This window comes from Hemiscyllium ocellatum, chromosome 26 (assembly GCF_020745735.1).
Source record: "Hemiscyllium ocellatum isolate sHemOce1 chromosome 26, sHemOce1.pat.X.cur, whole genome shotgun sequence".
NCBI lineage: Eukaryota > Metazoa > Chordata > Chondrichthyes > Orectolobiformes > Hemiscylliidae > Hemiscyllium > Hemiscyllium ocellatum.
This window is the reverse complement of record NC_083426.1, coordinates 16531081-16603169: the sequence shown is the minus strand read 5'-3', so window position 1 is coordinate 16603169 and position 72089 is coordinate 16531081.

Sequence of the window (72089 nt, the reverse complement as noted above, 5' to 3'; positions counted from 1 at the left end):
ATTTGAAGAAAGGAATTCCAAAGACTCTCAACACGCTGAGGGAAAAATTGGTTCCTCACCATGTCTTAAATGAAGAACACATAATGTTTAAAATATGACCTATCGTGCAAGATTCTCCCTCAAGAGGATTCATTCTTTCGAAATCTCCCTCGTCTAAATACACTCAAGATCTTACATCTTTCACTTAAATCAACTCTGAATCTTCTTAGCTCAACAGGATATGGGTCTAGCCTATCTCACCTTTCCTTATAAGGCAATACTCATCCGGGTATTAACCTAGTAAAACTTCTGAACTGCTTCCAATGCATTGACATCCTTCCATTATTAGTGTGACCAGTACTTTACACAATTCTCCAGATGTGGTCTCCTTCCCTTGCATTCAATTCCCTGCGCAATAAAACATGGCATTCTTTTAGCTATCCTGATTACTTGCTTTACCTGTGTTCTAACCTTCTTTGACTCATGCAATAGGACACCCTATCACGCTGCATCTCAGAGCTCTGCTTGTTTCTCTGGACCTCCACCTGACACCAAAGCCTCATGGCACATTCCATGGGCAATGATCACCCACTTCTCAGGCCTAAGGGTGCTGACATCTGACACATGCTAGTCTCTCTGCATCATTCTTGCGTATCTCCGGTCTGGTTACATTACACCGCTGCACTTCCAAGCTACATTTTAGAATGCACTAATACCTTTCATCGAAAGTAGCCACAAGGACACTTTACTAGCAAGGAAAAGCTTCCAGCTCATGTTGGGAACTGGTTGCGTCCCAGGGCAAGTTGCTTCCTCAATAAGCACTCACTCACTACCTGCTGCTCATAGTACCACTACCCATCCAGGCCCTTTCAGCCCTACCATGGGCTGTTATAATGAGAGAAAAGGAGGGATCGAGTGAAAATGGGTGTCACAGCTGTTACTGCTGGTAAAAGTGGTGAGGTGCCCTGAGTGAGTAGACAATGGAGGGGTGGAGGGTGAGGTGGCAAAGTGAGATTGTGTGAGGTGAAAGCAAGTGAGGGAAGATGTTGCAGACAATTATGAGAGTGGTAGAGCATGGGACCTGTATGGACATGGAGCAACAGAGATAGAATGAATATGAGATCAGCAAAATCAGATGGTGGCAATTAACTTGGCTGAACCGAGAAGGTTATTCATCTCTTTTTGGCACTACATGGCATTCCTCTGTACCACAGACCCCACACTGACTGGGTAGCAACCTCGGACGGGACTGGCAGAGTGTGGTGACACGAGTCCTTTTGCTGGTCGAGGGGGAAGAGAGCCTACCTCCTCTGCGTTTCTCCATCCACCGGGATGTCCAGGACCCTGCTCGCAAAGCAGAGTACTAATTTACCCTGGTCTCTCACATTCAGGGCAAGTAGCTGCCATTGTGCGAGGCAGCTCCAAGCTGCCAGTTCTTGACCAGGTGTGCAATGGCCTTTTGAATATGACAGCAGTGCCAAGGATCACAGGAAATCCTAGCACCAGTGAATATTTCCCAATACAACAAGTGGGACAATCTGCTTAGCATCGGATGAGAGGGCATCATAGGGGCATGGTATGATTAGATTCCCTACAGTATGGGAACAGGCCATTTGGCCCAACAAGTCCATACTGACTGTCCGAAGTGTAACCCACCCAAGATCCATTCCCTTACTCTACATTTGCCCCTGACTAATGCACTTAACACGAGGGGCAATTTAACATGGTCAATTCACCTAAGCTGCACATCTTTTTGGACTGTGGGAGGAAACTGGAGCACCCGGTGGAAACCCACGGAAACACGGGGAGAATGTACAAACTCTACACAGACAGTCGTCCAAGGCGGGAATCAAACTCGGGTCCCTGGTGCTGTGAGGCAGTAGTGCTAACCACTGAGCCACTGTGCCGCCCTATGGTAGCTCATCAATGAGGTGAGTTTGTGACGATTGTTTGAGAAAGCATCCGAGACCTTGCAAAGAGAAATCTTCCATGAAACCCCTTGAAAATGATATCTTATCAATTTCTGGTAAGAAATGGTTCATTGATTTTTATTGCCCTTGTTGCTGGAAGTGGTGCTGTAAAGGAGTATTCAAAATGTAATAAAGCACCTCAGCTGGCAAGTGAGAGATGGGCTTACATTCTAAAATTGCAGATCTGCATTATCCTAATGTTTTCACCACTCCAGAGATTTAAGTCACAATAGTGTGTTACTCAGATCAAGTACTGATTGTTTTGGAAAGTAGTGGTGGATTTGAACAAACTATATGGCATTACATTACATTGTTAGCAAAAAGATAAAGGCTTCTGTAAAGGGTTCTGCATCCAAATGGGTAACCATGGTGATGGGTTGTTATGAAGGGGAGGAAGGCAAAAACTACATGTTCCCTTTTATATTGAGCAGTTTGAGCGAGCCCAGGACTACTTAAAAAGGAATCAAGCTATTAACTTGTCACAAATGGTAATTCTACAGACATGACCGCCACTCCTGTACTTTGGAAGAGTCTGGTATCACTTGGCCCATTGATGAGTGACATTTTTTCATGTTCCTGGGAATTATATTGTCTGGACATTGACGACCACCTCAGCTAATGTACTGCAGCAAATGGAATAAAGGGCAGCAATATATAAGTACCTTGAAATAAGGCACGTTTTTGATTCTGACAAGCACTTGTTGGCATCAGTAAAATTGCTCCATTACACTAACACACAGTCCTAGTACTCAAGCTCAACAGGGTTATATGACTGTGAGAAGAACAGCACAATACTGCTACTCATTGCAGAAACGACGTGGGACAGGGGATCTTACTGGAAGCTATGGGGCAAGGATGTGATCCCTGTTGTTTGTTGATGCTCTGTGCACTGTTTAGCCTTTTCCACACTGAGACTGATAAAAGAAATGCCAATTGGCTGCGCATGTGGGGTCTTCCACTTCTAGCAGTCTTCCCCCTGTCCCTTTGGCCATGTTATCCTTTCTGATACCTCGATGGTCGCTCCTATTTTCCTTAGACTGATCTATATTGTTCTTCTGTTGTGGATCATCTGTGCAAAAGGACAGTTAAGAGATTTCTCAATGTGCCAACTTACTCCCTTTAATTAGTAAGTGTATTGACAATGTCACTGTGTCTAAGTCCATCACTTCTCGCCCCAACCACCAGTCATGGATGACTGCAAAGGTGTACGCACTGCACAGGACCCATGATTCCACCTTCAGAGCAGATGACAAGGTGGCCCTAACAACAGCGAGGGCCAACCTGACCTAGGCCATCAAAGAGGCAAAGTGCGCACATGCGCAGAGAATACACAGCCACTTTCAGGACAGTGGCGATACGTGGAGCATGTGGAAGGGCATCCAGGCCATTACCAACTTGTGCTGGTGATGCCTCCCTCTTCGATGTGTTGAACAATTTTTTTGCATGGTTTGAGGCACAAAACGGTGTGACAGCAAGGAGGTCCACCTCCCTCCCTGTGACCAGATGCTGTGCCTTTCCATGGCCAACATGAGGAAAACCCCACGCAGAGTCATCCCACGGAAGGCTGCTGGACCAGATAACACCCCTGGCGGAGTGCTTAGAGAATGCTTTGAAGTACTGGCCGATGTTGTCATTGACATCTTCAACATCTCCCTGAGCTGCGCCATTGTTCCAACGTGCCTCAAGGCCGCTACCATTGTCCCCATACTGAAGAAGTCTTCAATGTCCTCTCTCAATGATTACCGCCCCATTGCACTAACACCCATCATCATGAAGTACTTCAAGATGCTTGTGATAGGCATATGAAGACCTTACTGACCCCCCTCACTGGACATTCTGCATTTCGCATATCAACCCACCTTCTCAACAAATGATGCCATCTCCACCAACCTCTATCTAGCCCTTTCCCACCTATGTCAGACTACTGTTCATTGGCTTCACATTAGATTCCCTAAAGTGTAGAAGCAGGCCTTTCAGCCCAACAAGTCCACACCAACCCTCCGAAGGGTAACTCACCCAGTCCCATTTCCCTCCAACTAATGCAGCTAACACTATGGGCAATTTAGCCTGGCCAATTCACCTGACCTGCACATCTTTGGACTATGGGAGGAAACCGAAGCACCTGGAAGAAACCCACGCAGACACGGGGTGGGGGATATGCAAACTCCACACAGACAAGTCACCCGAGGCTGGAATCAAACCTGGGACCATGGTGCTGTGAGACAGCAGTGCTAACCACTGAGCCACTGTGCCACTTCAGTTCAGTGCTTGATTGGAAAGCTGAGTCTGCTGGGCCTATATAATTCCCTTTGTCGCTGGATCCCAGATATCCTAATTGGGAGACCTCAGTCAGTCCGGATTGGGAACAGCATCTCCAACACCATCACACTGAGCATGGGGGCCCCCCTGGGCTGTGTGCTCAGTCCATTGCTGTTCACCCTGCTAACACATGACTGTGCAACAATGCACAACTCAAATCACATCTTCAAGTTCACTGATAACACAAGCGCACTGGTCTCATCAGCAGGAACAACGTATCAGCATACAGAAAGGAGGTGCAGCAGTAATAGACTAGTACAGAGCCAACAACCTGTCTCTGAATGTGAACAAGATGAAAGAGATAGTTGTTGACTTCATGAAGGCACAGAGTAACTACTCTTCACTGGACATCGACGGCTCCCTTGTGGATATCGTGAAAAGCACCAAGTTTCTTGGCGTACACCTGGCAGAGAATTTCACTTGGACCTTGAACACCAGCTCCATAACCAAGAAAGCCCAGCAATGTCTCTACTTTCTGCACAGACTGAGGAAAGCCCAGCTCCCTCCCCCCATCCTCACCACATTCTGCAGAGGGTTCATTGAGAGTATCCTGAGCTGCTGCATCACTGCATGGTTTGGGAATTGCACTGTCTCAGATATTAGGACCCTACAACAGATAGTGAAAGCAGCTGAGAAGATCATCGGGGTCTCTCTTCCCTCCATTGCAGACATTTACTCGACACACTGCATTCGAAAGGCTAAGAGCCTTGCGGAAGACACCACACACCCCTCACTCAAACTTTCTACCTCCTGCCATCTGACAGAAGATACCGGAACATTTGGTATCTCACGGACAGACTGTGCAACAGTTTCTTCCCCCAAGCCTTAGCACAGTATGATCGGACTCTTTCGCATCTGAAATTCTTTCGTATTGCTGCCAGAAAAATGTCTATCATTCATCATTCTTCTTTTACACTGTAACTTGCGTGTTTTGCGCTTCTTATGCATTTTATGCCATGTACGATTGTGTAGTTTGTGCTGTCCATGTAGCACCCTCAGTCCTGGAGGAATGCTGTCTCATTTTTAGATTCAATTCCCTACAATGTGGAAACAGGCCCTTCGGCCCAACAAGTCCACACCGACCCTCCGAAGAATAACCCACCCAGACCCATTCCCCTACATTTACCCTTGACTAATGCACCTAACACTACAGGCAGTTTAGCATGGCCAATTCACCTAACTTGCACATGTTTTGAGTGTGGGAGGAAACCGGAGCACCCGGAGGAAACCCACGCAGACACAGGGAGAATGTGCAAACTCCACACAGACAGTCGGCCCCGAGGCGGTAATTGAACCCGGGTCCCTGGCGCTGAAAGACAACAGTGCTACCCACTGAGCCACCATGCTGCCCCCAGACTGTGTCTGTTGTAATGTTAGAAAGGACAAATAAATATCTACTCTACTCTACTCAATTCTGATAATAGAGCCAATATTTGAAGCGTTGTGAAATTCTGTTTCTTACAGGCACCAGTCCAAATTGCAGTAAATTAGTTCTGAGGGATGCCACTGCAATATTCACCGTATTGCTGTGTTCAACCAGACTAGTGTGATTACTGAGCAAGACGATGGGCTGTACAGAGAAACAATCTTAATATATATGTTCCGGCCTGGCCTTGGTTTACTTGTTGTGGTTTGTATCCATCAGCTGCTGGAATCTAGAAAAAGAAGACAACCAACTCCCAAAGTAGAGATGGATATGGGATATATAGCGAATAGCCAAGGTCTTTTCCCCGGGTTGGGGGGGGGGGTCTAAAAAAGGGGGCTCAGGTTTAAGGTGAGAAAGCAAACATTTAAAAGGGACAACTTTTTCACATAGACAGTAGTGCATGTATGGAATGAGCTGCCAGAGGAAGTGATCGAGGCAGTTACAATCACAATATTTAAAAGGCATCTGAATGGTACATGAATAGGAAAATTTGAGGGGGATATGGGCCAAATGTTGGCAAATGGCACTAGATTGATTTAGGATAGCTGGTCAGTCTGGATAAGTTGGTTTGAAGGGTTTGTTCCAATGCTGTACAACTCTGTGACTCTGACTATGAGTTGGATTCCTCAGAAAACTTTAAATCACATCAACAAAACATCCCCAAGGAGGTCACCCTGTGAGCGAGCGAAAAGAACTGTGGGATCTGATGAGTAGAAACTCAGTGGGTTGGCAGAACCTTACTGCCTTTAATGATTTCATGAGGTCAGGATTTGAATTGAATTTGAATTGACTTTATTGTCACGTGTACCAAGGCACAGTGAAAAGCTTTGTCTTGCAAGCAATACAGGTAGATCACAGAGTTAAGTAGCATAGATAAGTAAATAATAGGTAAACAGCAGCAAAAACAAAACACAGGTACAGGTGAATGTTAAGAGTTTGTGAGTCCATTCAGTATTCTAACAACAGTAGGGTAGAAACTGTTGTGAAACCGGCTGGTGCATGTGTTCAGGCTTCTGTACCTTCTCCCCGATGGTAGAGGTTGTAGTAAAGTATTGCCAGGGTGGGATGGCATCTTTGAGAATGCTGGCATCCTTTCCTTGACAGCGGGCCAGGTAGATGAATTCTATAGATGGGAGGTTGACCTTTGAGATTGTCCGGGCTGAATTCACCACTCTCTGCAACCTTCTCCATTCTCGAATGATACAGTTGCCATACCAGGTAGTGATACATCCGGACAGAATGCTACCAATTGTGCACCTATAAAAGTTTGCAAGGGTATTCACTGTCAAGCTTGTGTTCTGCAAGGTCTTATCAGAGGTGACGAATTATGAGGCCTCCCCCACACCCCACCGTGAAAGCTGATGATTGGCCCAGTGGGAAAAGCTACCAGACTGGGAACATGCTGCTGTGAGGCAGAAAGGAGCACAAGACGTCACTTCAGGAAGCTTCCTCAGAACATCTTCAAATCTTCAGGGAAGGATGTTCTGAGGTGCAGCAATTTCACTCAGTTCGCGACTGTGGCCTCTTCGTTTTGAACAATCGAATTGAACTGCATATTCCTGGGAGGAGATTCCACTCAGGCCTCCTTCAGAAATGCAGTGATGTACATCTATCTGATTGTTCTGCACCATGGAGAATGAAGAGCTGTTGAAGAGCTTATGCTCGAAACATCGATCCTCCTGCTCCTCGGATGCTGCCTGATTGGCTGTGCTTTTCCAGCACCGCACCTTTTGACCATGAGAGAACTGTCAGAGAAAGGAAAGCCATGGCACCCTTTCCACTGCAATCAGTGACCACATTCTGAAATTTAAAGGTCCTCGCAGCTACTTTGATGGCTGCTGGCAAAGGCTAAATAAATAAGTCAAGTGTGAGGGCTGAAACAAAAACAGAAATCGCTGGACAAATGCAGCATGTCTGTCAGCATCTGCCAGCTGAGTCATAGAGATGTACATCATGGAAGCAGACCCTTCGGTCCAACTTGTCCATGCCAACCAAATATCCTAAATTAATCTAGGCCCATTTGCCAGCATTTGGCCCATATACCTCTAAACTTTTCCTATTCATGAAGTTTATTTGAACTCTATTCATAAAGTTAAAGTTTAAAATCCAGTGTTGTTTCATCAGAACTGTTAGCAGCTCAGAAAAATGTTGTTTATGCTGTAGATGAAGTTCTGGGGTATAGTGGAGGAAAGGGGGAGGTGAGTGGATGGGTCTAGTTGGAACCCAGATAGAGAGAGAGAGAGAGAGAGAGAGAGAGAGAGAGAGAGAGATATGAAAGGGGCATCAAAAAAAGAGTTAGAACTGAGTGTCATAAAAATATAAGGTCTTCACTTTTTCAAATTTCTTTCCAATTCAGTTCAATCATAGCTCATCTGTTTCTCAGATAAAGACAAACATCCACTAATCTTTGTATAGAGAAAGCTGCTTTTTGATTTTACTGGATGACTTTGCTGAAATTTTATGACTGTGTCCAGTGATTAGGATTTCTTTACCGGAGAAAAAAAGTTTCCCCTTGAGTATCCTAAATCATTTCAAACATTTCAGTTCGATCGGCCCTCAGGCTTCTTAGTGTAAGACAATTTAACCACGTTTATGTAATTTGTTCTCATGCTTTTCACCTTTTAAGCCCTGTTATTGGTAAATATGAAACATATCTATTCGAAGACCAATATATCTTTCATAAAGTTTTGCAGCTAATACTGCTGCAAATGCATGCATTCCAGCCTAAGTTTTGGTTGAAGCATCACTTCTGCTTCCGAAGGGCTGAATCTTTCAATATTTTGGCGAAATGTCATTTTTGTCCATTACCCTGAAGGGTTGTTCTCTGCGAGGTCTCATGAGTTTTCAATCATACCAAACCCATCTCATTAACTGTCTACCACATCTCACGTTGTCTCTCTTGTCAATGGTTGTCTGATTCTACTTCACATCATCGTCGTCACTGCCTGGAGAGCCCAGGAAATATGGGCATCTCAGCAATATATCCAGTCAAGTATTAGCAGTCCAGAATTGCTATTTATCATCAATATAGTGGTACAATACTCATAAACCAACGCTTCTCATGGTACACTGGGGGCATGGTTCATACTCCCTTTGCATGTTCAACTAAGGACTCTTATTCCTACACTTATCACTGTTTAAGCACCAAGCCACATGTCTTTCCCCTCTTCTTAGCTGCAAATCCTCTCAAAGTCACTGATATTCTTTACCCAATGATTATCAGAGCCAGCATCTTATCATTGTCCATTATGGAACCTTCAGGAAAATCTTCAATTGTGTCAAAATATTCACTTGTATTTGGGAACTCCAAAAGTGAACAGATGTCAAACAGTCAGGAGCTGCATTTGTTTCACAGAAATCAAATGAGCTGCTAGCACCAATGATTTTCCAGTCAGTGTCATAGCATCAAAGAGATGTACAGCACAGAAACAGACCCTTCGGTCCAACTCGTCCATGCCGACCAGATATCCCAACCCAATTTAGTCCCACCTGCCAGCACCCGTCCCACATCCCTCCAAACCCTTCCTATTCATATAGCCATCCAGATACCTTTTAAATGTTGCAATCGTACCAGCCTCCACCACTTCCTCTGGCAGCTCATTCCGTACACGCATCACCCTCTGTGTGAAAAAGTTGCCCCTTAGGTCTCTTATGTCTTTTCCCTCTCACCCTAAACCTATGCCCTCTAGTTCTGGAATTGCCCACCCCAATGAAGAGACTTTGTCTAGTTACCTTTTCCATGCCCCTCATGATTTTATAAACCTCTATAAGGTCACCCCCCCAACCTCCGATGCTCTAGGGAAAACAGCCCCAGCATATTCAACCTCTCCCTATAGCTCAAATCCTCCAACCCTGGCAACATTATTGTAAATCTTTTCTGAACCACTTCAAGTTTCACAGCATCCTTCCAATAAGAAGGAAACCAAAATTGCATGCAATATTCCAAAAGTGGCCGAACCAGTGTCCTGTACAGCCGCAACATGACCTCCCAACTCCTGTACTCAATACTCTGACCAATAAAGGAGTATACCAAACACCTTCTTCACTATCCTGTCTACCTATGACTCCACTTTCAAGGAGCTATAAACCTGCACTCCAAGGTCTCTTTGTTCAGCAACACTCCCTCGGACCTTACCATTAAGTATATAAGTCCTGCTAAAATTTGGTTTCCCAAAATGCAGAACCTCGCAGTTATCTGAATTAAACTCTATCTGCCACTTCTCAGCCCATTGGCCCATCTGATCAAATCCTATTGTAGTCTGAGGTAACCTTTTTTACTGTCCACTACATCTCCAATTTTGTGTCATCTACAAACTTACTTAACTACACCTCTTTTGCTCACATCCAAAATGTGGAAAAGTAGTGGACCCAGCACCGATCCTTGTGGCACTCCACTGGTCACGGACATCCAGCCTGAAAAACAACCCTCCACCAGCACCCTGTCTTCTACATTTGAGCCATTTCTGTATCCAAATGACTAATTCTCCCTGTATTCCATGAGACCTAACCTTGCTAATTATTCTCCCATGGGGAACCTTGTCGAACACCTTACTAAAGTCCACATAGATCATGTCTACCACTCTGCCATCATCAATCTTCTTTGTTACTTCTTAAATAAATTCAATCAAGTTTGTTAGACATGATTTCCCACACACAAAGCCATGTTGACTATCCCTAATCAGTCCTTGCCTTTCCAAATACATGTTTATTCTGTCCCTCAGGATTCCCCCCAACAACTTGCCCACCACTGACATCAGGCTCACCGGTCTGTAGTTCCCTGTCTTGTCCTTACCACCCTTCTGAAACAGTGGCATCACACTAGCCAATCTCCAGTCTTCCAACTTCTCAACTGTGACTATCGATGATACAAATATCTCAGCAAGGGGCCCAGCAATCACGTCCCTACCTTCCCTTAGAGTTCTAGGGGTACACCTGATCAGGACCTGGGGATTTATCCACTTCTATGTATTTCAAGACATTCAAACTTCCTCCTCTGTAATATGGATATTTTTGAAGATGTCACCATCTATTTCCCTACATTCTATATCTTCCATGTCCTTTTCCACAGTAAACACTGATACAAAATTCTCCCCCATCTCCTGCGGCTCCACGCAAAGGCCACCTTGCTGATCTTTGAGGGGCTCTATTCTCTCCTGAGTTATCCTTTTGCCCTTAACATATTTGTAAAAACCCTTTGGATTCTCCTTAACTCTATTTGCCAAAGCTACCTCATGTCCCCTTTTTGCTCTCCTGATTTCCCTCTTAAGTCTCCTCCAATTGCTATACTCTTCTCAGGATTCATTCAATCTATCTTGTATTGATTGATCACTGCCACCCAGTTTCCATCCACTGGAACCAGATGTTAATTAAATCCCCTACATCTGATATCATCTGATGTTGCTGTGCTCTACCATGCTGAATGCACCAGTCAAGAGGTCTTGAAATAGCTCTGCACTTTGTGGCCCACAAGTGCCTCTGTTCAGGTAGTTTGTGATTATTTCTGCTTCATGGAGATGTCAATCTGCAATTTGGAAACATTAATGACCTGGTCAACATTGCTTCTAACCAGCATTCTAACCCACACAGTTGTTCACTCCATGTGTTTCACATACAGGTTGATAGGATTGCAAATGACTCAACCTGCATTCTGCAAGTGTGCAGTTGATGTAGTTGTTTCTTGAAGGGCCAACCATCATTCAAAAGTGGAGCCTGTGTTTTTGGACGGTAAACCAACACTGACTGCACTCACTCTGGGTGTGGTCTCAGCTATTTTCCATTTTTCAGTCACTTTTAACAATCGGCAGATCATGGAAGACAACACAGGTCATGCTGGAGACTGTGAGCCTGGTCACCAGGCTCTCACCACCACCCACCGTCAATCTCAATTCCCCTTTCTATCTTTCCTGCCTCAACTGAACCTTGATATGTTCACATCCATCACCTTGAACTACAATTCTAACTCCCATTCTCAGCCCCAGAGATCTGTCACTGTAGTTAAATCACACCCACCACCATGGTTCACAGATCCCCTGTTGAGGCCACGGTGCCATCAGTTGGCCCTCTTCTCCAGCATCCCATATCCTCCCATGCACACCACTCTCCCCCCAATCTACCTTCTACACTGAATATTATCCCCCGCCTTTCACTATCCCTGTCCCTGCTGCCTTCCAAGTTGTTGCCTCCATCCCCAATGTTGAGTTCCTCATATTCCTACTGCAACAACATCCCCGATACATTACCCCACCTTCACCATGGTTCATTCCTCTGATGTCTAGTTCTGGCCATGCTCCACCATCCTGACAGACTGATGGTAGGCCTGCCTGTTGTCTGCTTGGACCACTGACTAAACTCTGTGTTTACCATCCCCCACTGACAATCCACCAATCCTCTGCCTGGTTGCTCTGGACCATAACACTGACAATGGCCTACTCTTCAGACTGTAGTGGGAGGCTTCCCTTATACTGATCTCCCCAGACAGAGAGCTGACCATGTCCTGCAGTGATCTTGAACTCTACCCTTGACTGACTACATTGGGACCCACTGACTGATAGTAGTTCCTTTTTCTCCTGGTGGGGGACTATTTTCCTTTGACTTTAAGGTGTGACTATTTGCATAATTGCTGCATTGATTGCTGGCACATGCTTGAGATGTGAGTTTGACACAACTCCGTTCTGTTCAACAACACATCCACTCTCTAGCTTGCTGCCACTCTCTTGTGTCTGCACTAAATTTTACTGTATCTTTGTAAATGTTCTAAACAAATAAAATTTATCAAGGTGAAACAAAAAGACAGGCGTACTGTGAGCCTTTAAATTTTGACTCAGGCTGCCGCAGTCTTTGGACATGGGGTGCATGCTTTACTGTCTGTAGAACACACCAGAAGATTTTTTGATGTAGGAACAAATTAGTACAGGTAGTGGAATCTGTACTGAAAATAACACATGCTGGAGATCACAGCAGGTCAGGCAGCATCCATGGTGAGAGAGCAAGCTAATGTTTTGACTCTAGATGACTCTTCATCAGACCTGAAGTTAAGTGTGGAGGGGGCAGCATTTATGTATAGTTGGGGGTAGTGGGTGCAGGGTGCTGATGGAGAAAAGATGTTCGTAGCTTACATTAAGCAATGGAATGTGAGAATGACAGAACAATGGTGTGTCTCCTGCCAGACTTGAAAGGACAGTAAGTGGGAGCACATGATAACACCAGAAACCTGCTTTGTTGTCCACGTTGAGAATTCTCAGCATCTAGTTTCTCCTCTTTTAAAATAACACTCTAATTGGGTTCAACTGCCCCAGTGGGGCATTGTAGCAAAAAAAAATAACAGAAACTTGCAAAACTAGAACACAAACTTACAAAATCAAAGCAGCAATGTCTGTGGTGATGATTCAGCCCAGCCCCTGTGGCACTCACCGGTCTCTGAAGGCCTTTACTATGCCAATGGATGGCATATGCTTCCTCTTAATGGACACCTATCATGGATTTAAGCATCTAGTTTCTATCTGACCAGTGGTAGAACAGGAGAGTGTTTATTAATGAGGTGAGATTAAATAAATAAATGTAATAACCTCATTAATAGGCCTCTAGCCTAATTTCCTGATGAAGGTCTTATGCCCGAAACGTCGAATTTCCTGTTCCTTGGATGCTGCCTAACCTGCTGTGCTTTAACCAGCAACACATTTTCAGCTCTAGCCTAATTAATCCTCATTAATAGGCCTCTAGCCACTGGTGTGTGACAATCTCATCTCAAATTTGGGGATTTGGTGGAAAATGCAACTTGGTAGCCTCAGCATTGAGAAACTCTCTCAACATTTCACACGCATCTCTCATAATGTTATGGCCCATGTCATTCATGGCTTGGGAAGATTCTGTTCAAAGCCTTCATAATAAAAGGCAACATTCAATTAGCCTTAAAGTAAAATAAAGTACTGCAGATGCTGAAGATCTGAAACAAAACTAGAAATTGTTGGAGAAACTCAGCAGGTCTGGCAGCTTTTGTGGAGATAGAAACAGAGTTATCATTTCAAGTCGCACTAACATTCTTCAGAAATAGTTCTGAATTTCTGAGGAAAGGTCGAAATGGTAACTCTGATTTGTCTTTACAGATGCTCTGAGTTTCTCCAGGAATTTCTGTTTTTATTCCATTAGCTTTTTTGGTCATGTTTTATACATTTCAAAGTACCTTAGCAATTTGTAAACACAAATATTTAGTTCCCTGAACACTTCACTGGCTTAACTGAAGTTTCGAACACTGACGTTAACTGATTTTTTTGAAGTAAAGGTGTTGTGGTATATGGAGTGTACATGGAGTGTAGCACAGACTAGTTATGGTCTAGTGGATGGAATCAAGCCATTGAACGGGTGATTCATATTTCTATGCCAATATACGCAAAAGAGAAAAAAAAGTAAAGTGCTTGGAGATGTTTTGTTGGCATGTTAATACATTATTGATGTATTTCTCTTTCTATCCCTGTATCTGAGTCTATTATGTTTTTGAAATCTGTGTGAGGATGGAGTGGAAATGAACTGTTGGTGTTTGAACTGAAGAGTTCAGTGACCCCAAAAGCCAGTGAATGGAGAAAATTGCTCATCAAGTGAACTCTAAAAGCTAACTTTGATCCTTCTGCAGTGGGATGGTCCCCATGGGATCAATAACTACAAATAGTGCTGATCTAAGTGTCTTCTTTCTCCCCATTATACTGAGCAGTAAACAGTAGGCATGGGACCAAAGTTAACCTGGTAAGGTGCCAAATCCAAGCTAAATAATGGCTGTAGACAATTTTATAGTCTTAATGACCTTTCAAATAGAAGGATAAAACTATATTGTATTTGAGTTTCAGAACTATCACTGTAGAAATTCCACAATTAAGAAACAATAAATTGAAAAATCACATTTTACTGCACTGAATTTTCTACATTTGCTATCACAAAGGCGTCGGGGAAAACTGTAATTTTAAATAACTTGCAACTGACGGGAGATCATGACAGGCTAACGTTTGTCAGCTGAATAAATTTAACTTCATTTTATTCATCAAGCACCAGCAGAAATGGTAATTGTCATTGAATAATTTCCATCCTGATTTTATGCTACAATAAACTAGATGTTAAATAGGAGCTGTGTGTTAGCAAAGCATGCCAATTTATTCCCTGCTTCTTTCAATTATCTGGTTTGAGGACTTCAATCAACAGGTCAGCACTTGGTTTCAGAAAATTATGATGTCAATGGGAGCACCAAGTAACTTATAAAGCAACTTGGCAGGAAATAGGTCCACAAGCCAGTGGATATAAATTGGGTAGAGTTACACTTAATGAGAGAAATCACGCAACATCAGGAGATAACTCAGACCAGTAACATAAACAAACAAGAGAAAAGAACTGAAAAGAAAAATTCAAAGTATTAAGATTTCATCAGTTCACATGATGGTCGAAGTTATGAAGATGCAAATGTTAAGGATGTGTATATGGGTTTTTCCTTCCCCTTCCCCTTCCCCTTCCCCACTGGTGCTAGAGGACTATCAGCTCAGTGAGGAGGGATGTTTTTTGTCAATGTTCATCCCAAACAGCAACATGCTGCAGGAATATGTGCTCTATATCTAAGGACACAGATCAAGGCAAATATCAACTACAACTTGAGGGCCATTGACTCAGTGACATACGTTCTATTCTTTCTTTGCCCTAATTGTGTTGGTCTTCCAGTGTGAAGAAATGTCAATGCCCATGTATTGCAGACTTGCCTGTTGCAAGGTCCAGGATTACATGATGACGGATGCAGTAAGACAAAAGAAAATACTGCAGATGCTGAAAATCTGAAGGAGAAACAAAAAGTGCTACACAACTCAGGCAGCATCGTAAAGAGAAACAGAGCTATTGTTTCAAGTCAGTGATGACTGCTCAACGAAACAGAATGAAAGCTCAGAGCAGCTGTAACCAAGGGTCAACCGAGGAAGCCAACTATCTCAATGCTTCCCATCTTTTAATGAGAGGACTCAAAAACATGTGAAGTCCCTTGTGATGAATGCACTACAAAAATGTGGTAATGGCAATTTGAGAAATGTAACTGCAAACAGAATGAGGGCTCTCAGAGTGTCATATACCGTATAGAAAAAGAAAACCCACCTGTCTCATTGTTTCTAGAATATCAAATTTGAAATGTAATGTTCCTTTACACACATCAATGATAAAGTATAGTTTTGGAGGGAGGAAAAAACCATGTACTGTAGTCTGATTTGAGGTCATGGCCTAGTCAGTGCAGTGTCACATTCCGGTGAAATATTCAGCAACACAGGATGTAGTTCGGTGACCTTGCCTGCTTCACTATGGTGAGTATTGTCATCTGCGTTCTGCAAACTCACAGTCTCTTTATCTCTGCACCCACCTCCCTCCAAGCCTCATGCTTGACCACTTTCACTATTGCATAAAACATCTTTCCTCACTCAACTAAGGGTGACATGGTGTTTCAGTGCTGTTTCACAGTGCCAGGGACCCAGGACCAATCCCACCCTCAGGCGACTGTCTGTGTGGATTTTGCACTTTTGCCCCATGTCTGCATGGGTTTCCTCCTAGAGTCCAAAAATGTGCATGTTATGTGGCCATACTAAATTGTGTCATTGTGTCCAGGGATGTATAAGCCAGGTGGATTAGCAGGGCTTTTGGGTTGGATGTTCTCCAGTGGGTTGGTGTGGACGCAATGGGCCAAATGGCCTGTTTCCATGCTGGTGTGATTCTATGACTCTCAAGTTCCCCACATCACTAACCCTCCTACGTGGCCTCTGTGTTGCTTAGTCACTCTGTGAGGATATTGAAGCACTTTTTTCTCATCAGCTAACAGCCGTGCCATCCAATTTCACCTCACTCCATCCCTTCTTTTTTCTTGTTAGAGGAGAAAGCAGTCTGTAATAGGTGAAGAGCCAGGTTGGGTAGCGGGATGACAGATATTCATCTCCTCATTCCGTACAATGAGAGAATCTTGGGTCCTGATAGCCATTGGAACTGCAGATCCCTCCTTCTCCCAGCAACCAAGTGAGAATCATGGTTCATTGCTGTAATGCTCTCCCATTATCCCCCGCTGTGAACCTATTGTTTATGTACTGCAACTTCTACTCAGTGTTCATGACCCGCACTTTCTCTGTTGTGAAGAAATGTCCATTCCCATGTATTGCAGACTGGCCTACCACAAGGTCCAGGACTACGTGGTGACAGATGCTGTAAAACAAAAAGAAAATACTGCAGATGCTGGAAATCTGAAGGAGAAACAAAAAGTGAGAAGCAAAAGTGTTTTTATTTCTCTCAGTGGGATGTGCACAGTGGTCAATGGTAGCCACCAGAGGTGCTGGTTTTGGGCTGGAGTGGACAAAGTTTTAAAAATCAGGTTGTACACTTGGTTGTAGTCTGACAAAGAGCAACGCTCCAAATAAACCTGTTGGACTATAACCTGGTGTTGTGTGATTTTTAACATAGTGGTCAAGGCCAAGCGGGTTATTTAGCAAGATGTGCCCTCCTCCATCTCTGAGAAATTGAATACAGATGCCTCAATGGAAAGACCAGCAAGCAAGCCTTCTCCAATCCCAGCCACGTGGAGCTCTGACACTGATACCTTAGTGAGTATTTAATCTGAATGTGAGTCAGGGCCGAATGCTGGTGAACACATCAATACCACATCTCCGCTGCTTTCTTATGACTCTCAGAGACCAGGTACCCACTCCACGCCTGGTAGGACAGGACCTGGAGTTGTCAGCAATTTGGGACATCATATGTATCCATAAGGAGACACAGGAGCAGCAGACGTTTTCATCAGGAGACAATGAGAAACTGAATACAGAGGATACAGGGTTGCAGCACTGGATTTCTGACCCTGCTGTCTCAAACTTGCGACAATCTGGCAGCTTCTATGAAGAGTTAGGCAGTCTGCAGCTATTTTTCTCTACATTCTGCACTTGTTATTTGCAGCATGCTAGAAGGCAACTGTAGTCATTCCTCAAACATAGATTCATAAGCTCAGCCTTTCCATGTTCATGAAACACCAAAAGCTTCCTTCCACACAGCTCTCCCCTCCACCTACCGCTACCTCCTCCAATCAACCCCTTATGCTTTACCCATCCCCAAGTCCACTCCCAACCTGGATGGACAAAATGGGCAGCAGTTGCTGACATTACCAACCCCCAGCCCTAGGAATATCAAGTAAACATGATTTTGGAAAGCTGGACCCAGCGTTCTCAGTCTGCTGGATATGTGCACAGAACTGCATTCCATTACTCTAGCCATTGGTCCTCAACACTAACAGCAAGACAACAGAGCGTCAAGGGACATTGAGCTCACTCCAGGTACATCTTCCTCACAAAAAGACAGGAGTGGTGCTACATGGAACACACTAACACCTGAAAGTCTTTTTAGGACACAAAATAGGTTGTGAGATGCTCTACCTTCCAGCTGCCCTCAGAGCAGTGAGAGTTTAGATTAGATTACTTACAGTGTGGAAACAGGCCCTTAAGCCCAACAAGTCCACACCAACACTCCGAAGCGCAACCCACCCAGACCCATTCCCTTACATCTAACACTACGGGCAATTCAGCATGGCCAATTCACCTAACCTGCATATTTTTGGATTGTGGGAGGAAACCGGAACAAATCTACTCAGACACAGGAAGAATGTGCAAACTCCACACAGAGTCGCCTGAGGCGGGAATTGAACCCGGGTGTCTGGTGCTGTGAGGCAGCAGTGTTAACCACTGTGTCGCCCACTAAGGAGAGTTAAAACCAAGGAGGATCGAAATTCTGTGAAGTCGGACACACTCAGCACCTCTGGGCCCGATAGTCTTTTGGGGTTACCTGATGAAAACCTCAAGCCTTCTTCCTCTCCAGCTACATAACATAGGAGTTCATCGAGACAGAGTGACTGAGAGAAAGAATGATGAGAACCCACTCAGGACGCATGCATGATATGTGAATGTAAATAAATGTTCATATTTGTAAACGTATGCTCACATTTTCCATCATCTCTCTGTGTGAGTCTCTACCCTGAAGCCTCTACAACACTGAAGCTATAGAGCCCACCATTTCCAAACACTATACAATGTTTAATGGTGCAAGATATGCAGTGAGTAGCTCCTGCACTGTTTGCAGAAAGTGGGTGAATTGTAGGTGATTGATACTCAAGTAACCCTCAGCTCTGTCTTTCCAGATAGACAAACATAGATATGGCACCACAGGCAAGTGTAGGATTCAGTCTATATCTTATATGATGTGGTCGGGAATGCTTGGGACAAGGATTAAGATTGCAGACAGTAAGCTAATGTCTAAACTTCACAAAGGATGTGTCACACACAGTGCGTTTCAGCTTTACCTTATGGGCAGTTGTGTAATGATGTTGCTCTTTGAAGCCCCCCCTCCCCGCCGCCTTCACAGAATGAAAAATCCACCCCACCAGCTGGCAGCTATTTTTCCCAGCATTCCACACTTGTTATTTGCAGCATGACGGAAGGCAACTGCCACGGGTTTTATTGTGAGCCTTCAATGGGGGGGGGGGGGGGGGGTCATTGCTTTCAGATGTGTGTTTTCATCCCCCTCACCCCAGACCTTCCAGAATGTTCTGTGGATTGTGCTGGGCTCAAAGCATCCAATGGGGTCATGCCAGCATCCTTCACTATTGTTATGCCGGGGTGGTATAAAGTGCACATCCTCACACATTGGCTGGATGTCAAGGTTCTAGAAAGTCTGATTGACATTTCTCCAATGCACGAGTCCCAAGCTAGTTGTAAATGGTTCCCCATGTGTCTTTCTGATCTCTTTAACTTTGGTTCCCATTGTTCTCTGTGGCTAATAGCTGTCATTTAGTTTGGCCAACCTTCTGTCAGGGTCAATTTCTCCATCTGAGGGTTAATTTAGATTGTCCAACTCTGGTTCCGTGATTGCTTGACTACAATACCATTCACTATGACATCCAGCCCCTTGACCAATGATTACTGACAGCCACAACAAGTTCCTTGACTTTGTGTGTGCACTAAACCACAAGACAAGGCAGAATGACTATGAGACTTTAAGGTGACCTGAGGGATAAAAGCACTAAAATGCAAAACAAGGCAGGGATGCTGTGAGCTGCCAAGTGAATGCATGCCAAGAGCATGACTAAGCAGCGCTGACATACTCCCATGTCCATTTGTGAACCGGATGCCTGTTTCTGTATGGTGAAAGTGAGGTCAGCAGATGCTGGAGATCAGAGTCAAAACATGTGGCAGGTGGGAGAATCGGAGACCACATGTGCATGAGCTGAGATTAGAGATCATTGCCAAGATGATAATGATCAATGATCCTCATTGGTAGGCCTTTCGCTACTCACTGACAAGAATCTCATCTCAACGTTTGATGGAAGACTGGCTGTGCTTTTCCAGTCCTACACTTTTTGACTTTATACCTGTTTCTGTATGTAATCTTTCCTTGCTGCATTGCAACGAAAAGTCCCAGTGTACTCAAAAATGCACCGTTGAAGGCTGGAAGCAAATTATAAGGGAATTGCAGCTATGCTGATGCAGAGAGCTGGCATGTGGCCACTGTCAGTACCTGGGGATGTCCAGCTGCTGCCAAGGGAGCATGCCCTGAGACTTTGCCACTGTCAGTCCAAGATAGAGTTCCAGACGAGTAAGCAATGAATTGGAGTCACCCGTTCAGACTTTCATGCTGAGAATTCTTGACATCTAGTTTCTATCTGGCAGGTGGGAGAATGAGAGACCGCATGTGCATGAGCAGAGATTAGAGAGTAATGCCAAGATGATAATGAGCGATGATCCTCATTAGTAGGGACTTTCGCTGCTCACTGACAAGAATCTCATCTCAACGTTCAGGGTTTGATGGAAGATATGACTTGTCAAGTCTTGGCACCAAGAAAGGCCTTGTTCAACATCTCCTGCAATTCATCCAAATTTCACATAATTTCACTTGGAGCCTTGGCCAATTCCACTCCCTAAATGGGCCAAGTTAAGGGGGGAGGGGTGGGGGGGGGGGGGGGGGGGGCAGGGGGCAACCACTGTATAATCACTGGCTAGGCTGAATGGCCAATTGACAACAAAATTTGATCTAATTATCTGAACACAAAAAATGTTGGAAATCGCAGTGGGCCTGGCAGTATCCAAGGAGAGAGAGCAAGCCTACATTTCAAATCTAGATAGCTCTTTATTAGAGCTGACGTGAAGAGTGGATGGGGCAGCATTTTGCAATTTTGCAATGTTGGGGGAGGCAGTGAAGTGCTGAAGGAGAAAGGGTGTTGATAATTATCTGTTTTGCTGCAAGAACACTAAATTTAACTCTGTTTTCCATGACTATTATTGACTTCACTCTAGCTCTTAGTAATGCTTCCTTAGCACTGTGTACCTGAATTACTGTCTCTCGTTGTTTCTATGTAAATTAAAACAATTGCTAATTGCCAGGAAAACATTTGTCTGCCTGCAATAAAGTGCATTCTTCTGCTTACAACAGCATGGTGTGATCTACAAAGGCGGAGTGACCTTCCTCTCGGCTCTGAGTAAAAGATTGGAATAGTGAGAAAGTTACTCATAAAGGTAATCTGTCCAAATGCAGTGTAGGCGTATGTCAAGCGTTGAATACTAACTATGCATAAACTCAGGTGGCCATACAAGTAAATCCTAGGTAAAAACAATGACTGCAGATGCTGGAAACCAGATTCTGTATTTGTAGTGCTGGAGGAGCACAGCAGTTCAGGCAGCATCCGAGGAGCAGTAAAATTGACGTTTCAGGCAAAAGCCCTTCATCAGGAATAAAGGCAGCGAGCCTGCAGGGTGGAGAGATAAGCTAGGGGAGGGTGGGGTGGGGAGAAAGTAGCATAGAGTACAGTAGGTGATTGGGGGAGGGGATGAAGGTGATAGATCAGGGGTGGGGGGAGCATGGAGTGGATAGGTGGAAAAGAAGATAGGCCGGTAGGACAAGTCATGGGGACAGTGCTGAGCTGGAAGTTTGGAACTGGGGTGAGGTGGGGGAAGGGGAAATGAGGAAACTGTTGAAGTCCATATTGATGCCCTGGGGTTGAAGTGTTCTGAGGCGGAAGATGAGGCATTCTTCCTCCAGGCGTCTGGTGGTGAGGGAGCGGCAGTGAAGGAGGCCCAGGACCTCCATGTCCTCAGCAGAGTGGGAGGGGGACTTGAAATGTTGGGCTACAGGGCGGTGTGCTTGATTGGTGCGGGTGTCCCGGAGATGTTCCCTAAAGCGCTCTGCTAGGAAGCGTCCAGTCTCCCCAATGTAGAGGAGACCGCATCGGGAGCAACAGATATAATAAATGATATTGGTGGATGTGCAGGTAAAACTTTGATGGATGTGGAAGGCTCCTTTAGGGCCTTGGATGGAGGAGGTATGGGCACAGGTTTTGCAGTTCCTGTGGTGGCAGGGGAAGGTGCCAGGATGGGAGGGTGGGTTGTAGCGGGGCATGGACCTGACCAGGTAGTCACGGAGGGAACGGTCTTTATGGAAGGCGGAAAGGGATGGGGAGGGAAATATATCCGTGGTGGTGGGGTCTTTTTGGAGGTGGCGGAAATGTCGGTGAATAATTTGGTTTATGCGAAGGTTGGTAGGGTGAAAGGTAAGCACCACGGGCGTTCTGTTCTTGTTACGGTTGGAGGGGTGGGGTCTGAGGGCGGAAGTGCGGGATGTGGACAAGATGTGTTGGAGGGCATCTTTAACCACATGTGAAGGGAAATTGCGGTCTCTAAAGAAGGAGGCCATCTGGTGTGTTCTGTGGTGGAACTGGCCCACCTGGGAGCAGATATGGCGGGGGCAGAGGAATTGGGAATACGGGATGGCATTTTTGCAAGAGGTAGGGTGGGAAGAGGTATAATCCAGGTAGCTGTGGGAATCGGTGGGTTTATAAAAAATGTCAGCGTCAAGTCAGTCGTCATTAATGGAGATGGAAGGGGAGGGAGATGTCAGAGATGGTCCAGCTAAGTTTAAGGTCAGGGTGGAATGTATTGGTGAAGTTGATGAATTGCTCAACCCCCTCGCGGGAGCACGAGGTTGCGCCAATGCAGTCATCAATGTAGCGGAGGAAGAGGTGGGGAGTGGTGCCAGTGTAATTACGGAAGATCGACCGTTCTACATAGCCAACAAAGAGAGGGACATAGCTGGGGCCCATATGTGTGCGCATGGCTACCCCTTTGGTCTGGAGGAAGTGGGAGGATTCAAAGGAGAAATTGTTAAGGGTGAGGACCAGTTCGGCCAAATGAATGAGAGTGTCGGTGGAAGGGTACTGTTGGGGACGTCTGGAGAGGAAAAAACGGAGGGCTTGGAGGCCCTGGTCATGGCAGATGGGGTTGTAGAGGGATTGGATATCAATGGTGAAGATGAGGCATTGGGAGCCGGGGAAACGGAAGTCTTAGAGGAGGTGGAGGGCGGGGGTGGTGTCTCGAATGTATGTGGGGAGTTCCTGGACTAGGGGGGATAGGACAGTGTCAAGGTAGATAGAGATGAGTTTAGTGGGGCAGGAGCATGCTGAGACAATGGGTCGGCCAGGGTGGTCAGGCTTGTGGATCTTGGGAAGGAGGTAGAACCGGACAGTGCGGGGTTCCCGGACTATGAGGTTGGAAGCTGTGGATGGGAGATCTCCTGAGGTGATGAGGTTCGATATGGTCTGGGAGATGATGGTTTGGTGATGGGGGGTGGGGTCATGGTCGAGGGGGCGGTAGGAAGAGGTGTCCTCGAGTTGGCGTTTGGCTTCAGTGGTGTAGAGGTCAGTGTGCCAGATTACCACTGCGCCCCCTTTATCTGCTGGCTTGATGGTGAGGTTGGAATTGGAGCATAGGGATTGGAGGGCTGTGCGTTGTGAGGGTGAGAGATTGGAGTGGGGGAGGAAGGTAGACAGGTTGAGGCAGTTAATGTCCTGGCGGCAGTTGGAAATGAAGAGGTCGAGGGCAGGTAATAGGTCAGCGCGAGGTGTCCAGGTGGATACAGTGTGTTGGAGGTGAGCAAAGGGGTCCTCGGAAGGTGGGCAGGTGTCATGATTGTGAAAGTAAGCTTGGAGGCGGTGGCGGCGGAAGAAGTGTTCGACGTCAAGGCGTGTATTAAATTCATTAATGCGTGGATGGAGGGGGATGAAGGTGAGTCCTTTGCTGAGGATTGATCATTCATCATCAGTGAGGGGAAGGTCTGGAGGGATGGTGAAAACTCAACAGGGCTGGAAGCTGGGATCTGGTGTGGATGTGGAGCTGGGAGTGGGGCGGAGCCAGTAACTGGAGTGGGTGTGATGATGGGGGGGACTGGGGGTGGAGTCATGAGCAGGAGTGGTGTTCCCCTCAGGGTTCTGGGGGCCGGGAATGGTGACAGTGGGAAATGTGGGGGGCGTGTCAGCAGAATGCAGGTGACTGGCGTTGGTGGGAGCAGAAGTGGTGGCAGACACGGCAGTAGAGGTGGCGGACGTCACTGAGCGTGTGACATCAGCGATGATGTGATGGGCGGAAGTGATGTCACGTGTGATGCATGAGGAACTGTGAGGGGCGGAAGTGGTCGTGGGAGTGGTCATGATGGGGGCGAACGTGACATCATCAATCAGCGTGGGGGTGGCAGCTGCACCAGCCGCATGGCTAATGGTATTCGAGCAGTTCCAGAGGCTGGGGGAATCTTCTGGAATGTTTGAGGAGTGCTGGTTATGGAGGCAGGTAGATAAAAGTTTGTTGTACTTACAGTTTTTGATGTTTGAGATGGAGTTGAAATACTGTTTGTTGAGAGTATGAATTTTCCTGAGGTTGTAGTACAGAGTGAGTCCTTTGCAATTCTGAGAGAGTGTGGCCCTCAGCTGAGGCAGGGCTGACTGTAGAGAGGTTAGGAGCTGGCGCATTGCTGCAAGCGTGGAGTGGAGGATCTTGAAGGAGAACCATTGCTGGTGTTTTTGAATCTGTAGTCTGTACTGTTTGTCCTGTTCGGGTCCGAACTCTGCTGGTTTAAGGGTGGTCTGGAGTCCGTGTGGGATGAGTTGGTTATGGAGGCAGGCACTGAGGAAGCAAATGTGGCTGTGGTAGCGAGTTTGTTTCAAGACATGGTTGAAGAGCTTCAGGGCAGAGGAAATGCCTGGGAGTTGCAGTGGGAGAGGGACTCCCTGAGATTCTTGTAGTGAGAGGAGGAAAACTTCTTCAAGGCAGGCATCCTTGCAAGAGGATTCGCAGTAGGGTTAAAATTAACGAGGTAAAAACAATGACTGCAGATGCTGGAAACCAGATTCTGGATTAGTGGTGCTGGAAGAGCACAGCAGTTCAGGCAGCATCCGAGGAGCTGTAAAATCGACTCTAGCTTATCTCTCCACGCTTCAGGCTCTCTGCCTTTATTCCGGATGAAGGGCTGTTGCATGAAACGTCGATTTTACTGTTCCTTGGATGCTGCCTGAACTGCTGTGCTCTTCCAGCACCACTGATCCAGAATATAAGTAAATCTTACTGAGTGGTGTAAGAGATACTGTGATTTGGCCATGTTGTAATTCATCACAATATAATTGCTGAATTAAATGAGTAGAAATCTGATGGTCTGCAATAGAAATTCCTAAATTATATTATAGTTACATTGTTAATGCAGAAAAAGCACATCCCTGATTTTTATAGCTCCATGATTGATGGCTGTAGCCACTTAGGTCATATGTTTAGACACCTCTCTCTCTCTCTCTCTCTCTCTCTCTCTCTCTCTCTCTCTCTCTATCCCACACCTTCTTTAAATCAGATCTGTTTGACCAAATGTCTGGACATCTGTGATAATATCTTTTTGAGTCCTGGTGCTGGTATGACTATCTGAAAAGGAGTGAAGTGGCTCTGTAATTTTCAACCTTCTTGGTTGCTCACAACTTCTGCTTTACCTTGAAGGCAAATGTCATTAAAATGCAGTACATTAATTTTTATGCAGCAGGAGTCAATCATGAGGTTTCCTTGTGTGAAAAAAGAATAGGTTGTTCCCTGCTCACCCCCAGAAAAACGAATAGCGATGCAAATTCAAGCATAAACCTTGTACAGTCATTGGGCATACATAAAAGCACCCACTTGAAAGGAGGTAGCAGCCAGTACAAAAGGAAGATTTTTAAAAATACAGTTTAGAGGTTCTGTGATTTTCTTTGAGGCAGAGATTGAACCTGGGACTCCAATTGGTAAGTGTTAATTGGAGTACAAGTGGTAGCATATATTGCATTTATCTTTTAAGTTCTTGGTTTCATAATCTTTCTCGGCAGTGTTGCCTCCAGGTGCTTTTCTTCTTAAGAAAAGGATCAGAGGTATCCTTCATTTTTTATCATTCATTTATATGATGGCATCATCATCAATTGTCCCCCCCCTATTGGGCAGAGGATGGTTGAGTCAATCACATTGCTATGTGAAGTCTGAAGACCAGACCAGGTAAGGATGGTGGTTCTTTCCCTAAAGAACATGAGTGAACCAGACGCATGTTCACCCAACAATCAATTTTTGGTCATCATTAGACTCTTAATTCCAGATTTTTAGTGCATTTAAATTCCACTATCTGCCATTGTGGGATTCAAACCCAGGTCCCCAGGAACGTTATCTGGGTCTCCGGACTAACAGTCCAGCGTAATACCAATCGGACATCACCTCCCCTTCTCCAGTTCTGCAATCTAAACTCCATCTTTTCTCCACTGTCAAAGAACCCCCTTGAGCTGATTTGTGAATGAATGTTGAGTTTCTTATGGCCCAGTTGTAATCACTCCACGTGACATTTTATTTCCAACATGAATATTCTCAGAGTGATGCAAACCAAGTAGGGGATGGCAATCTTTTAATGCCTCTCATGGGGCCTTACCTTTGTGTAAAATGTTGATTTCTGCTCAGAATGTCTTTTGTTTAATCCATGTAAGTCTCATTCAATTTAGTTGGCTGTGTTCGGCAGGTAATATCTGTGGCCATTTTGTATCTTCAGTAATTTGCTCCTTTTTTAAAATCGTTACAGTCCAATCAGTGAGCAGACCAATAGTCTATATTTTGTATCATCGTAGCAGATCTGAGTTTTATTTCAGTGAAACACTTTATTTTGTTTAATCACATTAAAGGCCCTATATAAATGCAAGTTGTAGCATCTTACTGAACTTGGAAAAACTATCAGCAGCAGATACCTGCAGCTATGGAATATTCACACATTACGTAAAATTTCTGTCATCCATCTGACAAAAATTAAATAAAATCAGGCCCATCACTCCTATTTCTTCTTCCATTTTGACTTCTACATCAAGCGAAATCAGAGTAATTTCATTGTGTGTTAAACAATTATGTTTGGGAATAGATCATTTATGGCACATAGAGTGAGTCAACTGGTCAAGTTAATGGTTACTGTCTGTCTGCTTTGAAACACGTTAAGGCCCTAAGGAATCTAGTGGCTTGATTTGGAGAGGATGATTCCTCTTCTCAGAGAATCAAGAATTATGAGCCATTGTTTAAAAATCAGGATTGCCATTTAAAACAGTGATGAGGTGAATTGTTTTTCTTCCAAGAGGGTTGAGTCTTTGGAACACCCTTCCTGGAAAAATGTTGGAGGCAGAGTTCTTGAATACTTATAAGGCAGAGGTAGATAGATTCTTGTTAATCAAGGAGGTGGTAGGTTACTGGGGTAGGTGACAATGTGGACCTGAGGGTAGATTAGATTAGATTAGGTTCCCCTACAGTGTGGAAACAGGCCTTTCGGCCCAACCAGTCCACACTGACCCTCCGAAGAGTAACCCACCCAGAAAAGATTAGATTAGACAAAAATTCCAAATCAGAATTCAGATCAACCTTGAACAACCTCAACAGGCCAAATGACCTAATCCTGATCCACGTTTATACATTCATATGCAGGACACAGATAGAGGTTTCGAAGAGATCTAAATACTAAATCATTGCTGGAAGAACAGTCCATGATATCTACAGTGATCCATGTGTTACTGGTTGTCCATGGGCTGCTCCAAAATGCAAGATGTGATACATAACGCCACAGCCAAAACCATGTGAGAGAACCAGTCAGAACCCTTAGCCTCACCTCTCACATGATGTCATGTAACCAGACTGGTTGCTCTGTGCTGCAACCTGAGCAAAAGCCAGGTCATTCTTTCCTTTAAGGAAGCTTTCTTTTACTGACAATTAATATAGATGCAAAATAAATATTAACTTGTCGGAAGGAGATTACGGTGATGATTACATAACACATATTAGAATGTTTCAAATAAATATTTACTTAAAGTATGAATGTTTATAATATAAAAATGTTTGTACATTTGTTTCTGCATAGAATTAATAATTTATTTATGATGTTTAATTTTTTAAATTACAGCTCGCAAACATATTGCATTAAGCAGCAAAAACAAACTGTAAAGTATTTACAGCATCCCCTAACTATGAAAGTGTTTCTTTACAGTGGGAGTGAACAGAAAGTGAAGTGGGTATGGTTGACCTGGTAGGTGACTTAAAGGGAGTTTGGCACCACCTGAGTAGACTGTGACAAAACCAGTTTGAGGAACATTGAAAGTTTGCATTTATTACAGACAATGTTGGAAACTTGTTCCTCATCCTATTGCTGCACTTTTCAAGTTAAGTTCAAGTTTTGACTGAAGCTGCAATGACTAATTAGCATACACGAAGAGCAATATTCAGGGCTGTTTTCTCCTCAAGTTCATTGTATTTAGAAGCTGTCAGTGCCAAGGATCATAGAATTGTTACAGAAGTGTGAGGGGAAGCATTTTGACAGTTCAGATGCAAAGAGAAAAACTTACAGTAAATTTACAGGACTCTTGAGAGCATCAATGTACAGAGGGCTTTTACAGTCCAAATCCATAACTCCTTGAAAGTAGTCATGATTTGGAGATGCTGGTGTTGGACTGGGGTGTACAAAGTTAAAAATCACACAACACCAGGTTATAGTCCAACAGGTTTAATTGGAAGCACACCAGCTTTTGGAGCGACGCTGACAATCACCTGATGAAGGACCGTTGCTCCGAAAGCTAGTGTGCTTCCAATTAAACCTGTTGGACTATAACCTGGTGTTGTGTGATTTTTATCCTTGAAAGTAGCAACACTAAATTGGATTAGGTAGTGAAGAAAGCATATGGCAAGCTTGCCTTCATTGTCAGGGCATTGAGTATAAAAGTTGGCAAATCATGTTGCAGCTGTATAAGAATTTTGTTAGAATTTGGAATATTTTGTGTAGTTCTGGTCAGGCCTTTTCCATTGATCTTCCACACATTTGAGAGTTTAGACTTTTAATAACCTGACCAGTTTTAATCATCGTCTGGAAGTTCCCTTCCACTCGCCATCTTGACTTGGACATATATCACAATTCCTTCAGTGCCACTGATTCAAACTTGGAAGTCCCTCACTTTCGGCATTGTTGGTCTATCCACACCAAATGGAATGCAGTAGTTCAAGAAGGCAGCTCCGCCATCTTGTCAAGGGTAATGAGTGATGGGCAATAAATGCCCAGTCGGTAAAGTTCATATCCTGTGAATGAATTAAACAAAACCACAAGGGCGAAGCAGAATCAAGGATCTTAGAAGGTTGTAGAATTGGACTTTTATAAAACTGACCTGAAAGAAATGCACTTTAATCATGGCTTTTATTGAAATGTGCCTAATAACAAATGAAGATGTACCGCCGCATGATCTGTGATTGTGCTCAGGCATGTTACAGCTAGTTGCAGAAGTAGCGTGGCATTGTTTGGATTCTTCTGTAGTTGGCAAAAAGGTGACATTGTTTGCATAACTGATGCAGATGAGGGCCCATCAGCTCCTATTTTTAGTCAGTGTTTTGAGTATTGCTTCCTGCAGAGTTGTTTTCTCTGCATTTCACATTTTCAAAGACCTCAAGCTGGAAATGCTCAAAATGGTGCCACCACTGATTATCCTTTTATCATGCAATTATGCCTAGGCGTGTCCCCACAGCAGTCATTCACCAGTAAAGAATCTGAAGTTTAATGTTTGCAAGATCCAATTACTAGACCTTCAGAAATAGAATAATGGGTAAAAGTAAGAATAGAATTCAATAAGGAATTGTCTTCTGGTGCTTTTGTAAATTAGAACATACCCGCTGAATCAACTAAATTTCTTTTGTCTGTAGAATCAAGGGTGCATTTTATCAGCTTCTAAGGAGGCAGAAAGGGAGGATCAAAGAAGGCTGAGAAAATCATGAAGTAGAAATATAGAATCCCTATAATACAGACAGAGGCCATTTGGCCCATCCAGTCTGCAATGACCCTCCGAAGAGCATCCTCCAGACCCACACTATCCCCATAACCTTGCATTTACCATGGCTAACCCACCTAGCCTGCACAACTTTGAACACCACAAGGCAATTTAGCATGGCCAATCCACCCAATCTGCAAATCTTTCATCTGTGGGAGGAAACTGGAGGAAACCCATCTGGAGGAAACCCACGCAGACACTGGGAGAACATGCAAATTCCACACAGACACTCACTCAAGACTGGAATTAAACCCTGGTCCCTGGCACTGTGAGGCAAAACTGCTTTTCAATATGAGTCTGAATGGCTACACATTATAGTCCTGCCATCAGTCCCAACAAACACGTAGCTAATTTCTATAAACAGTGTCCCTATTGAGGGCTGTTTTATGGTGCAATCAGAATTTTGCTGATGGCAGGATAAGAGTTTGTAACATAGTGTGGCACCACCCAACGGAAAAGGAGATGGTGACATCATGATGACAGCAGTGGAGTGGTCCAGAAGCCTCAGGCTCAGGGTGCAGCACAGCAGCTGGTGGATTTTAAATTCAATTAATTAACATGGAATATCAAGCTAATCAAATAACAATGCTATGAAACTACCATTGATTGTCATAAAAATCCATCTCATTGAATAATATCCTTTAGGGAAGGAAAAACACCATCCTTACCTGGTCTGGCCTACATGTGACTGCAGACCCTCAGCAATGGATCTAGAAAGCCACTCAATTCAAGTGCAATTAGTTGCAGTAACAAACATTGTCTTAGCTAATGTTACCCACATCCCATGAAAGAATAAGGAACATAAAGGCTTCCCAGAAGCAACAGATGGTGAAGAAGGCCTTTTAGGTCTAAGCAGAGTCAAAAAGTGTAGCCCTGGAAAAGCACAGCGGGTCAAGCAGCAGCTGAGGAGCAGGAGAGTCCACGTTTCAGGCATAAGCCTTTCATCAGGAATAAGAAGAGGCTGAAGGTATCTCCTGAATCCTGATATCTTTTTTGAGGATTTTCTCATGCTAAACAGAAAATCTTCCATGTTGCTAATATATTCCTTCACAAATTCATAGTCAATAAGCTCACCTGTTTGATCAGTAAGGAATAGGGTTAGTGCTCTTAAAGGGGCCATGACTTTTTGTGTCTAATGAGTGAAAACCTCCAGTGGCTTGCAATTGCCTCCTCATTGCTGGCTTTCATGTGATTCATCCACTTCTAAATTTATAGGAAGCCATTCTTTGGTGATGTGCAGCATTCCTTGTGACTTTCAAACAAAAAGTGTTCTCTAAGTGGATCATGAGTCTTTGGAATTCTCTTTGTGGAAAGGACTTGAGACTGGAATTCTTGAACATTTTTAAACCAGAGGTTGATAGACTCTTATTCAGCTCGGGTTTGAAAAGTTATCAGGGCTCTGCAGGAATATGGATTTGAAGTCACAATCAATCAACCATGATTTTATAGTGTAGCAGACTCAATAGGCTGAATGGCCTACCCTATCTCTTAACTTGGGTGGTGGTAGGTACAAGTGCATATGGAGTTTGTATAGATTGTCCAAAGGTTCAGGTTTACTGCGCAGGAATCCTAGACTCCCTGAACCTGTTTGGCGAGGACCACTCTCATTGTGGTAGTTCAAAGCCTGCAATTCTACAAATGGCATTAGTCACAAGGAACCTGATAGTAATTTCCCATTCCTCAATCCAAAAGATGTCTGCTGGCAGATCTTGCTTGGGAAGATTGCTCCACACAGGGCACTGAGACACAAAGCAGACAGTGCTTGGGTTGAACATGCTATCATGGAGTTGTTAAGTGACATACAGCATGATGGTTTCCATTAACTGTGAGCTTGCTGCTACAGTTGGAGAGTTACTGAAATCGGCATTGCAACGGAGTTGAACGAACAAAACCTCAAAAGACAGGAATAAGCAAAGCAAAAGCGAAACACTGTAGATATTGGAAATCTGAACTCAAGACAGAAAATACTTGGCAGTTCTTGTAGCATCTCAGAAAGGAAAAATGGTACTACCTTTGCAGGTTAATGGTTGTTTATCAGAACTCAGGCAAGTTAGAAATCTAACATACAAAAACAAGTAAAGGAACAGAAGATTTACTCAGAGAAGGTGTGAATGGTAGAATCAGTTTTACTTGAATCATTTCCATCCTAATCCTTTGGTCACGTCCCACCAACTGGTTTTGGCACTTTGTCTTTCCATCGTCCACTCCTTGTTGACTCTTTACTTCCACAATCATCCATTGTAATTGCTTAAAAATCAATTACATTTATAACATTTTGTAATTCTGATGCAAGGTTATTGGCATTATTTCTGTATCTATCTCTTGGGTGTTTCCAGCATTTCAGGTTTTTACAACAAACAAAGCAACGTGCATCACACTGGCGCAGAAACATTTGTCCAGATTTTGCCGGAGTGGGGAATTTGTTGAATGGCCAAGATTAGATTTTTACCTCAATCTTCAGCATTAGCTTTGTGTGGTGCAAATTGAAGAAAGTGTGAACAAATGATGGCACATGGAGGATAATGGGGCATTGGGATCTTTAGTAAATGATGGGATGGACAGTCTGTCTCATTAACCAACATAAGTATTCAAACAGAAATAGAGGAACAACAGAACTTTAAATGTTAAAAGCCTCGAAGAACCACAACAATTCTTCATTTCTGGGCTAGAAGATCAAACAGCCTTGCTGAAACATGAATTGCACAATTAAGAGGGGCCTAAATACCAGCCCTAACATTTTGCAGTGCATTTAATTTGTAACGAATGCATCCATTCCTTGACATTGGTTTTGTTAGGTTAATGATGGAGTGACATGAATTGTCCTGTAGCTTGTGGTGGTTTGTATCCTGGAGGGAGTGGTTAGTTGTTGGGGAGAGAGGGGTAGCTTATTATCTTACCCTTGCTACAAGTTCCTAGACTAATACATCAATTTAAGATGCCATATGGACATATTAGTGAAACAGCTAAAATGCTTGTCATTCCCTTGAGTATATACTTTGGAAGGAATCCAGCAGTTAACGTGAAATTCAGTCAGAGTTTTCCTAAAGACATTAAAATTCCTCGACTCTCAGTGGGTCAAATTCATTTATGTATGATGTTTTACCAGCAACATTTCCATTTTAGTAATAAAGCTCATTAAGAACATTGCAATTGACATGCGGAGTCCTGAGCTTAGCAGTTGTAACTGGGTAGATGTGTATCATGACAGGATATAAATGGGAGGGAATAATATCCAATGGTTCTAATAGAGTAAGCTCATAAAAAGGAATGGAAAAAGCATGCTGAGGAACCTGAAAGTAATTTATTTGTCTGATAAATCACCATACAAATCACACAGCTTTCCCCGGGGTGGATCTGTGCCTCTGCTGGACTGTGCAGCTTTAACCAGCTCTGACAATTAATCATTTCTGAGTATGTGACTGGAATTTACAGGAAGTTGAGCCAATATGTTAACCCTTTGCGAGTTCAGACTGCTAAAGTGTGTTTTCAGATAAGCAGTTAGTTTCTGCCTGTCTAGTTCACATCTCAATGAGAGACCAACACCGCTGGGCTAAAGGGCTTGCATGGGCTTATTTCTCAATGCCCAAGCTGCCTGTGTTTGGAATACCCCATTGACGTTGACTGAGTTGCATGAATTTAACAGAACTGCTTATTGATTAGAATGCAACCCTTTTAGATTATGACATGTAATCACTGGGAAATGCTTACCACCTAACTAATTGTAAGGTCCTGAGGAGTGTTGCTGAATGAAGAAACCTTGACGTGCAGGTTCATTGTTCATAATGTAACTGGCATCACAGGTAGACAGGATAGTGAAGGCGATGTTTCGTTCGCTTGCCTTTACTGATCAGTGCATTCAGTAAACGAGTTCAGAGGTCATGTTGCAGCTGTACAGGAGATTTGTTAGGCAATTTTTGGAACACTGAATTCAGTCTGGTCTCACTGCTAACAGAAAGGTGTTGTGAATCTTGAAAGGGATCAAAAAAGATAAACAAGCATGTTGCTGGGTTTGGAGGGTTTGAGCTATAGGGAGAGGCTGAAGAGACTGGGGCTATTTTCTCTGGAGTGTTGTAGGCTGAGGGGTGACCTTATAAAATAATTATAAAATGATTTATAAAATCATGATGGTAATGGATAGGATAAATAGACAAGGTCTTTTCCCTGGGGGTTGGGGGGGTCCAGATCTAGAGGGCATAGATTGAAGGTGAGAGGGGGATATTTAAAAGGGACCTAAGGAGCAATTGTTTCATGCAGAGGGTGGTGTGTGTATGGAATGAGCTGCCAGAGGAGGTGGTAGAGGCTGGTTGAATTATAGCATTTTAAAAGGCATCTGGATGGGTATATGAATAGGAAGGGTTTAGTGGGATGTGGGCCAAAAGCTGGCAAATGGGACTAAATTAATTGAGGATATCTAGTCAGCATGGATGAATTGAACCGAAGGATCTGTTTCGGTGCTGTACATCTCTACTGCTCTAGGACTCTGTGATATTCTCCACTACACATGCTTAAACATAACAAAATTCTCCTCTGTGACCTTTATCGCATTCCCTCATTCTTAAAGAAACTTCAACGATTGGTATCTGATCTGAGCTGAGGTAGATATTGGTCGTTGCAGTTGGATTTGGAAACTAATATGGGATAATGTTTCCAGCTTGCCTGCTCATGATTGCAAGCTATCAAAAGCCCAATGAGCTGAAGAATATTCACCATAATTCCAAGACAGATGGCTATTTGTTCAAGTCACATTCCAGAGGATTTTATCTAAGCCTCGCACAACTGATGAAATACAATATTATTAACAATAGGTGAGGCATTAAATTGTGCCCCTATCTCCCCCTTCACGCGAATGTAAAATGTCCCTCATATGAACTTGAATGTTAAGAGCCGGGAAAACCTCCCAATGTCACAGTCAATATTTACCCCTTGACCAAACTCTGGTTATTTATGATAGGACATTGTTGTCCATAAATTAGACATGAACTGAAAGCTGCAAAGTCCTTCATTGGCTGCGATGAGCTTTGGGACATACTGAGACATATCAGATATGATATAAAGTCAAGTACTTTCTTTCCAACACTCACAGAACATGATAAACCATAGTTGTAGATGAAAAATAGTTGACAGTTTGAAAGACATAGCTTATAATGTTCCTGGAGATATGGAGGACATTTTCAGAACGCTATGTTCCATTGGGTGAAATGGATGCAGAATGAATAGCATTCCTGATCTGGCAGTAACCTGCTCAATTCAGCTTCTTCCAAAACACCAACATTTTCAAAGAGAAATCCACAATACAGCCTCATATAACAAGGACGATCATTAGAATAGTAAGAAGTTAATGCACCACGACATTTTCCTCACAAACAGCCTTAACAATGTATGATGATGCTGCCACTTTAAGAGATTATTTTGTCCTGGCTTGTTTTTGATGTGAGGTTGTAAAGCAGAGGTGGAGAGCTGGCTACTGAAGACCCCCTTGAGTAAACAACTTGGGAGGCCTTGGGTTTTTTAAATGCAGTTTGAATGGGTGTGGCCAGCTCTCACAGCCCAAGATTTCTGAATAGCAGCAGAAGCTATTAGGGTCTCAAAAGAGTTGGAAGCTTTAGTGAATGTCTTCCTGGCTGGTATTCGCTCTGAATTTCTCCATGTTTTCTTCCTGGACTGGAGAACTGCATGTGAGAATCTGTGTCTGAATTTTTCTCTTCTTTCGCCAATGTGTGTGCTTTTGGAATGTTATTATATTGGAACAGTTAATTAGTAATAGGTACTGTACTTATGATTCTATTAATTTTTCCAATGGAGTTAAGTTATTCTAAATTCCGCTTTCTTTAGTTGTATTTTAACTACAGTATTTAAATAAATTAATGTCAAGTGGTTTGACCAGTCACAATGAGTCTGGAACAGAGACTTTAGATTTGCCTTCAAAATAAGGAAGAGTTAGGGTCAGTGTTACCTTCTTAAAATATTTTGAGGGGGATGGATGGATGAATGTTGAGAAGATGTTTCCATTGGTAGAAGAGACTAGAACCCAAGGGCATAGCCTTTGAGTAATCTCCGAAGAGAAACCGAAGAGAAACCCAACCAAACCCATTCCTCTACCCTATATTTAACCCTAACACACCTAACACTGTGGGCAATTTAGCATGGCCAATTCACCTGACCTGCACATCTTTGGATTGTGGGAGGAAACCAGAGCACCCGAAGGAAACCCACGCAGACACAGGGAGAATGTGCAAACTCCACACAGACAGGTGGGAATCAAACCCAGGACCCTGGTGCTGTGAGGCAACAGTGCTACCACTGAGACATCATGCTGCCATAAGGGGAAACTTCTTCAGCCAGAGAGTCGTGAATCTATGGAATTCACTGCCACCAAAGGTTGTGGAGGCCAGATTTTCAAGTATGTTTAAGACTGAGATAGATAGGTTTTTGATTCTCAGTGGGACCAAGAGTTATGAGGAGAAGGCGGGAGAACTGGGATGAGTAAGTTATCAGCCATGATTGAATGGTGGAGCAGACTCAATGGGCTGAATGGCTTAATTTCTGCCCCTATGTTTTATAGTCTTATGGAGTCAGATCTGGTCCATAAGAAATACTAGATGCAATTAGTGTATATGTATCACTGTGCTTCTGCTGCCGTAGGGAATCTTTTATGAAATTTGTGATCAGTGTTACATTGGAGTTGAGAACCTGCAATATCAGAAGAATATACAAGTCCCTCTGATTCACTGATAGCAATTATGTGGCAAAATAAAGCCACAGTGAGATGTGACTTAAGTAGAATTAATGTTTTCCTGACTTCAACAAACTCTAAATATCCTTTAGTGGCACAATGACATCAAGAATACAAAACACATCACAGTTGAGGCTTCTTATGGCACTGTGGTATTGTCCCTTTCTCTGAGCCAGGAGGCCTGGGTTCAAGTTCTATCTGCTCCAGCAGTGACTGATGGACCATCTGAACAGAGTGATTGATTAAAATGACTACCACAATTAGGAAGCACCAGGCAATGCTCCAGGAATGCTTAGCAAATCCTGAGACCAAATTTCTGACATTATGGGTTCAAAAAATGACAAAGAACAATACAGCTCAGGAGCAGGCTCTTCGGCTCTCCAAGACTAATGATGCCAAGAGATGATACCTTTCTAAACCAAAACCTTTGCCTCTATGCAGTTAATAGGCCTCTATTTCTTGCTTATTCATATGTGTCTGTGAAGAAGCCTCTCAAATATTGCTATTGTATCTAGCTCCATCACCCCTTCTGCCAGCACATTCCAGGCACTCTGTATAAAAAAATTTGCCTCTCACATCTCCTTTAAACTTACCCCGTTTCATCTTGAGTCTATGTTCCCTAGTAATTGACATTTCTACCTATGGGAAAAGAAACTCCGACTATACATTCTATCCATGCCTATCCTCTTTTTGTAAACTTCTATTAGGTCACCCCTCATCCTTCAATGCTCAAGTGAAAACAAACCAAGTTTGTCCAATCCCTCCTCGTAGTTAATATCCTCCAAATCAGGCAGCATCCTGGTAAACCATTTCTGTACCTTCTCCAAAGTCTCCACTTGCTTCTCGTAATGTGGTGACCATAATTGCATGCAATATTCCAAATTTAGCCTAAATAATGTTCCGTGTAGCTACTAATGACTTACCAGCTTTTTATACTCTTAGCTTTGACAAATGCAGGAAAGCAAGTTCTATGCCTTCTTGACCACCTTATCCACTTGTGTTGTACATTTCAGTGAGCTGTGGACCTATACATCTAGATCCCTCTGTACAATGATGCAATCAAGGGTTCTGCCATTTACTGCATTCTATTTTCCAAAATGCATCACCTCATATTTGTCTGGATTAAATTCCATTTGCCATTTCTCCACCAAGTCTCCAGCCTATCTGTAGCCTGCTGTTTTCTTTGCCAAGAGAAAGTGAGGATTGCAGATGCTGGAGATCAGAGTCGAGAGTGTCGTGCTAGTAAAGCACAGCAGGTCAGGCAGCATCCGAGGAGCAGGAGAATCAATATTTCAGGCATAAGCTCTTCATCAGGACTGAGGCTTGTGTGTCAGGGGGGTGCTGAGAGATAAATGGGAGGGGCTGGGGCTTGGATGAAGGTAGCTAGGAATGTCATATAGTACAGCATGGAAACAGACCGTTCGGAGCAACCTGTCCATGCCGACCAGATATCCCAACCCAATCTAGTCCCACCTGACAGCACCCGGCCCATATCCCTCCAAACCCTTCCTATTCATATACCCATCCAAACCCCTCTTAAATATTTCAATTGTACCAGCCTCCACCACTTCCTCTGGCAGCTCATTCCATACCCGTACCACTCTCTGTGTGAAAACGATACCCCTTAGTCTCTTTTATATCTTTCCCCTCTCACCCTAAACCTATGCCTTCTAGCTCTGGACTCCCCTACACCTGGGAAAACACTTTACCTATTTACCATATCCATGCCTCTCATAATTTTGTAAACCTCTATAAAGTCACCCCTCAGCCTCCAACAAGGGAAAACAACCCCAGCCTGATCAGCCTCTCCCAATAGCTCAAATCCTCCAACCCTGGCAACAGCCTTGTAAACCTTTTCTGAACCCTTTCAAGTTTCACAACATCTTTCCAATAGGAAGGAGACCAGAACTGCATGCAATATTCCAACAGTGGCTTAACCAATGTCCTGTACAGCCACAACATGGCCTCCCAACTCCTGTACTCAATACGCTGACCAATAAAAGAAAGCATACCAAACACCTTCTTCACGATCCTATCTACCTGCGACTCCACTTTCAAGGAGCTATGAACCTGCACTCCAAGGTCTCTTTGTTCAGCAATACTCCCTAGGACCTTACCATTAAATGTCTAAGTCCTGCTAAGATTTGCTTTCTCAAACTGCAGCACCTCGTATTTATCTGAATTAAACTCCATCTTCTCAGCCCATTGGCCCATCTGATCAAGATCCTATTCTAATCTGAGGTAACCCTCTTCGCTATCCACTACACCTCCAATTTTGGTGTCATCTGCAAACTTACTAACTGTACCTCTTATGCTCGCATCCAAATCATTTAAGTAAATGTCAAAAAGTAGAGGACCCAGCACCGATCCTTGTGGCACTCCACTGGTCACAGGCCTCCAGTCTGAAAAACAATCCTCCACCACCACACCTTATACCTTTGAGCCAGTTCTGTATCCAAATGGCTAGTTCTCCCTGCATTCCATGAAATCTAATCTTGCTAATCAGTCTCCCATGGGGAACCTTGTCGAACGCCTTACTGAAGCCCATATAGATCACATCTACTGCTCTGCCCTCATCAATCCTCTTTGCTCCTTCTTCAAAATACTCAATCAAGTTTGTGAGACATGATTTTCCAAGCACAAAACTGTGTTGACTATCTCTAATCAGTCCTTGCCTCTCCAAATACATGTACATCCTGTCCCTCAGGATTCCCTCCAACAACTTGCCCACCACCGATGTCAGGCTCACTGGTCTATAGTTCCCTGGCTTGTCCTTACCACCCTTCTTAAACAGTGGCACCACATTTGCCATCCTCCAGTCTTCGGCAACTCACTTGTAGCTATCGATGATACAAATTTCTCAGCAAGAAGCCCCAAATCACTTCTCTGGCTTCTAGATCAGCTACACCTGATCAGGTCCTGGGGATTTATCCACCTTTACCCATTTCAAGACACCCAACACTTCCTCCTCTGTCATCTAGACATTTTGCAAGATGTCACCATCTATTTCCCGACAGTCTATATCTTCCATATCCTTTTCCACAGTAAATACTGATGCAAAATACTCATTTAGTATCTCCCCCATTTTCTGCTGCTCCACACAAAGGAAGCCTTGCTGATCTTTGAGGGGCCCTATTGTCTCCCTAGTTACCCTTTTGTCCTTAATGTATTTGTAAAAGCCCTCTGGATTTTCCCTAATTATATTTGCCAAAGCTATCTCATGTCCCCTTTTTGCCCTCCTGATTTCCCTCTTAAGTATACTCCTATTTCCCTTATACTCTTCTAAGGATGTGATAGGTAGATGAAGGTAGGGGTGAAAGTGATAGGTCGGAGAGGAGGGTGGAGCAGATAGGTGGGAAGGAAGATGGACAGGTTGGACATCCAAGAGACTGGTGACGAGTTGGAAGGTTGGGACTGGGATAAGGTGGGGTGGAGAGGAAATAGGGAAACTGGTGAAATCCACATTGACCCCATGTGGATGGGACTGGTCCCAAGGCAAAAGGTCAGGCATTCTTCCTCCAGGCATTGGGTGGTTAGGGTTTGGTGATGGAGGAGGCCCAGGACCAGCATGTCCTTGGCAGAGTGGGAGGATGAGTTTCCTCTGACAATCCTCCTCACTATCCATAGCTCCCTCAATCTTTGTGTCATCCACAAATTTACTGATTAGGCCACCTTCATTCTCCTCCAAATCATAGATATATATTTGAAACAACAGAACAACACTGGTCACAGATCTCCAGTCAGAAAAGTACCCTTCCACTGCCAATCTCCATCTTCTATGACCAAGACAGTTGTGTATTCATCATATCAAGGCATCATGGATCCCATGAGACTTTTCCTTCTCTAGCAGCATGTCAAAGACCTTTCTAATAGTTGATAGAGACAACATTTATGGCATTGCCCTCATAATCATCTTTGTCATTTCTTCAAAAACTCAATCAAGTTTGTGAATATAACCTTTCCACACAAAGGCAGGCTGCCTATAACTAATTGTTCCACATTTTCCAAATGTGAGTAAATTTTATTTCTAAGAATTTTCTCCAATAATTTCCTTATCACTGGCATAAGATTCACAAGCCTGTAATTTCCTGGATTATCCCTATAGCTCCTCTTAAACAAGGGGACAACATTACATATTCTCCAGTCCTCTGGTATTTCTCCTGTAACAAAAGAGAATACAAAGATTTTGCATTATGCTTCAACAATTTCCTTACCTACCTCCCTCAGTATTCTGGGATGGATCACTTCAGGTCCTGGGGACATGTGTAATGCTTTTAAAAACACACAATGCCTCTTGCTTTTTTATGTTGACATGCCCCAGAATATTAGCATACCCCTCCCAAGACTCATCATCCATCATATCTTTCTCCTTTATGAATAGCAATGCAAAATATTCATTAAGGACATCACCCACTTCCTCCATCGCCATATATAAATTCCCTCCGTTGTCCTGAGTGGACCTATCTTTTCCTTAACTGCCCTCTTGCTTCATATTTTAGAAATTGGAATTTTCCTTAATCCTTTTTACCAAAGACATTTTATGTTTTTTAACCATCCTAATGCCTTGCTTGACTTATTTTCTGCTATCTTTGTATTCTTCAAAATCTCTGTCTGAATTCCATTTCCTAAACCTCACATATGCTTTCTTTCACTTTTTTATTCAGCTTACAGTTTCTCTCATCATTCAAGGTTCCCAAATCTTGCTAGACTTGTCCTTCATTGTCACAGGAACGTGCTGGTCCTGAACTCTAATCAACTGGCTTTTAAAAGATTCCCACATGCCAGATGTGGATTTACCCCCAAATAGCTGCCATCAGTCTACATTCCCCAGTTTCCGTCAAATACGGTGGTAGTTATCCCTCCCCCAGCTTACTAGTTTCACCTGATATCTACTCTTATCCTTATCCACAAATAACATAAAGCTTACAGTTTTTGGTCACTATTCCCTAAATGTTCTCCCAATGAAACTTCAATCATGTAGCTGGACTCATTCCCCAATACCTGCCAATCTCCCTTCCCCCTGTGCACTCCACCCTCCTCTCTGACCTATCACCTCCATCCCCAACCCCATCCACCCACTGTACTCTTTGCCACTTTCTCCCCAGCCTCCCTCCCACCCCCATTTATCTCTTCACCCCGGAAGCTTCCTGATGAAGAGCTTTTGCCCGAAATGTCGATTTTCCTGCTCCTTGGATGCTGCCTGACCTGCTGTACTTTTCCAGCACCACTCTGATCGAAACTCATTCCCCAATAACAGATCTAAAATAGCCCCTTCCTTAGTTGGACTATTTAAATAATGTTTCAAAACAAAACCATCCTGTTTGCACTTAGGAAAATTCCAAACCACCACCACCCCCACCCCACCCTCCCACCCCCCCGCCCATTATCCAAACTCCCAGCGCTAAGTGAATCCCAGTCAATATAGGGGAAATTAAAATCGCTAACCACAATAACACTTTTGCTTTTGCATTAGTCCATAATCTGTCCACATATCTGTTCCTCTATCTCCTGCCAGCTGGTGGGAGGCCTGCTTTACAATCCTATCATAGTGTTTGCACCCTTCCTATTCCGAACCTCTAACCATATGGTCTTTCTGGATGAACCACCAATGTGTCCTCACTCAGTATTGCTGTGATATCAATCAGTAATGCAATTCCCCTGCTCCTTTTACATTGCTCTCCATCTAGCATGAAACATCCAAATCCCAGAACATTAAGCTGCCAGTCTCATCCTTCTCTTAACCCCAAGTCTACGAAATTGCTACAACATCACAGTATTATGTATTAATTCAAGCTCTAAATTCATCTGCCTGACCCATGATACTCCTCACATTAAAACAAATATACCTCAGACTGTCAATTCCAAGATTGACGTCAAGATTGTAGCTTGGCAGAAGATATTATGAAGTGGCGTGTTCCAAGTACTCTTGGAAACTTTACCCAGAGGCAATAAGACACTTTTTAATTCCATATCAATAATAGGAAAAAGGGTGGATGGTAGTCCAAAATGTAAATGAAAACTGCCTTGACTGGGGAAATAGAAAGCCTGAAATAACTGCAAAATATGTGCCCTTTATCCCCATCAGAGACATTTGCTGAGTTCATTCAAAAACTAAGAATTTAAAAATATTAATGTGCCACATTTTTTAACCTGAAAAGCATTGTCATTTATTGCACAAGTTAAAAGATATCAAAAGACTATCTTGTTCTCTCATCTTGCTTTTATTTTCAAATAGAACGTTCTTGTTCAAATTACGGAAACAGTACAAAAGGAATATACTTTGGGGAAAAATTCTATATTAGCTACGTCCTTGAATAGACCACTGCGAAACTGTACTTGCTTTTTATTTTAAAAAAATTCGAATGCCGACCTCCTTTAATGAAAGACAAAATATGTTCTCAAGGTATGGGTGTCATTGGCAAGACTTGTATAAATTGTCCCTTCCTCGTTATACAGAGAAGGTCATTATAGTTTTTCCTTGTGGAGTCATTATGCTGGTAATGCTCTCACGATGGTGTTCTTCAGAGAACTCCAGGATATTGATGCAACAAAAAGAAAGGTAGTGTTTAACTTGGAGGTGCTGGAATTCTCATGTAATTGCAGCTTTCATCATTCAAGGAGATAGGAAATACAACGGGAGGGAGATATTGTTAAAATAAAATTGATTGGTTGCAGCAACGAATCTCCTGGAGTGTATTCACCGTGACCTGAGTGAGCTGATGATGGATATGAATAGTAAATGCATTGGCAAGGTCACTGATCTGACCTTGACAGCTTTTTTGGCTATATCTATCCAGGCAAGTATAGAGCACAGAGCATAGAACAATACAATGCAGAACAGGTCCTTTGGCCCTCGATGTTGCACCGACCTGTGAACTAATCTAAGCTCATCTCCCTACACTATCCCATCATCGTCCATGTGCTTATCCAAGGATTGTTTCAACCTCCCTAATGTGGCTGAGCTAACTACACTGGCAGGCAGGGCATTCCATGTCCTTACCCCTCTCTGAGTAAAGAACCTGACTCTGACATCTGTCTTAAATCTATCACCCCTCAATTTGTAGTTATGCCCCCTCGTACAAGCTGACATCAACATCCTAGGAAAAAGAAAGACTTTCATTGTCTACCCTATCTAATCCTCTGATCATCTTGTATGTCTCGTATAGCTAGCTTCTTGGTAAGAATTTAGACTCAAGGGATGCCCTCCTTGATCAAAGGATATGATATGATATCTTTCTTATTGGCATGACCATGACACTGATCTGATTCTTCAAGTTAGCTCTTTTACAATGGTAACTTTCCACATTTTGATGAAGAGAACCTAATGCTGGTTGTGCAGTGCTGAAGGTCCAGGATAGATGTTTGGGCTTCCTCCCACTCAAGGTGCACATTATCTAGTATTTATGTGGCCCAGCTTATACCTTTCACTGACCATCCCCGGCCTCAGTGCTTTGATTCAGCGTCTGATATCAACTGGCATGGGCTGCTTCTTTCACAGAAGAGTTGCAAATGGAACCGAATACTGGAATTCTCTGCAAGAACAGCATGACTTATGATCTTACAAATAAAGTAAGGTCATTTCTGGAGTAGTTTAAGATAGTTGACTGAGGACATTTCTCCGAGAAACCAACCTCTCTTAGCCACATGTGGTGCCCTGAAATTTCCAAGACAGGGCCAAACCTAATTCCCACCTGACTCACTGGTTTCCAATTTCATGAGCTGATCTAAATTGGGAATTAAGCCTTGCAATTATTTGTGAAAAACAACATAATCCAATTTCAAGCAACAACCAGCGATATCTGAATTTTGCTTCTATCCAGTTTCGTGTTTAGCTATTTTCAGAAATCCACAGACAAGACGTTGGTAGCCAAAATTGGGCTTTGCTGCATCCATCTTATGTTCATAAAAGTGATATAGCTGGACCTCCTCCAGAAAAGTTCAGCACAGTCTTCATTTGTCAACCAATCTCTCAAATGTGTGGAGGTGGCAGTACCTCAGTCAAGTGGGTATTCTTGTTGTTTGAGCTGAAGTGATAAGCATTGGCAAGCCATAGTTAATCAGAATAAGTGAAGCACAGCTCAATACTGAGTTCCATTAGCTTACACATGAGATTCTCTCCTTATCTTAGCCTCAAGACACTATGGAAGGTTTTACATCTGTAAAGGTTTTCAGTGATTTGGAATGTTGTATAACGCAGTTAAGTACCTGAAAGGGTTAATTGATATCACAAGATAAGCTCCACTCATCAGTATATAGAGATCTGTTTCTCGGCAGAGCTCACCATTGTCGTAAGGAGTTTTCTAAGAATTGCAGAGGGCCCTGGAGTAGTTTTTTTTATTCATTCAGTGCTTGAGGATGTTGCTAGCTAGGCCAGCATTTAGTGCCCATCCCTAGTTGCCCAGAGGACAGTTAAGAGTTAACCATATTGTTGTGATTCTGGAATCACATGTAGGCCAGACCAGGTAAGGATGGCATTTTCCTTCCCTAAAGGACACTAGGGAAACAGATGGGTTTTTTAATAACAATCACCAATGGTTTATAGTCATTATATAATTTTTAATTTCAGATTTACTTTTATCGAATTCAATTAAATTCCACCATGGCAGGATTTGAACCTGAGTTCCCACAACACCTGGTGAAGGAGCAGCGCTCTGAAAGCTAGTGCTTCCAATTGAACCTGTTGGACTATAGCCTGGTGTTGTGTGATTTGTAACTTTGTACACTCCCAGTCCAACACCGGCATCTCCAAATCATGATTACTAAGAAGTACATAATGAACCTCTGCTGCTTAATCAAGTCACAATCTATCTTCTGTCTAAGGCATTGTATGGGTACTCCTGCCCACATAATACCAGTAGCTTCACTAATGCCAATTGTTGTGATTAATCTACCCAGATATCCCAGTTGATTCCTGCGTTATTTTCCATATGCCAGTAGCACTGGCATGCAACATTACTATATGGACGCAGTGGTGAGGTTGGAAGACTCCATCTTGCCACAATGTTACAATATGGTGAGCATAGTGCAGATTTCAATTACACAGTGCTAGCCTGAAAACAAGAATCAGTTCCATTAAAGGAGGAAAAGAAAGAGAGGAAGAATTCCCGTCAGAAAACTGTGAGGGTATGTTTAAATACTGAACAGCATACAGAGCCTGTCAGCTTCTGTGTAAACAGCAGCTAGCTTGCAGGAGCTATAGCTGCTCTACGCCCACCTGTAAAAACTCAAATCACTTAGAAACCGTGAAAAGTATTGAAAAAAGCTGATGGAAATCTAAGGGAAGTCTCAAGAGGGATAATCTAAGTTGTAATCCTAGGATTCAACAGTTGATACCAGAAACATTATATCAGATAAGTCCCTTAGTGGAAGGTTTTGCATTTGAAATGAAAATTCCAGGTTGAGAAGCTGATAGAGCTTTCAAAGCTACATTAAGTGGACGAACGTAGTTAAATTATTTTAGAATTGGTAAAGACTGTATGAAAATTGTTTATCGAGGAAGAAAATTTTTGAAGAAACTTGTTTTAACTAACAATATTAATCAATTACTTAACATGAAAGAAATTGAAGACAGACGAGTTTATTAAAACAATGTTTTGAATGGAAATTTTTTTTATTGTGTAACTGAAATTATTGCTTTAAGATTTGCAATTACAGTATTGCTGAGTTTTCTTTTCCAGGGTGAAATGGTGCTAAAAGCTCAGAGAGGATTTGGGAAAGGCACAAATCTTCCATAACACTGGAGAAAAGTTGTGAAAATCAGAGAAGGAGAAACCATGCAAAACCATGTTTTCCTCCATTTTGTACAAATATTTAAAATGCAACACCTTTTGATTTGATTACAGATCATGCTTTAAAGTTGCAAAATGTAAAAGAGACAAATGCATTTAATAATATCATGAGTGAATTTTACGAATATTTTAAATCAAGTACTAACTGCATGACAGAAAGAGCAAGATTTAACAGATAATTCAGCTTCCTAGAGAACCAATTCACAACTTTGTTGTTATATACAATGTCAGAACACAATTTACATAGTGTCAGAATGTTGCGATTATGATCATTTATTAATGTATTATATATATTTACTAATAATCATAATAATCATTACAGAACTAATTTGAGACAGATTTGTCATCAGAACGTTTCACTTTCAGATACGTCACAATTAAAAGAGGAACACATATTGGAAAGTTATTCGGGTAGTGTACAAGGTAAAATCCGAAAACGACACAGTTGGATGATGGGAATAGAAAGTAAACCTAGTTCAAGAATGTCATTGGACTTCTTCAACCATTTAAGGTATAAAAGCAACTTGTTGATTTCTTTAGGTCCTTCGATGCTTGAAGTTAATTTTCCAAAGGTGGTATTTGAAAAAAAACCCACATAAACAGAAACAATGACAAGATTTATGCAACATCAGTAAGAAAATAGGGCATTTCTAGAGAAATGTCAAAATCAACCATTCAACCACAGAATTAATAATCCTGAGGGACACAAAGACCTTGCCATAAATATATTTGGAACAAAATCTAGAATATCCAAACTTAACTTGCATGCAACAAATATATAAGATGGACTTTACTGTTTAATCAAGCCTGAGCCTTACCTCTGCCTAAGGCAATATATGGGCATCCGTTCCCCGAACTGTCAGCAAATTTACTAATTTCTCAAGGACTGGTGGCAGCCAATCAAACAAAGATCTCTCAAAGATTCTGGTATGGACTGGAGTGATTGTAACAAGGTCAAACAGGTGGATCTCGCAGACTATGAGTTCTCTAATTAGGCTGGTTAATCTGGTCCAATCAGGGAGCCCTGGCTGGCAGAAAGAAAGAAGTGTATCAGACACCCTGATACTCAGAGCTAGCTCTGAGGAAGCTGGACCAGTGTTAACCAGAGCTAATTTGAGACAGAATTGTCATTAGAATTTTTCACTGATTTCTCTTCGTTATTTCCACATGTAAATAAAGGGTCACTTGCTGACAGGATGCCAGCTTCTGTGGAGTTATTTCAGAAACTAGTATTTACAATGATCTCCAGCATCTGCAGTCCTCACTTTCTCCAATGTGCACTACTGTAATACAATGTTTAGTATTAGACAAGGAGTTATGTAGTTTCATGAGGTCAGTCCACTACTAAATTAAAAATCACACAACACCAGGTTATAGTCCAACAGGTTTATTTGGAAGCACTAGCTTTTGGAGCACTGCTCCTTCATCAGGATAACCACCTGATGAAGGAGCAGCGATCCGAAAGCTAGTGCTTCCAAATAAACCTGATGGACTATAAACTGGTGGTGTGTGATTTTTAACTTTGTACACCCCAGTCGAACACCGGCATCTCCAAATCAGTCCACTAATGGTAAGGTCCAGACCAGTGTTGATGTTCATTCACTGCTAATGATGATGCCACTTACTGAGAGTAAATGTTAGGACTGCCTAAGTTCAGGTACCTCATTGCAAACCAATGGGCCATGAGTCATCCCTCTGCCTCCAATTTCGACCACAACCTTCAAGTGTAATTAGTTAGAAATATTGTTTTGTGGATATAGCTCTTTAGAATCCATACTAAAGCTTCATCATAACTTTTACTTTTAAATCAAAGTATTGCAATGTCAACAAGATCAGGCGTTTGTAATATATAATATTCTGGCAATCTTTGTTAAATTAATCCACATTTCTGCTACACAAAAAAAATTCCCAACACATCTGCAGTAAAACTCACATGTGCCAAAACAAAGCCTTTTTAAAAACACAAGACGGGCAAAGTTTAAATCTTGCATATTGTAATACCCTGATTATAAACATTAATTCTGGAAATCTTTGGACAGCATAATGAATAATGATCCTTAAGGATATTAAAACTGACAAGCAACCCAATGGAGAGATTGTAACCAATTTTTCATCGAGCATTGTGTCTATTGTAAGAACAGTTAATTAGTCGAAATTTAACATCAGTACAGAGATGTCATTACCCCAGCGTGCTTCAACAGCAAAATATAAGCTAATTCATGTCTGACATGCTTCTGAGCATTACAACTCTATCCTGGTCATCATATCTCGAAGCCTATTCCCATTTCTATCATTGCTCCTTTGTACCAAACAATGAGTACCAATGTGTTGAAATTCATTCATTCATTTTTTTTTCTAAGCAGTGATCAATTGTTAATTAAATTCTACAGATTTCAGAGTTATCCTTTCACTGATGACAATATTGCTGTAGCCCCAGATAGTTCTGGATGTTAGTCGTATCCACTATCAAATCTATCTCAAGGCAATTTTTACAATGGATTTGAGAATATAATGGTTATGTTACTAAACTAGTATTTCCAGAGGTTTAAACTAATAATCCACAGGCATGGGGTCAATCTGAGGAATGGTCTCCAGACCCAAAACATTAATACTGATTTCTCTTCACAGGTGCTGCCAGACTTGCTGAGCGTTTCAAGCAACTGCTATTTTCATTTCCCATTTACAGCATCAACTGTTCTTAAGGTTTTTATCAGAAATGATGTCTGCGCAACTGCTAGATTGAATTTAAAAACATATACAAATAAGTAATGCTTTTATAGCAGAAAAACTCTGACCTTATCAGGTTACCTACTCCCCCCTCAAACCTATCTGGAGATTTGATAGAAGCATCCAATATCAGAAGGGGCTACTTTCTGAGTTGGATGAGGAGATGCTGTTGTCAATGACAGAAGAATTGAGTACCAGAGAAGATTGATTAAGGTAGAAGCAAAAAGGATCTATGGTGTGCTGAAGAATATGTTTCTGAGGCAGTGAATGGTTAGGAGAAAGTGAGGACAGCAGATGCTGGAGATCAGAGCTGAAAATGGAAAGGTGCAGCAGATCAGGCAGCATCCAAGGAGCAGGAGAATCGACATTTCGGGCATGCACACTTCTTCAGGAATGAGGAAAGTGTGTCCAGCAGGCTAAGATAAAAGGTAGGGAGGAGGGACTTGAGGGAGGGGCATTGGAAATGCATTAGGTGGAAGGAGGTCAAGGTGAGGGTGATAGGCCAGAGAGGGGGTGGGGGTAGGCCAGAGAGGGGGTGGGGGCGGAGAGGTCAGGAAGAAGATTGCAGGTTAGGAAGGCGATGCTGAGTTCGAGGGATTTGACTGAGACAAGGTGGGGGGAGGGGAAATGAGGAAACTGGAGAAATCTGAGTTCATCCCTTGTGGTTGGAGGGTTCCTAGGCGGAAGATGAGGCACTCTTCCTCCAGCCGTCGTGTTGCTATGGTCTGGCGATGGAGGAGTCCAAGGATCTGCATATCCTTGGTGGACTGGGAGGGGGAGTTGAAGTGTTGAGCCACGGGGTGGTTGTAAGAACTGTTACTTCCCGCTCCTCCGCCCTTGAGCCCCGCCCCTCCAATTGTCACCAGGACAGAACCCCACTGGTCCTCACCTACCACCCCACCAACCTCCATATACATCGTATCATCCATCGTCATTTCCACCACCCCCAAACAGACCCAACACCAGAGATATATTTCTCTCTCCTCCCCTATCAGCGTTCTGAAAAGACCACTCCCTCCGTGACTCCCTGGTCAGCTCCACACGCCCCACCAACCCTAGCACTTTCCCCTGCAACCACAAGAAATGCAAAACTTGCGCCCACACCTCCAGCCTTACTTCCCTCCAAGGCCCCAAGGGATCCTTCCATATCTGCCACAAATTTTCCTGCACCTCCATACACATCATTTTCTGCATCCGCTGCACCCGATATGGCCTCCTCTATATTGGGGAGACAGGCCGCCAACTTGCGGAATGTTTCAGAGAACACCTCTGGGACACCCGGACCAACCAACCCAACCATCCCATGGCTCAACACTTCAACTCCCCCTCCCACTCCACCAAGGACATGCAGATCCTTGGACTCCTCCATCGCCAGACCATAGCAACACGACGGCTGGAGGAAGAGCGCCTCATCTTCCGCCTAGCAACCCTCCAACCACAAGGGATGAAGTCAGATTTCTCCAGTTTCCTCATTTCCCCTCCCCCCACCTTGTCTCAGTCAAATCCCTCGAATTTAGCACCGCTTTCCTAACCTGCAATCTTCTTCCTGACCTCTCCGCCCCCACCCCCTCTCTGGCCTATCACCCTCACCTTGACCTCCTTCCACCAATCACATTTCCAACGCCCCTCCCTCAAGTCCCTCTTCCCTACCTTTTATCTTAGCCTGCTGGACACACTTTCCTCATTCCTGAAGAAGTGTGCATGCCCGAAACGTTGATTCTCCTGCTCCTTGGATGCTGCCTGATCTGCTGCGCCTTTCCAGTGAATGGTTAGGATCAAATATGCAAGACCTGAGAAGGTCGTTTCAACTTGGGCTCTCAAAGGTAAATTGAATACTTATCCAAACAGAAAATAATTGTAGGACAAAGGGCAAATATGACAGGATAGGAACAATTGCATTGCTCTCATAGAAAACCAGAAGAAAGAGATGGCCCCATTTTCAAATGACTTCTTTCTGTGCTGTAACCTTTCTAACCTTTAGCTTATATCCTCAAAACAAGCTATTGAGGTTATTGGATCTGAAGTGATCCCAGACAGGTGAGCTGATTGTTTTGACTCTGATTGTAAGTTCCCAATTTTTGTGTGTGAGCTCTTGGTGCAGTAAATTGTGCGCTTGGGTCTTTAAAAAGCCAATGGACCAAATATTCCACAGAAAGCCAACCGTTGATGAATTGTATTCTCTGCATTTCTTGCCACATCTTCCAAGCCCGACTTGTCTAGAAATGCAGAATGCTTCACCTGTTGAAGAGCTATGAAACAGCAGAATGGTCAGGCCAAAAGGAGGGTCCACATATTATTTAGAGCATTAGAAGCCATATAGTAATTATAAATCACAAAATCAGAAATTACTGGAAAAATTCAGGTCAAGCAGCATCTGCGGAGTGAAAGCAGAGTTAATGTTTGGGTCCAATGACCCTTCTTCAGAATTGTTTAATAATCATAACTATCCAGTTTTAACATTGGTAATTGGGTGAGTAGATGAATGATTGAATGGTTACAGTTGGATAGTGGATGAATGAAATAAGAGTGTAAGTGGGTTTGAGGGTGATGTATGAGAGTAGGGTGGCAGGTGGAGAAACGGTCAGATGTCAAGGTGGGTAGGCGATTGGCAGGGCTAGTTTGGTCAGGTTTTGTTGGAAGGAGTAGTCAGATCAGGAGCAACTCAGGATAGGTCGGGGGAGGTCAGTGATGAGATGGGCGGGGGGGGGAATCCAGGTCAAGTTGGTGGGGTCTAGAAATCAGATCGGGACTAATCAGGTGGTTCGAGGTTGTCGCGTTTGGTCAAAGATGTAATCACATGGTTGGGGGTTAATGTGGCTCTGAGGGATGGTTGGGTCAAGTGACAGAATTGATGGGATTGCCAGGCTGTCAAGGGGGCTGTGTAAGTGAACTTGGATCAGTCCTGTACTTATCCAGGTGTTAGACAAAATTTTAATCTGTCTAATGTTTTCTCACGAACGATCAAATAAATCCCATGTAACTGTCCACATTCTCCAACTCACACTCCGAGACTATTGTAGGGATTCCTGGGAAGCAGGACAATTCCCACAAATGTCAGTACTATAGGATTTCCACCAGGTGTTAAAGCACACCTTGAGTGCTAAGTCCAATCTTCGACAGTCATGGAATTCCGACTGAAAGTGGCCATTCAGCCCATCAAGTCTGCACCAACCCTTTGAAGAGCTCCCACTCAAACTCACACCCCTACCCCATCACCATAACCCCAAAAAAAAATTTTTTTTTAAACCATAGCTAACCCACCTAACCTGCACAACCCTGGAGCAATTTATTTTAGCATGATCAATCCACCTAACCTGCGCACCTTTTAGAAGCACCCAGAGAGAATCCACACAGACACAGGGGGAGTTTGCAAACAACATACAGAATGTTGCCCAAGGCTGGAATCGAACCTGGGTCTCTGGTGTTGTGAGTAAAAAGTGAGGTCTGCAGATGCTGGAGATCACAGTTGAAAAATGTGTTGCTGGTTAAAGCACAGCAGGTTAGGCAGCATCCAAGGAACAGGATAGTTCGACGTTTCGGGGCCAGAGCCCTTCATCAGGAATGAGGGGTGAAGGGCTCTGGCCCGAAACGTCGAATTTCCTGTTCCTTGGATGCTGCCTAACCTGCTGTGCTTTAACCAGCAACACATTTTCATCTCTGGTGTTGTGAGGTAGCCATGCTAACCACTGAGCCACTGTGCACTATTCAAGAGACTAGAAGATCTGAGCCAATAAATACAGTAATAATCAGCAATATTAACACTAAATTACTTGTAACACAAGGTAACAAGGGCAGAAGCACAAAGTTTGGACAATCCTTTGAACAGTTGAGTACTATTCTCTACATTCTGTCGGATGTTTATCCATGTTACCTGAGACTGTTCAGTAAAAGCTTTGAAACATGTGGAATTTCGACCTGACCCAAACAAGATTGATCATCAGCCAGTCGATGAGACTATAAATCACATTCACCATTTATTTCCACTGTTTAGCTCTTTCCTGATTATGTTCAGTGGCTTTCATTAGAAATGCTCTTCGGAAAGCTGTAGTGAATCTCTTTAAAATGATAGGTCCACAGCACAGAAATATTCATAAGTCAATATAAAAAGATAACACCAGACATTAGTAAACTGGAAAGTTCATGTTAGTTAGCACAGGGAGTTCTTAATGGCAGGGTTAAAGTACTTATACTGAGGGGTGAAATTCCTATTTGGATGAAAAATACAAGAATAGCTCATTCTGAACTATGACGCAGAACTGCACACATTCCAAAGACATATAGATTGTCCCAATTTCATTAGGAGGTCATGACTTACAGAGAGAGAAAAAAACAAACATTTCCATTTTTATTCATTTAAAGAGGAAAGTTGTCCTTTATGAAGGAAGGAGAGACATAATCCAATCCCCAACAATGTCACTCTTGCCTTGGGAAAAAAAAAGGCAGTAATTCACCAAAAAAGACCAAGATATATCTTCCACTGTAATAAGCACAAAGAACTGTGAATGCTGGAAATCTGAAACCAAAACAGGGTCCTGCAGGTCTGGCAGTCTATGTTGAGAGAAAAACAGTCAATGCTTCGAGTCCAGTGACCCTTCATCAGAACTGGCTAGCCAAGTTAGGAACTGAATAGATTAGATTACTTACAGTGTGGAAACAGGCCCTTCGGCCCAACAAGTCCATACCAACCCGCCACCCACCCAGACCCATTCCCCTACACCTAACATTACGAGCAATTTAGCATGGCCAATTCACCTAACCTGCACATTTTTGGATTGTGGGAGGAAACCCATGCAGACACGGGGAGAACATGCAAATTCCACACAGAGAGTCGCCTGAGGCAGGAATTGAACTCAGGTCTCTGGCGCTGTGAGGCAGTAGTGCTAACCACTGTGCCACCGTGCTGCCCACTACAGTTATTTATACAGGAGGGAGCCAAGAGAGAAAATGGAAGAGACAAACAAAGAGATAACTGATGATAAGCCGAGTGGAAGAGAAATATTAGATAAGGTATTGATGAGGAGTATAAATAATTGAAAATGGGTTGGCTGTGCAGGGAGAAACCCTGCAATATGGGATTTAAAGATGTGAGAGAGGATAACCAACATGGAAGATGGTGTTTACAATCTGAAATTGTTAAGCTCAATGTTGAGTGCTGAAGGTTGTAAGGTACCTCACCAGAAGATGAGGTGTTGTTCCCCAGCTTGTGTAAATCCTCATTGAAGCCCTGCAGCATGCCTGAGACAGAAATATTGTTCAGGGCAGTTCTTCCAGAATGTGATAGTTGCATTCTTGTGTGTCGCTGTGCTATAAAAATTATGCATAGAAAACAATGGTTCAGTTTTGGAGATTTAATCATGTCATAGTCAACACACACTCTAAAAGTTCATGCTTTAGATACAGCATTCCCTATTCATCCAAATACATTACAGCTAATTCGTGTTAACGAAAGACACGTTATAACAGAACTGCCTGTGATGGGAACACATCTGTGTGTTGAAGTGATAGGCAACTGGAAGCTCAGGGTCATTTTTACGGACAGAGTGTAGATATTCTGCAAAGTGGTCACCCAGTCAGCGTCTTATGTCCCCAGTGTAGAGGATACCACATTGTGAGCAGCAAGAACAATGGGCTAAATTGAGTGAAGTGCAGTTAAATTACTGCTTTAACTGGAAGATGTGTTGGGGCTTTGAATAGTGAGGAGGGGGTGTTGCACTTTCTGCCATTATGTTGGAAGGTGTAGTAGGAGTATGGGGATTGGTAGCGGAAAAGGAGTGGATCAGGGTGTCCGGGAGGGATCAGTCCCAGTGGAATGTTGACAAAGGAGTGAAGGAGAATATGTGTCTGGTGGTGACATCTTGCTGGAGATGGTGGAAAAGGTATCTTGTGATCCTTTGAACACAGAGGCTGGTGCAACATATAGCGAAGGCCAGAGGGACCCCATGCATTGATGTGGGAGGGAAGAGAAGGGATGAGGATAGAAGTTCAGAAAATGTATCGGATATGGCTGAGCGTACTTTCAACCACAGTGACAGAGAATCCTCGATTTAAAAAAAAGGTGGAATTTCTGAGGATGCCAATCGTAGCATCAGAGCTGATGCAACAGAGAAACTGTCCCTCAAGTAGGATGCTATCACATCCCCAGGTTGCATGGACTGCACCCCACAGAATTAATCCAGTTTCAACTGTCCACACGATAAAGGAGGTAAAACCCCTCTACAATTGTAACCTCACAAACTCAGGACTACATTGCTACACCAGATAATTCTGGATTTGATGGTCCCCTGGTCATTCAGAGGGAGGATCCTCCATTAAACTGGGAGCCTCCACTTGCACATGGGGGTGGGGGCATGATGCTGGCAGAAAATTGCATCAAAACCAATCCTCATGATAATTGATCAGAAACCCAATGGACATTTAATTTCTAATTCCAAAACATGTTTTCTAAAAGAGATGAGGAAAAGACTGTGAATGTAAATTCAGAGCCATCTGGCAAAATCCTAAGTGAGACTTGTGAAATAATGTACCTGCAGTGTCTGGGAAACTCCAAACAGAGGGAGGGAAGGAGACATGACAGAAAAACATAATGATGGGACTGACTGTCAGTTTGAATTGAAATGTAATCATGCATAAATGTCCTTTCTAACTTGCTGTAGTCATGTGACCTCTATCATGATGTACACACCCTGTAGGCAGACATCTCAAGCTTCAGATCAGTGAAGTCCTTATGTTAAACGCACTGCTGTGTTGCACACACAACACAATCTAACCATCCCCAAAGTAGAAAGCTAGCTTTAGCAGAGTTTTTGTGTATCCTTAAATAATACACAAATAAAAGGGTTAAAGATCAATTGCAATCCTGGTCTTTATGGGAGAAAGTGTGTTAGTGAGAGAAAGTGTGCTAGGGAAAGGAGTTTCATGTGTACTAATCTGGGTTTGAACATTTGTGTGCTACGAAGGTCGCAGTCAAACAATTATCCATCCGTGCATTGCAGGTAAAAAGACTCTCTTACTCTAAGATCTAGGCACCAACCATCATAAAAGGAAACAGGACAAAAGGAATTCCACTGACTCCAAAACCAAGAATCCCAAATTGATTATTCAATATCAACCTTCCACTGTCTGCTCTTCACAGACAACCCAAAAGGACTGATCTATAAATCTTGTTAACTTTTATCTTTTTTCTAGACCCACTTCTACATTTAATTAATTATTTTCATGTTTAACTCAACTTTTGTCAACTCAAGAAAGCCTGGCTAAGTTGACTCCTTTTAAAACATAAGTCAATTTGGGAGGGATCCTTTCTAAATCAATCTTGTTGCGATCAACTGAGAGAGCAGATGAATGAAGAAGGGAGTCGATTTCACTCTCCTCACTCTGGACTTACCGAATTGGATTCATAAAACTTGGGGAGCCGAACGCAGGATCTGATCATAAAAAATGGGCATTAGTAATAACAAAGTGTAATTGGCTACTTGCCATGTTGAGCAGGCAGTCAATCAGATTCCCAGGCCATTTCTGTGCTAATGTGGCACTGTAAACTTTCACAGCCTCAGTGGCTCTATTGCCAGTCTCTTTGTATGAGAAAATTTACTCCAATGTATCAACATTGGACATTGTTCCTATGCTTTTAGTCAATGCTCAGCAATTGCAATTCTTAAAGAGTTAACATGGGCCTGTGTCCTTCACTCAAACTGATGATGTTGCTTTAAGTTGTCTGTGCTACTTCACAAAACTGTTATAACAATTAATCGGATTGGAATATTTTTACCACAATTTATAGTTGGCATCATGGATACTCTCCCAGTGACAGCTTCACTTTCAAAGACAATGAAATTTAATGGAGTGAATAAATATGAAATTAGTGAGCCTCCAACTGATGAACTGGTGTGAAATCAGCACTGCAATGTGGTTTAACTGATTCCATTAGCAGAACACAACTCACTATAATCCTCCCTCCTAATGCAGATTATTACTGCCTGCCAGATTGAATGGGTTTCTTATTTCAATCAGTGTTGCAAGGTAGCACCTTCTGCAATATCACAGCAATGGACCAATAAATGCTACAGCTTTATTGTTGATATAATTCTCCAACTAAAGATTTAGAAAATTGATTTCCCCCATTACTCATTTTATTTTATGTTAAGGACAAAATCTAGGATTTTTGGAAGTGCTCAGATCAGAAACGTAGACAGTATTGTCAATAAAGGTGATTAAATAAGGTTTCTTTTGAAGTGTTCCAGTCTTCCCAATGCCAGTTTGTTCAATAGTGTCAATCTTCCCACAAAGATGTGGATGCCAGTCCACAAAAGTCAATAAGTTTCAATGACCATTCAAAGTTCTTAGTAGTTGGGGAATTAATCGGGGAACAATTAATAAATGGTTGGGGAAGGAAACTTCAGAGGATGGGCACACTTGAAATGTGCAGCTTATTCAAGGAACAGCTACTGTGTGTCCTTGATAAGTATGTACCTTTCAGGCAGGAAGGAAGTGGTTAGTGAAGGAGCATGGTTTACTAAGGAAGCTGAATCTCTTGTCAAGAGGTATAAGAAGACTTATGTCAGGGTGAGACGTGAAGGCTCAGTTGGGGCATCTCAGTTAAGTCACCTGATCAAAGATGACTTAATTGAGACATATAAAACAATCAGACGGTTACATAGGGTGGACAGTGAGAGCACTTTAATTCGGATGGTGATGGCTAGCATGAAGGGACATAGCTTTATGTTGAGGGGTAATAGATATAGGACAGATGTCAGAATTAGTTTCTTTACTCAGAGAATAGTAGGGGCATAGAATGCCCTGCCATTAACAGTTGTAGACTCACCAACTTTAAGGACATCTAAATGGTCATTGCATAAACATAAGGATGAAAATGGAATAGTGTAGGATAGATAGGCTTCAGATTGGTTTCATTGGTCGGCACAACATGAGGGCCGTAGGGCCTGTACTGCGCTGTAATGTTCTATGTTCTAATAGCTAATTGTTAGATATCAGGTATCAGCAGATATCTGACAGTGCGCTTACTAACAGGAATATCTAAACAAAGGAAATTGTTAACCAAAACATGGGTCTAGCAAATGAAAGATTCCAACTCGAAAGTACATAACAATTGTGGGGAAAATGTTATCATCCCTATTCAACAGAAGCAGTGACCAGAATTTTATAGGCCCCTGGGAAGTGGGTTGTTGGGATTGGGTGAGCATGGGGAGTCATGTTGGCTCCTTAATGTAATCCTGCCACTTGAAGTTTTTTCCAGCAGGGAACCATGATTCCAAGGTAGTAGGCAGCCAAATACAATAATGAAATACCCAATTAAAAGCATGGAGTTTCTGCCATTTTTCCAATAATGAAGCAACTGCCCTGTCACATGGACAAGCCATCAGCTCAATGGTGGTAAGCCACAGCCTCGCAGAAGCTAAGGGGATCATCAGAGCCAGTGGCAGATCCACGTGTCTCCAGTAATCTTCCCTAAATGGGATTCCACGCTAAACACTTACTGCTGAGAGTTATTCATGATTTTTCTAAACTTATCTGCTGGAGGATCAAGAGTTCTTGCCTCTCTCAGTAGTGACCACCTCCCCCAGAGCTTTCAGGCCTTTGATGGAGCCGGAACTGCCAGCAATAACCTGCCATCTGGTACTGGACAATTATAACGGCCTATTAGAAAGCTGCCAGTCCTGCTACCACTAAGTGTGGCCTCAGGATATGATTTTCTCTGGGACTTTGTGGTATCAGTACATACAGTAAAGTACAGGCCAAGTTCGGCTAATTATCTGTACATTCTATGCAATGTAATTTAGTACTTTGCCACATTCATTGCTATAGCATCTGAATACAAATCGTTACGAGTGTAATTACAATAGATTACTTTTGAAACTGCAGTGAATTAGATCAGAATTGCCAATACTTAACTGGTCGATCATTCAGCAGCTGAGGTGTAATTAGATGAAGGATTATAGATATATCCCAATTTTTTGGTGCTATTGTCAATAACAGTTCTCCAGAAGCATTATGGAATAGTTTAATGTGGCTATCTAACCTGGCAAACATAACATACAGTAGCTGGTCAAAAGATAGCAACTTCTGTTCCAGTCCAAACACTAAACTTCCATGGTACAGTGACTGTTCAACAATTGTGTAGCAGCTCAATAGACAGACTGAGAGAAGTCAGTGTTTGAAATAAAAACACCCTTGGTAAGCATTTCCAATGCTCTATTAAATAGAGAGTGAATCTTCTGTTTAAAAACACATTCTGTCAAACGACGGATTGCTTGCTGATGTATCTTATGTAGATAGAACTATTTATTGCTTCAAAGTCTGTGTCTTAAAGTGACACTTTAGTGCTCTCTTGGATAAAGAAAATAGAATTCAAGTACAGTACCTGATCCATACTAGTAGCCAGTGTACTGAGAAGGCTCCATTATAAGCAGTTTTCTTGGATCCAGATCAAAACGAGGGCACTGAAAATCAAAGGAAATGTGAACTCTGTCCACAACAACTGGCAGTGTATTAATACTGAGGAAATACCAATATACAACTATAAGAGAGCATATTGCCAATTTTGAAATTGCATTTGCAATCATTCACACACTAAGTTTTCCAATTATTGTATTTACTGTGTTGTCTTTGATACAAAAAGAATTCACAAATATATATTTCGGCCAGCCCAGGTTAAAAGTATTGAGATCAAGTGGAGAGAAACATCGTTACAAGATTTAAACTCCATTCCATCTATATTTTTTCACTTACTGTAAATCTTTACTCTCTTCCAGCTCTAATACTCTCCAAGATAACTGCGCTCATCAAAGTCTGGCCTCTTGAAAATTGCTGATTTCAATTCCTCTACTATTGTTGGTCATGCCTTAAATTTCATAGATTTTAAGCTCTAGAATTCCCTCCCCAGATCTCCTTCGCCCTCTGTCTCTGATTTGTCATTTAAGATGCTCTTTAAAATTACCTCTTTGAACAAGCTTTTGGTCACATGCTCTATTATCGCCTCATGTGGCTTGGCGGCTACCATTTCATAATGCTCCTTGTGAACGTGTTGAAGCATTTTATTGCATTCAAGGTATGACCTAACTGGAATCATTCCAGTGTGGTTAATGCAACAATGGTTGAATGAGCAGTAAATGTAAATAATGAAATTCACTGTAACATATCACATGAGAAGCTTTCTCCTTGTAATCTGCTCTTGTCTCCACTCAATTAAAAATAATAATACCAAGGAGAGCTTGTACTATTTTTTGAGCATTGATCTTAGTTTTAATGTACAGTCATGCTGGGAGGTGGAATTTTCCAATGTTTTCTCAGTCCTTCTTTAGTGGTGACTCAAAGATCTGTTCAGTTTACATTAAACTTCCTTTGCTTTAATCTAACATCAAAAAATGATTTTCTGTACTTTATTCTATCATTAGAGCATTGTACCAAATGGAAAGTTTAATTTACCCTTGGAGTGAAAGGAAAGCATGTAATCATGTTATATTTTCAGTTTCGAGGATGAAAACAATCCTGTTGTCTTCAAAGGGTTCATTTATAGAACATAGTTATAATTTAACTAAGGAAGTAACAGGACTGTAATTGATACCGTAACACATGCAGTGACATGAAACATAAAACCCACTGAACCTTTGAATTAATTGGTTTTTCAAAGGACTAGCAATCGAGATGGTTAAGAATAGCATTTTCTTTACTGCTACAGGGAAATTTGGGTGAAGCACTGTGGTTGGTAACACAAAACATCTCCAGGGTTGTTAAAAAGTAGCAGACATACAGAATAATTTAGGAAGTAATTCTCGGGTGATACAAGTATAGTATACAGCTTCAAAAGGTTGCAATATGAAGGTTAAGCTAGGAAGCAAGTCCAGGCTTTTTGAGGCCGTGAGTAAAGTTTTGATTTGATCAGTACAGGAGACAGTATAGCGAGTCTTGATAAGGTTAATTGTATATCGAATGATTGACATCCCACTACTTCGTCACATCTGTCATTATAAAGCACCACTATTAAGTCAATTTGTGGAGCAAAAGGAATAATGATTGGGATCCACATCCATGCTTTGCAGATTCTCAAAGGATTGCAATCTCATTGCATATCACAAATATTAAGAGAGATGTTCACTATTGTAATGGTAGTCATCACATTTTAGGATTTCTAATATTTCCATATATGTTGAGAGTCTTTGAAGATGGGCAAAATGTAATTAAACTGGTACTCAAAAGGTTAAATTACAAGCAAGCGGACCTGGCAGATAAATGCGGATTTTCAGGTGCACTGACGAGACCAGTATCTTGCAGACCATGAAAGATCATTTGCCATTTCACTGATCATTCGCACACTTTGCTGCTGTAATAATCATATTTCCTCAACAATGACAGATTAGGCTGATGACTAAAGGCTAGCTTCAGCATCGAGCCTCTCAAAAAACACAACGGGAGACAGGCTTTGAGGCTAATGACACCGGCTTCAAGGACAGTGAGTATTGTTGGAGGCAAATGTATGAGGGGGCTTAGCTAAGACAAATAATTTTGGAACACTGGCAGACATTTGGGAGGACTCTTGCTGAAATTAGGATAATGTACTACAGTCCAAAATATGGAATGCTCTTTAATGTATATTCTTAAGATAAGAAAGTTGTAATAAATTAATTGAGGGATTGCAGTGTACATTTTGTTCAATAGATCAACCTCTCTGTGAATTAAAACAGTTTAATTATTTCAATTCTAACTGAGTCTTATCTTGTGTTAACTCGTTTCACCTACAAAAGAGAACCACAAGCAGATGATACAAGATTTTGTTCCTGATAGGAAAAACTGCTGTAGATACACCCTCGGGTCATTCTATCATAAAGGTAATTTCAGGGTAATGTGTGTCAACCCTGATAAAAATCAGATACCGGACAGATTAAGAAAGCATATGACATCACTAAACCTGAAAGTATGCCGATAGCGAGACCAAATTATAATAATCATATTACTTTCAAGAAAACAGAGACCCCTACATCACTCCCCTATGGTTATCTTGACATCTTTATCTTCTGGCAGTTCAATTAAATATTCAAGGAACAACACATTGCTCTGGCTTCCCTGAATCTGTTATGGCACAGGGATAGCAAGGCAAATCAAATCTGCCTTACTATCACTGGATTTGCAACTCAGAGAAATTAAAATATTCAATGACTCTCAGAATTTGCCCAATTGTTCTTCAACAGACTCTATGAATAATAGATCAAGTTTACAACTTGAATAAAATTAACAATGCAGTCATAAAGTCATACAGCATGGAAACAAATCCTTTGGCCAAACCAGTCCATGTGGACAACAATCCCAAACTCAACTAGTCCCACCTGCCTGTGCGTGGCCCATATCCCTTCAAACACTTCTTATTCATGTAATTATCCAAGTGTCATCTAAACATTTCAATTATACCTGCATCCATCTTTTCCCTTCGAAGTTCATTCCACACATGAATCACTCTCTGTGTAAAAAAAGTTGCCCCCATATCTTTTTTAAATCATTCTCCTCCTCACCTTAAAAACATGCCCCCTACTCTTGAAATCCCCCACCCAAGGGAAAAGACATCTGCCATTCAGCCTATCCATACCCCTCATGTTCTTATAAAACTCTATAAGGTCATCCCCTCAACTTCCTATGCTGCAGTAAGAAAAGTCTCATCTTATCCAGCCTTTCCTTATAATTCAAAACCTGGATTCCCAGCATCATCCTGGTAAATCCTTTCTAAACCAACATAATAATAACCTTCCTATAACAGGGTAACTACAACTGGACACAGTACGCTAGAAGAGGCCTCACCAACATCCTGAACAACATCAACATACCGTCCTGACTCCTACACTCAAAGGTCTGGGCAAGGAAGGCAAGCATGTTAAACGCCTTCTTGACCACCCTGCCTACATGTGACACAAACTTCAAAGAATTATATATCTGAACCATTCGGTTTCTTTGTTCTGTAACATTACCAACACCCTACTCTAACTTCAGCAGAACAAAACTAAACAATAAGGTAATCAAAGTGATATCTATAATTTAAGCCCAAACTTTTTGATTATAACTCTACTTATACTCAGAGACAAACTAACAGACACAGCTCAGATATAAATTTAAAAGAAAATGTGAGAATTGTAATTTGCCAGTTCAATGAACAGATTTCAAACAATGAATGCAAAGCTTTCATGCAATAATTCTTCAACTGGACAGAAGTCTAAAGAAAGTAATAACAACCAATCCCGAATCTTCCAAAAATCCACCAGTCAGAACTGTTTTTCATATTTTTTTTAAACCAATATTCTCCGAGGTTGGCTGGTTCGCATCAGCCTTCCCTTGATTGACCAACACAACATCCAACTAGCTGCCAATCCTTGGGCATGGCACCACACAGTATTGAATCATCCACCACAGTGCTCCTTAGTTTAGTCATTAAATTGCATTACCTTCCAGGCCAGACACTGACTGCAAACCTTTGTGTTTGTTTCCTTCTCTTTGAAAAGTTAACTAACCCTAAGCTCAACTTACAGTTCCACCAAAAAGAAATGAGGTAAAAATAAAAGAGGTGAGGGTCTCTACAAACTACCGCAGTAAGAAACTCAAATGGACTCCTTATTTGTCTCAGCACTGGACTAGGATGCTGCAGTGCTTCCCAATTATTCAATGGTGGCTAATACAAAGGGGGATCTGATCCCAAAGCTATAAGACAGACAAACCCGTAAACATGGTGACTTTACTATTTTGCCATAGGTTTCTCTTAGGTTTATATTGTTGTATATTGTCAGGTAATGATTGAGGTGAATATGGGGCAGTTTGATCAGGCTCTGTATCACTGTTATCTGTATGATTGATCTGTGTGCATACCAGTCATAGATTAATTCTCTCCTAATTATTTACTGAAGCAATACTTTGAATAGAACCTAGACAATGAATATCTCACACTGATACCTACAATGCTGATTAAACTCATTGTCTCGAATTCTCCTTGTCTTGAATCTGCCTGAGCTCCTCTGACCAAGCAAACAAGTGCAGCTTTATCCAGAGTAGATCTGTGACCACAGTTACAGTTGGTATCCCCTTTTGTTTTATCCTCCATATCTCATTCCCCAAAAAAGGGGGAGTGTAGAAGTTAGGAGTGGGGCCAGATCTGTTCCTCAGGCAACTTTAATTTTCTGGTATTTTCTAGAAACAGCCATGTGATGCTGTGCAATCTCAGTAGATGCTTTGTCTATGGCAGACGTTACAAGATCAACATAGACGATGATGGCCATTTGACCCATCCAAATTCGAACACCGAAAGAACTTGCAGTTTTCACTGTAATGAAATCCAACCTTCCTCAAATAGATAGCAGGGAGTTTGTTTTCCATTCACTGCATGAAACTCCATTTTGATGCATTGCACAGTTTTGGAGAGGGCTGTTTAGCTCACTGCACCAACTCTCTAAAAGAGTTGTCTGCTTAATTCTGTTTCTCTCTAGCATTTTACTTCTTGATAACATCTTGTCTGAAGGCAAGTGTCTTAGCATTCATCCAAGACTTGTCCTTTGCCAAATTATCTTTCTCTTAGTTCCATATTATGTAGCTGTTTCTCAATTGCTACTTTCCAGGGCTGAAAAGCCTAAACTTTTGCATTCTTACCTTCTAACTCAGTCATCTTGCAGCCAAATCAAATTCTTGCCCAATAACCACAGAGGAAGGAGTCACTCAGCACAACTCTTGGAGAAAGAATTGATCTCCCCAAACAAACTCTGTCCAATCCCCACACTCTGCTCTCAAATGCCTAGTTTAAGAGCCTGGGAGCCTAGTGTAGTAGTCAACCATCACCTCATCACCCAAATGAGCACAAACTAAGAATCATTGGGATTATTCCTAAGATTTGTTAATTATTATTAATTAACTGGGTGTGAACGATTGTGTAACACCAAGCATTACCTTCCCTTTTAACATAATTTTACTTTTCTTTTCTCAATTAAAGAGCTCATTGACATAACCACTTCAAAACAGCTATTTCCTTGACCATAAACTGTGGTAAAACTTACAACATTCTTTGATTTTTTTTCCCGATATAAATTACTGGGTATTTTATGAGTCTGAATGTTTACCAGTTCAACGAGTTATATAAGGATGATTAAAGCAGCTCAGAATTTGCTTGTGTCTTTCCGATACCTCTATGGAAATAGTAATTATCCTATCATTCCAATTGCTTTGCCCAACCAGAAATCGTGATGCTTTACACTGTTCACCAATGGGGCAGAATTCACTTCAACTTATTTAAGAACTGCTTTCAGGTTGCATTTTAACAGATGAGCATGACCGTTTCCATCTAGCCCATTGGAGGCTGAGGTTTCTAGAAGTTGTTAAAGTCATGAGGGGCATGGATAGGGTGAATAGCCAAGGTCTTTTCCCAGAGGTAGGAGAGTCCAAAAGTAGAGGGCATAGGCTTAAGGTGAGAAGGGAAAGATTTAAAAACAACCTGAAGGGTGACTTTTTTCACATTCAAGGTGGTGTACATGGAATAAGCTACCAGAGGACATAGGTACAGTTACAATATTTAAAAGGCATCTAGACGGGTATATGAATAGGAATGGTTAGAGGGATATGGGCTAAATGATGGAAAATGATGGAAAATATCACTGTACATATCTGGTCAGCATGGATGAGGTGAACAGAAGGGTCTGTTTCTGTGCTGTGTGACTTTATGATAACAATGAGCTTTTCAATTCTTCCATAGAAATGACTATGACTGAATTCTAATGAGAAAATAGTTAAAGGATGTAACAAGTAAAAGAAGGGAATTTTATTGAAACAATGCATCCGGCCAAAAATGTCACTGTCACCTGGGGGCAAGGGTGCAAAGCAAGAGTTTTTTTATCTTATTGTTTCATTGGAGGTCACTCACTAGGCCAGGTTTTGTTGCCCATCCTCAGCAAATAGCTTACGAGGTCATTTCAGAACCAAGCACATTGTACTGGGTTGCAGTAGGCCAGATCAAATAAGGATGCTGCATTTCATCCCTAAAGGATACGAGTAAACCAAATACCACCACTAGCACTGAGACGAGCTATAGATTCTACTAGTTGCCCTGGTGGGATTTGAATCAAAATTGTCTGAATATTAGCCTAGGCTTGTGGTTTCTAGTCAGCAGATATTACTATTATTTTACCATTTCCCCACACCTTATTGCATTTATAAGTATTTTTTCACAACTTTGGGACATTCGAAAAACAGTGATGTTCTGTGAGTTAGTCTTGAACTGTAGTTACTGTTGCTTTGGGGACATATGCAGCAGCAATGAGATGAATAATTCTAAGGTACAGTTTTGGTGAATTGGTTGAGGTATGTATTTTAGGCACTTAGGAAAATTGTGTCCTTCAAATAGTGGCCTGGATAGTGCATGGACTGAAAGAATGAGTCACCTATACTGCAGCACTCCTGTGGAAATGTACTGAAGTGTCAGCTTAGGGTATGTGCTGAACTTGGTCCTCCAATCATAAGTGACTCTGAAATAAGAATCTACCACTAACCCATACAGACACTGCATTGGTAGAAGTCATGTATAATATTACAATCTTAACACTAGATTATATTATTGTATTAATATTATTTTGTGAATGCCTCAATTCAGAACTGTGACCTCAAAATGACAATGTGAAAAGTAAACAATGTCTTCAACCTCATCGATATCTCACATTTTCATTATCTGTATTGCAATGTGGATAGCTAGATATCTTAATCTTAAACTTTTTAACGATATCCTTGAACATTCATTTTCATGTGTCAGTTTGAATTAGAATGTTGCATACTCACCTGAGCCATGCCTTTTTTCTTTTGCTGTCATATTGTTCTGTTGGACTGAATTTGCTTTGTTTGTTCAAACTGCTACCTATAACCACAGGTCAGCGGTCGAGCATTCTTTCTTCAAGCAGACAAGTCCAAATCTCTCACATTGTCCATTAATGTTCATTTTTCCAGGATTAAGCCTGGGGGTGGTTGGGCAAACATTCTTGTAGTTGTCGGCTGCATTGTCACCAGGGGTTTGAACATCTCTCTTGTGTCTCAGTGACACCATATCCCATGTTTGAAAGTGTAATTTTACTAATTTAAGATCTCAGCAGGGAGATACATCCACTTGGTAGATGTGCTTTTCAGAAATTCGGGAAAATCATGGGGAATCCATGCCCCAATTAAAGTGGAACTGACAAAATCAGCTTTCCTTTTAGGATCTGCCTAAAGAATTACATAGTCAAGCACTGCTTCCTCTTAATTTGTCTAGTTGGTAGAGTAATATTCTTCCATATCCATGCAATTCCACCAACAAATGTCCACTGCTTGTTGAAAGTTAGGTCATTTCTCATTGGTACTCATGTCTTCTCCATTATTATAATCACAAAATCTGGGTCACCGTTTGACAGTAGATCAACACTTTAATGTTGTTTTTCTTTGAAACTTAATGTCACTGTAAGCCAATATTTTCAATATTTTTACATCAGTAATATAAATAAAACAGGCATAAACCTATGAATAATGTTTTATTGTACTTTTTAACACCTGAATACTGAAGAATTCTGACAGCTCCTTTTTTCCCATTTAAGATATGCAGTGCTTATCTTTGTGATTTGATAGGAGTTGTGATACAGTCAAGGAGAGACACTACATAAACATTACAGATTCGGAACACACTTACTGGCAGGATCGAATCCAATGGGTGAATCAGGATTTTCTCAATTTTTATTCCGTCACTATGAATAAAGAGCTCAAACTCCACCCTGGATGGATGAGGCACTTGTCATTGATACTGATTAAACAGCAATATTGCTGGTTGAGAAATGAAAACATTGCTTCAGGCAGGGTGTCCTGTGCCTAGCCAATTTACTTTCATTACCACTGAACAACTTGTATTGACTGAGTTCATCTGCATCAAAAGTTGGCACTCCTGCCATTTGGCTTTTTGGTTCACATAAAACTCATGAAATGGGGGAAATGAACCATAATTCACAAAAAAAATTCAAAAATATGCTCTGTGGCATCAGCAATAAGCCAGGAACACTATTAAACTCATGGGAAGTCATTCAACCCTAATTCCCTTCAATTGAATTCAGAATGCTCTTGTGACTATTTATCTCAGCAGCCAATTATGAATACAAGCAAATTAAAATATAACTCTCCATCAGCTTCTGTACAGGAGAAAAGCCCATGCTGTGTATTCTAGTTGTCTAACTTTGGCCTTACAGTGCACTAATTCTTTCAGGTACTTCACACCAAGAAACATATAAAGAGGTGATTTTTTTTTCTGCCATCTATGATTATGGGGGGAAGGGGGATCATAAAAATAAATCAAGTGGCCAGCCAATCACCCTTCAGCCCACTCCTTTCACTGTCCCCCATGTTACGGGAGCAGGAATTCGCCATTTGGGTTTTGGTGCTGGCAGCGTGTTCCAAATCTTTACTGTTTACAGTACTATCTCAACTTACCACAACTGAATCACAACTCTCATCAAACCACAGTGACAGGGTTTTAGATAGACCTCACTTATGTCCATTTAAGGGCCTCATTTCACCTCTTCCACGACAATACAGGATGTAGGGGAAAACGGTTAAAAAGTGGCCAGCTCATAAGTTTGACAGCTTGGACTCAAAGTTGTCAAGCAAGGTGGGTGGGTATTGGGGGGGTGGGAGGTGGGAGCCCTGTTACAGGGGGAAGCCCTGTGCCTATCATGGCTAACCCTGCCTAACCAAATTGACACTGGTCTGTCTGCCTCCACCCTCCAGCCTCTAACATCCTCTCTCACCCTACCCCACACCCAATTCTTCTCCCTAGCAGTCCTAAATCCCCTAACCAGACTCCCTAGGAACACCTTAGATCTAAGAGTTGTCTTCCTTCTTCTCAAGACTATCTGTAGTTTCAGCATTGGCCATTATTTCCTCCAATCTGATTGACTGACTGCTCCGATAGATGGAACTTCCTGTGCCAGAGAGGCAGATGCCTCACTTGCACTTTATTAAGGCTGATGCTAGCAGACTGATGTGCTATATTTAACAACCAAAAGTTCGACTAGGGTTCTAGTATTCATCATTAAATTCATCCTTACAGTCATCACATAAAAATATACATTATCTGCCACACCTGTTTATATTAATAAAGTATCCAAACTTCGTAATTGCTGACTGTGTGACTATGATGTTACACAAAGCACTCAAAGCTAGAAATTTCTAAAGCACTGATTGGATTTACTTTCATTGGTCAGAACATTTAGTGTAGGAGTTGGGAGGTCATGTTCTGGCTGTACAGAACATTGGTGAGGCCACTTTTGGAATATTGCATTGAGTTCTGGTCGCACTTCTACACAAAGGACATTGTTAAACTTGAAAATGTGCAGAAAAGATTTACAAGGATATTGCCAGGTTTGGAGGCTTTGAGCTATGGGGACAAGCTGAATAGGCTGGGATTATTTCCCTTGGAGTCTCGAAGGCTGAGGGGTGACCTTATAGAGGTTTATAAAAGCATGAGAGGTATGGATAGGGTGAATAGACATAGTCTTTTCCCTAAGATGGGTGAGTCCAGAACTAGAGGGCATAAGTTTAGGGTGAGTGGGGAAACATTTAAAAGGGACCTAAGGGGCAATGTTTTCATGCAGAGGGTGGTGTGTGTGTGATATGAGCTGCCAGACGGAGTAGTAGAGGCTGGTACAATTACAGAATTTATAATTCTTTTAGATGGGTATATGAATAGGAAGGGTTTAGAAAGATATGGGCTGGGTGCTGGCAAATGGGACTATGTCAGATTTGGATGGCCGGTCAGCGTGGACAAATTGGACCAAGGGTCTGTTTCTGTGCTGTGTCATTCTATGACTCTCTGACAGCAGTGGGAATAATGTGGACAACTCTGGGCAACACACTTCAGGAAAGCCTTAGAAAGGCTAAAGAAGATGCTGCCATTCATGGTGAGGAATTTCAATTCTGAAAAAGTGGGAAATTTTCAGAAATAACTTTCAGGCAAGTATCACTGCTGCAGTAGGAATGCGCATCACCACCAAGACAACCTTCTATGGTTTGATAAGCATGTGAATGTAAACCATTACTTGCTGGACTTTGCATTTATCACTGAGTGTTGGAGAGCTCTGCTCCACCAACCAACACCTCACCATTGACTCAGTCTTCAAGGAAATAGAAAGAAACACTTAGAAAGCCACCTTGGTGGTTCAATTGAGCCCTGGGTGGAATGTAATCTGCCACTTTCCATATCACTGATGATATTGTGGAGGGAAAGCTGTGGGCAACTTATCTACTCTGGATACCTTACTCATCACTTTACAGAGTTCCATGCCTACCCCAACACTCATGTATAGCTGGCAAATGCCAGTGCAGTGAATCCATTAGGCTACAGCATGGTCAGGGTGAGTAGGATAGCTTTCTTGTCAATAATGATACACGCTGCAGTCCAGCGCATGCTGATGTTTAGAAGGTGACATCCACAGTCACTGTGGCAAAGCCGTCCTTATCCTTCTCCAAAAATCCCATTGGTTGTTGTGGTGCAATTCAATGGCCAGCTCCCGGGGAACTATAGCAAATAGGACCAGGAGTAGGTCAATGGATCATGTGGGCCTTTTCCACCATTCCATATATTCATGACTGATCATTCAATTCAGTATCCTACTCCTGCTTTGTCCCTTTGATCCCTTTACCCAAAAGAATTATATCTACTTCCTTCTTGAAAACTTTCAATATTATGTCCCTCACAGCTTTCTATGGCAGTGAATTCCATAGACTCACCACTCTCTAGGTGAAGAAATTTCTCCTCATCTCAGTCCTAACTAGCCTACCCCATATTCTTAAACTGTGACCCTTGGTTCTGAACTTCCCAACCATTAGGAACATCGTTTAGGGTGTGTTTACGCTGCGTAGTCTTGTTAGAATTTTATAGATTTCTATGTGATTCCCCCTTTAGTCTCCTAAATTTCAGTGAATTATAGGCCTAACCAATCTATGTTCTCTTCATACATCAGTGCTGCCAATGCTGGTAAAACTTAGCCATCTCAGATATTGATTCAAGCTGTGATGAAGGTGATGACTATCCAAGATGAATATGACCCTGTGTTAAAAGTCCTCTTCCTCCTCCTCCTCCTCCTCCTCCTTTATCTGCACACAGCTTCCAGTTTCTCCTCTGATTCCTGTACTTCATCTCCCATCTTGCTGTAGCCTTAAAAAAAGAGACTGTAATTACTGACCCATGAACAAAACCAGTTCAAGAATTTCAAAAGAATCTAAACCCGTTCTCAACAGGTGAACTGCAACAAGTTCTTAATGGAAACTGAAGTAAGGGATTCAGTGGAACTGGTTCCACTTGACCAGTTAAATAGCTTCTAGCTGGGCAGTTAAATTGGTTTCCGGTTGAGAATTTTCAAATTGTGACCAGTTTACCTTCAGTTAAATTGACTGGCCCAACTCATTCTATTCAAGGTCAACTACACATAGAGTCATAGTCATAGGGATGTACAGCATGGAAACAGACCCTTCGGTCTAACCCGTCCATGCCAACCAGATATCCCAACCCAATCTAGTCCCACCTGCCAGCACCCGGCCCATATCCCTCCAAACCCTTCCTATTCATATACCCATCCAAATGCCTCTTAAATGTTGCAATTGTACCAGCCTCCACCATTTCCTCTGGCAGTTCATTCCATACACGTACCATCCTCTGTGTGAAAACGTTGCCCCTTAGGTCTCTTTTATATCTTCCCCTCTCATCCTAAACCTATACCCTCTAGTTCTGGACTCCCTAGCCCCAGAGAAAAGATTTTGTCTATTTACCCTATCCATGCTCCTCATAATTTTGTAAACCTCTATAAGGTCACCTCTTAGTCTCCGACTCTCCAGGGAAAACAGCCCCAGCCTGTTCAGCCTTTCCCAATAGCTCAAATCCTCCAACCCTGGCAACATCCTTGTAAATCTTTTCTGAACCCTTTCAAGTTTCACA